General features: G+C 32.8%; 4 protein-coding genes across 9 annotated transcripts; 1 reads left to right on the top strand and 3 right to left on the bottom strand.

Moving 5' to 3' along the window:
• Positions 1-934: 934 nt before the first annotated feature.
• LOC106103614 (venom allergen 5-like) lies at positions 935-4,180 on the bottom strand. The gene is made up of 6 exons (XM_013283397.1): positions 4,033-4,180; positions 3,838-3,956; positions 2,937-3,018; positions 2,414-2,598; positions 1,786-1,883; positions 935-1,214 (listed from the first exon to the last, which is right to left on the bottom strand). Exons 1-6 carry the CDS (start codon positions 4,088-4,090, stop codon positions 1,103-1,105), a joined length of 654 nt encoding a protein of 217 aa, XP_013138851.1. The 5' UTR covers positions 4,091-4,180; the 3' UTR covers positions 935-1,102.
• Positions 4,181-6,840: 2,660 nt separating this feature from the next.
• On the bottom strand, positions 6,841-9,128 carry LOC106103591 (venom allergen 5-like). The gene is made up of 6 exons (XM_013283373.1): positions 9,041-9,128; positions 8,819-8,937; positions 8,425-8,506; positions 8,105-8,289; positions 7,697-7,794; positions 6,841-7,256 (listed from the first exon to the last, which is right to left on the bottom strand). Exons 1-6 carry the CDS (start codon positions 9,093-9,095, stop codon positions 7,151-7,153), a joined length of 645 nt encoding a protein of 214 aa, XP_013138827.1. The 5' UTR covers positions 9,096-9,128; the 3' UTR covers positions 6,841-7,150.
• Positions 9,129-12,270: 3,142 nt separating this feature from the next.
• Positions 12,271-17,646, bottom strand: LOC106103778 (protein FAM76A). 5 transcript variants are annotated; one of them, XM_013283653.1, is made up of 8 exons: positions 17,393-17,646; positions 17,189-17,253; positions 15,924-16,027; positions 15,389-15,498; positions 15,172-15,290; positions 14,895-15,010; positions 14,510-14,631; positions 12,271-14,255 (listed from the first exon to the last, which is right to left on the bottom strand). In XM_013283653.1, the coding sequence occupies exons 1-8, from the start codon at positions 17,486-17,488 to the stop codon at positions 14,019-14,021; spliced, it is 969 nt and encodes a 322-aa protein (XP_013139107.1). In that variant the 5' UTR covers positions 17,489-17,646; the 3' UTR covers positions 12,271-14,018. The 5 variants fall into 5 exon arrangements, with proteins under 5 accessions (XP_013139107.1, XP_013139108.1, XP_013139109.1 ...); XM_013283654.1 differs by having other exon boundaries at positions 14,895-15,004; positions 17,393-17,645; XM_013283655.1 differs by having other exon boundaries at positions 15,172-15,281; positions 17,393-17,645.
• Positions 17,647-18,092: 446 nt separating this feature from the next.
• On the top strand, positions 18,093-24,767 carry LOC106103723 (uncharacterized threonine-rich GPI-anchored glycoprotein PJ4664.02-like). Of its 2 annotated transcripts, none has more exons than XM_013283565.1 (9): positions 18,093-18,301; positions 18,394-18,543; positions 18,951-19,086; positions 19,222-19,349; positions 20,107-20,288; positions 20,449-20,626; positions 20,855-20,912; positions 21,067-21,500; positions 21,576-24,767. In XM_013283565.1, exons 1-9 carry the CDS (start codon positions 18,253-18,255, stop codon positions 24,524-24,526), a joined length of 4,266 nt encoding a protein of 1,421 aa, XP_013139019.1. In that variant the 5' UTR covers positions 18,093-18,252; the 3' UTR covers positions 24,527-24,767. The 2 variants fall into 2 exon arrangements, with proteins under 2 accessions (XP_013139019.1, XP_013139018.1); XM_013283564.1 differs by having other exon boundaries at positions 21,570-24,767.
• The last annotated feature ends 37,395 nt before the right edge of the window (positions 24,768-62,162 follow it).

Raw genomic sequence — 62,162 nt, 5'->3', positions numbered from 1 at the left:
AAAGTAAGTAGCCTATATGTTCTTCTAGACTTCTAGGCTATCCTCTACATGTATGCCGAATTTCATAGAGATCCGTTCATCAGTTAAGCTACAAACTCTAACAAACATACATCCGTCTAAACTTTCGCATTTATAATATTAGCAAGAAGTAAGATGTAGAGAAATGTTCATAATTTCATAGTTCAATAAACGTTGTTATATTAAAATATTAATGCAATTAAAATGACGAAACACAGTTTTATTGTTCCAAATTCATGACAAAAGATATTTTGAAGGTGGTAGCTAAATTGCTACTATATACTATACTATACTAAACGAAACATAAATTAGTAGCAAAACAAAATAAATTAAAACGCAACAAGGAAGCCTCTACTTTACAAACCCATTCAACATATTTTAGTAATGCGTATCAATTTGTTGTCATCCTGCAGTTTGATATCAAAAGCATAAGATTTATTTGGTTTTGTCTTTTTGTATGTTTGAGTCATCCTGTTTGAATTTTATTGCCATCCCTAAACAAGTATAATGTTTTATGTGCATGTTTCCACAGTGAGAACGGCTATTGGAATGTCTGTTAAAGGTCTGGGAAATATATACAATACTGTTCGTCCATTACAAGGTAAGATGACTTGTATGCAATGATATAATCTAACTTGTTTGTACATCAATGTTATTCTAAGTTAATAGTGAACTTTGTATATGTTTATGATGTTGGTATTAAGAAACTTGATTTTAACAGCGGTTTTGTTTGTATGGTCGTTATAACCAAGAATTATTAACTGGTATGTTCAGAGTAAACTTTGTTCAGAAGAGATCAGAAAAAAATAGATTTCTTTTCTAATAATTAACCTCTCAATTAGGTAGTCTTTCTAATCTCTTAAGTCATGTTTTATGAATGTATAGAGAAGGAATTACGCGTAGAAATAAACAATTGTAATTTACAATAATTTTAATTTAATAAATCCATTATTCCAATCATTAATGAGAAATATAATATTGCATTTATTAAAATTCTCATTAACAATATTTCTTACATTAAAATACACTGTTTAAAATAACTATGTACAAAAAATATGTTCGTATTATATTTTGTTTTTAATTTTCAACATCTATCGCCGTATCGTTGGTTGCAGTTTTTAGCGCCGCAAGTCAGAGCATTTGCTGCACCACGTCGCCGCCGGGATTCGTACGGCTTCTGTCCAATGTAGTTACCACTGGAAATAAATATTTAAAATAACAAACAACATATTACATGAGCTGTGGTGGCTTAGGGGTTTAAGCATTTGACTAACAAGTCATTTGACCAACAAGACAACAGTCTATAATAGGTCCTGGGTTCGAATCCTGCCATATATTAATGGGATTTTAGATTTTAGATGAACATAATTTCCCGACGTTCTTAAGGTGAAGAAAACCATCGCGATGAAACCTGCACATATCGGCAAAGAAATTCAAACATGTTAGTGAAGTCAACAAACCCGCAATAGGCCATCGTGTTTGACTAAGGCCAAGTCATTTAATTAAGGAATCAAATATCCTTTCTGGCATATTATTTTTGTTTAGACATTATTATTGTGTAATAATTTGAACTTTTATTCGCTCGATTCACCACAAGTTCTCAAAACACCAACGATAGTTTAAAAACAAGAAAATTTCCCACATCTCCGCTTACTTCCAAATTACCAACATATTACTGTCTTTGTTTTCTGAACTCGATGAAAGGAATGGTTCTTATACATGTGCTTTGCCATTGAAACCAACAGTTAGATATCAGTTTACACTTACCCTGGCCCGTAATTGCAAACAACAAGGAATTCTTTGAAGTTATTTTTCGTGTACTGGGATATCGCACATCCAACATATATCGTACTTGCCCACGCCATCTAAAAGTTACAATTAAAAAACATATTTATTTGTTCAATGCCAAACGTTATAACAAAGAATTGTCACGCCAATTAAACTTACAGAATGTGGATTCAATGATTTCTCATCAATTAGTAAAAAAACATAAACCACGGATGTTAAAAATCGACCTCCATCGCAACATTGGAATTGATAAAAAAAAACATACAGACGAATTGAGTACCTCCTTCTTTTGGGAAGTCGGTCAAAAACTTATTTAAAGGACAATTTATATTTTGTTTTCAACGTAAACACGCGAATTAAAAATTTCTTTTCGATTTGATACTTTCCCTAAAGTCGTAATTGGATACTTGCTGTTGCTCGCGTCTTTGTCCAAACGGAATTTAAAATTGTAATAAATATTGCCTATGATACTCAGTGATTACGTAGCTATTTATTGGTTTCAGTAGTTTTTGAGTTATTTCAATACGCACAAAAATACTTTCCTCTTTATTTCGATCTATTTGACTAGTTTTAATGTAACAAGGACAATAATTGAAATTGTATATACCTGTGTGTAGTGACCGATCTGTTTCTTGGTAGACTTAGTAAAGTCCCGCATAGTCAAGGGCCCGTACGAGTAGTTCCGATGTTCGTCAAACCAAGACCTTAAACTGCTTTCAACATCTAGCTTATGAGTCAGGTCTGTTGTCGCGTACCAATAAAGATTCTCCCCAGTATGGAACCTTCGGGAACCTGAGAAAGGAACCAGTAGTAATATAATTAAAATAAATCCTTCCCAAAAAACAGTAAATAATTGTACAATATCAATTGAGTATACATTTAATATGCAAATAATATAAAAAAAATTAATCAGACGCAGGAAAAAATCCTATTAATGTTTGCAATAAATCTTTTTTTGTTTAGCGTAGTGTAAGTACATGTTATAAATCGTTTTTTTAACCGATTTCCGAAAAAGGTGTTATCAATTTGTCTGTATTTTTTACAAATAGCAAGAATATGTCACACAGATTTAAAGTTGTCAATAAATTTAGATAACAAACCCTTTAGTTAGACTCTGTTAAAATATTTACCTATCGTTTTGTCCGGATTGTGTGCGAAATTATTTCTAGACGCCCATTTCGCCGCTTTTGCCTCCAATTCGTTATCCCACATCTAAAAAACAACAAACGTATGCATAAAACGATACGTAGTTAAACAATGCTTGGCAGTGAAGTAATAATCATTGATAAGAGTTTTATTTACACGAACAATTAACTGGAAATTATGTCTTTATTAAGCGATAATTAGGTATAGCCAAAGTGGCACTGTTAGAACATTAATCAAATTATAATGCTAAAACGATTATTAGCTATACTCTGGCCTTATATATGTACATAAGTGATGGGTTGTGATATTCTTGTTTAAGTTATTTATGATTTATTTATTTTATTTTGACATATTGGCTAATTATTTCTTTAAAATATTGGTTTACAGGATACAGTTTAATTACTCATTTACACTATGCATGTTCGCTCAGACCAAAACAAATTGAACTTGAATTAAAAAATAATTCGAATGAGGATAATGTGTGTAAACCGGCATATTGCAAAAACATATCTAAGCCGTCTATTTGGTACTACGTCGTAAAAAAACTTAATATTGGTTAAATCGTTACATTATTGTTGCTTATTGTATTGATTGATTTTAGTAACAAAATGCAAATAAAATTCAATAACTATCGGTACATACAGCAAAATTTTGCAAATACCTTCACATAACTATTACAATTCACATTTACGATAACAAAACTTAAGTACGCAAAGTTATTTAACTGCTTAAAAACGTTAACACGTTTTTATACGTGCAGAATTAATTACGGGTTTTCAATTCTAGGAGTGTACTTTTAATAGACCAACTTTAAAACACAGATATTACAATACTGTATTAATATTTAAACTGACAAATAAAATATCTATTAAATTATTTAAATACCATAAGCTTCATATCTGAAGCAGGAGGCTGACCAGGCACTTGACCCTTTACTAGCTGCAATCTCCGAGAATTATGACCATCCACGAACGCACGTATTTGTTTGCACGATAGATTTATCACTGAAACACACAACAATTAATAATTTAACTTCTAAACTGTACAATAATTAATCCAATTTAAAAATACAACGCGTACATTTAGCTTGAGTAAAACCGCATATTGCGAATAGAAGAATGAATTTAAAATTCAACATGACGATCTCTAATGTGCGCCGGTAAACAGTAACTGAGATTCGTACGCAGACGTCTTGCAATTATAAGTACTTATTTTATAGTAGACCGGCGTTTGGACGAAAGGTATAAAATTGACGCCGGAGAAATGACTCACGCGTGTCATCGCCTCGGGCTTAGGGTTGTCACACCGGTGAAAGCGGTACCCATTCAATTATTGAATATTCTTAATACTTTACAGGTCAACAGCGAACATATCATGTCGGGTTTTTGTCGAATTAACCACTCACCTTGTTTCCTGGTACTTGAAGATATATATGCATAGATATTGTTCGCTTTCACTTTAAATAAATACTCGGTACAATGTGACCGCTTATGTTATCTCCTATTACCTACTGCGCTACTAACAATTAAGATCAATGAATGAATAATTTATTTCCATGAAGTATTGTTACAAAACATCTATTGAGATATATCTTAATCTAAATTGATGAGTCCTGAAAATGATGATAAACTTAGGCCCTAGTATTAACATTGTCGGCTTTTACGATTATATAAATATACAAAATTTACATAAAAATATACTTATACTGCTAAAGATATAACGAGATATTTATTCGATTGATTTTAGCGAAAAATTCAAAATTTTTCCTTATAATTACGAACTAACAAAAACACGACGCCATTCATACAAGAAAACCGCAATGAATTAGGGTTGTCGGTTATACTCAATACTTGAACAACAATAAAAAAAAACAAAGCAAACAATTTTTTCGTTATTCTATATCATTATATTTGACCGAGATGGTTTAAGAATTACAAATTAAAAGGAAAAATTAAACCAACTACTTAAAATCTTGTAAGAGAAGTTCACATCTTACTAATATTATAAATGCGAAAGTTTAGATGGATGGATGGATGGATTGATGGATGTTGTAGCATAAACGGCGGAACGGATCTCGAAGAAATTTGGTACAGATGTAGAGTATGGTCTGGAACAACACCTCGGCTACTTAGTTTTTTTTTTAATTCCACGAGGACGGAGTCGCTGGCGAAAGCTAGTATAAAATAAATGTGACATAATAAGACATAATTACCACAGGTTTCCATCGCCGATACATTAGTAAAAACTTATTATGCACTAGCTGTTGCTCGCGACTTCGCCGGCGTGAAATTAAACAAAAAAATACAGCCCATGTACATAACTGACTGATTACTTAGCTTTCTAATGCTGAAAGAAATTTTAAAATCGGCTCAGTAGTTTTTGAGTTATTTCTTTTACAACAAATATTATACAACACTCTGATAGTATCTCTGATCCTATGCGATAGGGGAAGCGAATGCAACCGGTTCTGGACTCATGCTGTATGAATTCAACATACGCTCTTTGTCTAAGGGTCACCGCACCTAAACTCTTCACTGTCTTAACATACCTGATAGTCAGAGGTTGTTATTTATTTCTTATGACTAAATACTAATACCAAAACAAAGGATTTACAATAACCGTGTTACTGTAAAAGCGTTAAATAATTCAAGGAAAGGTTAGGTAGTCGATTTGACGATGTAGAAGATGACGAAAGGAGAGATATCATATCTTTGTGCGTCTTCTCCGTCGTTTAATGGTAGAAAACGCATTTAGAACTGCTGATGTCTATTGCCAGCAGTCTCTTCGCTTTTTCGGCGAATACAGATGGCCGTTCCCACATTTGCCATCTTATCATATAAAATTATGAAAAGTAAAAATGTCTGCTATGGACAGTTTATGTAACTTATCCTACTTTTTAAAGGGATTTTTCACTCTCTGCTCTCTTCAATACCTGCGCATGTTTCATTTGCATTCGTTCTACTTCACTTATTGAAAAAAATTGGAGAGGTTCCACTGCAACGTGCCAAATAACTAGTGTGGAATCTCTCTTATTGCCTCTTCCTATTGTCGTTACTTGAATCATGACATGACAGATGTCAATTTGTAAATGGTTTTGACCGTGTTCGAAATGTTATGAATCATTGAACATGTAGAACTTCCAATAGAATTACTGGAAGTGACATACGGAAATTGGACTAGGTCAACTCTTACCGCAACACAGAATGAAGAATTATTAACTTGTATTAATTACTTTGAAAAGTATGACTGGTGTTACTTATGAAAATCGTAGATTCGTAACATTAAGATTTTATTTGAATTTTTGTTAACCAAATTTGCAAATTACTGCTAGGTTAACATTTTATCTTCGTTATGAGTTAAATACTTCGTTTAGTTTTTTTCTGTCACTGTTTGCCTTGAAGGGGCATTTACAGATTCACCGGGCTTGAGGTGGCCGAGCGCAGATGGCGCTTAGCCTAAACCTCTTTTATGAGTAACTAGGCTAGAGGGCTCCCTCAGTAGCCTCAGCTCGGCCGTTACTTCGTTATTATTACCGGATTGGGAGGCCACCGAGCTTTTAGACCGCATCGGTGGACGCTCCATGGATTGCCTAGGCACAAGGGCCCCCGAGTGTGGACCTCGGCTTGGGCTGTCACTCAATACGCGTTTAGAATTCCGATTTAAGGGTATTCTATGTTCATCTATGACGAACAATGTGTACTATGTACTATTATTATTTTTAATTTCAACTCTTTACTTGAAATTCAACTACCATACAGTAATTTTACAGCGGGTATATGAAATTTACCTTACAACAACAATGTAAACTGGGAGAACTAAGACAGGTTTTCAAAAAAAAAGAAAAGTGTGAGATACAAATTGATTTATTTAAAACCATAATCTGGCATAAATACATTCACTTTACTTACAAGAATTGTACAATAAAAAAAATAAATTCACTCCCCACTTGCGATCGAATATCAAACAATCATTAGATTAATTATATGTATAATTAATATCGTCGAAATTTGTCCCAGTGAAACAGAAATGTCATCAAAAAGCTTGCCAATTAATATCAATACATTTCAATAATTAATTTTGCATTTATCTATAGTCTTAGACAAGTTTTCGATCTAATAGAAGTAAAAAATATTTTCGTCAAAAAATATTTTACTGAAATGGGAAAAAATTGTGACAGAATATTTTATAAGTTGCGATCTCAACATTTGTCCCCGTAGGGGGCACTGCAGTCACCAATGCTGCACTGAAGGCTATTCCCGCCCTCATCAGATTCTGTATACGGCGTCTGCCCTAAGATGTTACCTCTGAAAGGAAAATGTTCAAAGTTATAAATGCTTAGATTTTGCCTAATTCATATTTCCTAATTAAACGAGTTAAAATTATATTATTGGGTTATATAAATAAATCTAATAATAAATAAAATTTATTCTTAAATGACGACAGAATTCAAAATAACAGTGACTCTAGAGTACATATAAATGGCTAATGGTTTTTATAGAACAAAGTGGTAAAGACATTATTTAATAATTAATAAATTCAAAGTTGTGAATAAACATCGACATAACGTTTAAAAAGTATTTAAGACGATAATGTAAATCTAAGAAACTATTATAAAACGATTACCAAAATCTCTTTACCTAACCTTCAACTAAACAAAACGTGTTATTTGATTATATACTAAAAATTGTTATATAGAAGGAATATTTCATTTTAAATGTATGTATTTTTTATGTAAAATACTCACCCTGGTCCGTAATTGCAAACAAGGAGGAATGTTTTCATACCACGCTCCCAATATTGTGATAATCCGCATCCAACGTACGTAGTATCAGCCCACGCCATCTACAATAAGTTTTAGTAATATTTACTACATATTACATTGTAATCTCATAGCCCTTTATTAAAAGCTGAAGCTGAAATCTTTATCACATTCTTTACATAAAAATTCCATTTGAATTGAAGAATGTAGGTTTTTAATTTAGCATTAATTATAATGTTAAATAATCCTATGCTGGTTATTGTTGTGCCTGAATTATAAAAAAAAAACATTCTGAAAACAAGTATACCAGCAATTTTGTAGTCTGTGTCAGGCGAGGTATAGGTAGATTCAATTACATAGAATAGTTAATACGAGTATAGTTACAAAGTTTACCTGCGTGTAATGACCAATTTGAACATCTGATGAACCATCAAAGAGGTTTCTCGTCAACGGACCGTATGTGTAGTCTTTGTATTCATCAAACCACGCACTAAGACTTTTATCTATATTTATTTTGGCACCAGGAGAGGTACTGCCGAAGGAGTAAAGATTTTCACCTGTTTTGAATCTACCGGAACCTGAAAAGAAAATATAAATTTATAATGGATTTAATATTCAAAGGATTATAATCAACTGCTAATATATGTTTTGTAAATCAATAATTTAAAAAGTAGAATTTTTTGTTAATTATATTAAAATTTGGTCAATGTTACCGATAGTTTTGTCCGGGTTATGATTAAATTCATTCCTTGAAGCCCATTTCCTCGCTTTTGCAGCTAATTCTTCATCCCAAACCTAAAATAACCAAATACAATTTTTAAACATAACGTTACGTAAAATAGTAAAACAATGTCATTATGTAACTCTAAAACTGTAACTCTATTAGCGATTTATTTACTTCTATACTGAAAATGTAGAAAAGTGGTTATTACTGGCCATTTACGTGGGGGCATTACCTAATGGGGATAGATATGAGAAAAAAATAAAAATCAAAATCTATGTTTTGTTATTAGTTAAAGACCACAGTATAGTTATAAAATAGTTTTGTTAACTGTTTAAAACTGTCGTACAATGTATTACTTGTAGTTAGTGAAGATATTTACTAACCATATACTTCATATCCGAGGCCGCGGGATGTCCGGGCACCACTCCTTGCGCCAGCTGTTGCCTGCGAGCGTTATGACCATCGACAATATCGCGAATTTGATTGCAGGATAGATTTATCACTGAAATTATAATAAAACAAATAAAAACACACAATTCATTTAAGTCAATAAAATTATAGAAATTGTTACAAATAAAATACTTTAATTTATTTTACTATCTTACATTTTGAATGAACGAATCCACATAATGCGAAAATAAATATTATTTTCGAATGCATGTTTGAAGTGTGCAGTTCGAACGCGTACGAGTAACTAAATAGTACACCTACGGTGACCACTGTTAAGTTACGGTTTATATATAAATTGATAAGCTTTTGGAGACATTTTGTTATTACTCACGATATAATAATGACTATGTTAAGTTGAAAAACAATTTCTATTCAAATTCATTCCGTTTCATGCGGTAGCATTACAGAACAACGTAGGGTTTTTGAGACCGCAAGCTTTTGTATTACCTAAATTTCCTGTACAGAATGACTCAAATCTATAGGTATTATATTATTTGCCATTTACGTATTTTAAACATCATAGGGAAACTCAAAATATTTTGGCAATATGGTAAAACGTGATGTCTATACTATATTTTTAAATTAGTGAGGTTGAACTTGTGTGGCTATAAAGGCTTTAGCTTTAAAGACCAAAGATCGAACAATGTGGACCAAATCGTACAAAAGATGATAAGCGTTACCTAAGAAGGCAGTGAATTGATATATATGGCAAATTATAGAGATGTAGGGAACTAGAAGAGTACATACTATGCCGACTCTGCGTAGGGGAAAGGGCACGAAGATAATGATGGTTTTTAAGCTGATCATGGCAGTGAACCCTGATTATTTGTTAGCTAATGAGAGATATAGAATCTTTCATTTTACGGCGCATTAATTTGCCTTTATTTGAGTATCTGTCAGTGATTTTTATATTACGTATCTTTACAAGGTAAATAACAAAAAACGCTTCGATAATTCAGGATACTTGTTAAAATGCACAATGAATGAATACAAGTTAAAAGAAATGTTTTAAAAAATCCACATAAAAAATATTTAGCATTGCTAAAATACTATTTACCTTATCCGATAAACAGTTCGTAAATATGTAGGAGTTAATATTTTAAATTTTTTGAAGCAATAATAAACTAAACAACTAAATCGTATTTTTATAGCTGTTGGTATTGGACGTGTGTTATATTACACCTAAGCTTAGGGCGGCCAATATTAATAATTTCGCCGAACTTCCTAACAATGTTTGCTTTACAAAAATATACCGTTTCATATTTTTGTTTTAAATACGTACGAGTTATAAGAACATTTTTAATTGAATTTAAAAACATGATTTCAACAAGTTTAGTTTTACACGTTTGGTTTTTCTTTTTTTTTTCAGTTTTATCAATATTTAATGGATTATGAATAAGGCATGCGTCAGGGTATTGTGTACATTTTCCAAGTAAATGTAACACTCATGATTGATTGTAAATACCATCAGTACGAACAGACGGAAGATAGACAGCATGAAGAATCGCTTTAACGCCTCGAACGTGCTTAGAGTAAAATGCTTGTATCTTCAAAACATGTTTTTCTCGTTTTGTTTTATCAAATCAACGTCATGTATACCAACAGCGAATGTGCAGCGCGACATCGCAATTATTCAGTTCATTGAACATTGACGATAAATTATTCACTGCAAATAGGGGAGCACGATGATTTTGTCTTAAATTTTAAATGATTACAAAAGAAAAATAAAAGCACATAAATTATACTCTCTTCTACAGTATAAAACTCTCACCACACAGACTTGGTCTAGTGTGAGGGTGTTGGTACTTTCGGAAAGTGATTTGAGAAGTAAGAGATAATGTATGATAGGACAGTGTAGATTGTATTACTTTTGAAATATTTTTTTTTTCATATTTCCTATACTAATATATACATTAAGATTCTTCATAATTTAGAATAATAATTATAATATCTAGAACTAAGAGCTCTTATTTTGGCATCGTCTAACGAGTTTTTGTGAAAACGTAAAACACTAAGGTAACAGTTACTTATATGCGTTTCATGGTTTATTAAATTATCTCTAATGACAACTACCTATTTCCTAGTCTTCCCTGAAATATAATTATAGTTACATTAAAAGATAAATGAAATAACCACAGAGGTGTCTCCTGTGTTTAATTTATCTATCCTATTACCTTTTTTATATCTACATATATAACAGTCAAACTATTCACTATATTTTGGTAGGATGTATTTTTTAATACCGTGTACCTCATCATAAATAAATAAAAAAAATATTACTTTTGACTATTCGTATCCATCGGATGAATCAAACGGAATCCTGTATGAATTATATTGGGGTGATGATAAATGATTATTATTATTATTATTATTGGATACATTGGCCCTATTTACTTTTTGGAAACAACTTTATGCACACATAAACCATTCTCGAGAAAGTGTTATAGTCTTTCAATGATAAAATATTACTTTGACGGGTCTATAAACCACAACAGATGATACATTATATTCCTTTTTTAAAATTCCCACACGTGTCTAATAAAACAAAGAGAATATTGCTACCAAGTAACTTTTAACCGCAATGTATGAATCAAAATATATCCACATTACTCATAATAGGCGTTGCGAGGGGGAGAGGAACCAACTGCCTGGTCACCTATCAAGTTTTTCGTAAACATTATCGCATTTGATCAGATATGACGGAAATACAAACCATGTTTAACAAGTCGTTTTTCGTGGAAACTGCAGTCGTGTCATTCGTAACCATTGGCCTGATAAAGCGTGCTTTATACGACATTGACATACTCTGTATGATAGAATACACTCTTCATTAGCGTAACGATATCGTATGGTTAATGATGTCCGAAGTAAACTACAACTTCAATCAAATATACACTTCAGAAAACAATAGAAAATATATGCTATGTCTATAAAACTATAGACTACTAGCTGTTACCCGCGACTTCGTCCGCGTGGTATTAGAAAACATACGAACTATATAAATAACAAAAAGCTACGTATCCCTCGGTAACCGGACACCTCGGGGATGAAGCTTATCCCATGTGTACTCCACTTTGTTTTATATCAATAATATATACTATATCATAGCGCCAATAACACAATAGTTATAAAGCAGGCATCCGAATACGTGTTCGTAAGTTCGACCCCTACATTTGCTGTGAACCATATACTAAGATTTCTTAGTAAAAAAATATTTATTTTAAAATTGACTGTTGTTCAGAGTTGAACTCGAAAGTTTTATTTTTCTAAAGTATATTAACCTGACAGCTTATTAAACTGAAAAAAGACTGCAAACTCAGTCCATTATCATTAGCATTTAAAATTATCAAAGGTAATAAGTGTTTGAAAAAATAAAACCACTAAAACACATTTCTACATTTGTTCATTCATTGATTTCTTGTACATGTTGACCTGAAATATTCATTAAAACAATACATAATTTCAATAAATTTACTTATTTTGGGACACAATACTACACTAAAACGAAATCACATTGATATGCTAACAATTACCGCGTACAAGACTTCGCATTCATAACAATGCTTCATCAATATGGCTTACAGCATTTGCGTTATTACAAAATAAAAAAAAATCACAATTACTGCGACCAGATACGAGACAAAACATGTAAACAAATGTAAATTTAATTATATGGTAACATCATTTAAAAATGTAGAACAAAATTGAAAAAAATGAGATGTCGCCACCGTTGCTTCAGTGTTGCCAATAAAACAAAACTTGCAAAAAGTAAGGAAGATACAAACTACTATATTAGTAATTAAATAATTAATTTTAACAATTAATAATGTGCTGGTCGAAGGGGATAAATTCCCTATAGCCATAATTTAGGCCTTTGTTTACATTTAATTAAAAAATCTTAGAATAATCGTTTCGTTCACATTATTCTATCTCACTGGCCAAATTAAATAAAAACCATGTTATTGTTTCACTTTATGCTTAGAGCAAAAAAAAATATAATCTCAAAAATGATTATTGAATTTTTTTGATCTAATACCGTCAACCCGCATTTGTTGTCTTAAATAACTATTGCTTCATTCTAATGAATAAATTATTCATCTTAACGCTAATTACTCTTAAAAATAAACAAAAAAAAATGTCAAATTGGAACCTACTTATGATTAAGTTTATAAAAGTCTACAAATGAAACCATTTGTAGAATAAAAAAATAAGAGGAAAATTTTTCCATTGTTTGAATATAAAAGGATAGTTTCTCAAACGATTTGGCTTAGAAACTTTTTTTTTAACATAAGTACTAACCACAGATAATATAACTTATACACCGAATATTGTTAATTCAAAATTGACATAAGAATTCAGTCAAAACAATTTGTAATCTACATTTTTAGGTTGAACATAAAGTTCGATTTTTTTATATTTTATTATGTCATATATAATCTATTCTATTTTACATACATTCTGTATTACTATAAATATATATGGAATGCACGGTACTATTACACATACATATAAATATATTTAATAAAAAAAAATACAATTGTCACTTTACCCAAAACTTATTTGCTAAATCTCCGATTTGTACAATATTATTAATTAGATTTGATTTTATGAACATTATAATTAAATTACGGTTTTTAGATTTTTCTTACGATTTACCATTTGATTGTAAAACTGTACTTCCTCAACACACGAAACATTTTATTTAGAATTTTCTATATTCTCTTGCTTATATTTTGTAGATAAATTAAATTTTGCATGTTTCCTTGATTTTATTGCAGTAATGGATTTTACTGGTGCTTAAATTATTTTTTAACGTATTAAAAAAGAAGATCGCTCTCAATTAGTTCTTTTTCATTCGATATAACAAAAATTGTGGATAACATAACATACCCCAGTACTTTAATATGTTAAATCGGTGGGCTACTACATTATTTTCAAGAATTGGATTATTTTAATTCAAACATTAAAAAGAAAAACTGATTTTTCGTAGTTGTTGATTAATCTACTAGAAATTTAAAAAAAAAATCGTGCATCCCTAATACGTACAAATAAGGATAACAATTGCTTACTAATATAAATAATGTGGTAGTTTATAAACCTGTTTGAGAAACGAAAAAAAAAATCGTATTTCTTCTAATTAGTACTGGGGCTGTCAGTTCCACTGCCACTATTTTCAGTGTTGCTTAGCAATGATTTTGTATTTTTATTATTTTTCTTTGCGGATTTACTAAGTGTTGCCACCTCCTTCAGTAAGTTTTGTATCTTTGTGTTCATCAGAGTGAATTTAGTTTCATTCATTCGTTCTTTATTCTTCATTTCATTGCGGAGATCCGTTGTATTGTTGTGATGTTGAGCTTTCAACTCCGTAATCTGAAATAAAACATTAAAAAATCAATCACAAGTATATTTAATATGTTTCCATTTTTAATTCAATTTTACTTTGAAACTCACATTCAGAGTGTATATTAAATGTTTTTTTTTTTCAGAAAAATAAAGTACTATTATTGCGAAGGGTGATATAATTTTGTAAAAAATATTGTATTTGTCATGAAAACATTTGAATCAAAAGCTATTATGGCAGATTCTATTGGCTGTACAAAATCTAGCTGGTTGTTAATATTTACCAGTTTGTCTTTAGAGAGCAATTCCATCTCCTTCTGCTGCACCTTCTTCTGCAGGCTGGCGATGGTCTCCTTCAGCTGCGTCATCGCCACCACGTGGTCTGAGCTGTTCGGGTCCAGCTCACCTACAAACATTCCGTTTTAACTCATACTCACTTAAGAATAGTTATTTAAAAGCCTATAAAAAGTGATTAATAAAGAATATTTACATATTAAAAAAATGAAATAAAAGGTTATTTTTAAAATTTTTCTTATTAAATATTAAAGTGCACATCTGAAGCCAAACTATTACACAACTGTTTAATCTCGCTTTGATTTCTATAACTTACAGGCGCACAACAGTTGTGCGATATTTTAGTCAAAGGTGTGCGTCCACTCTTAGACTAACCTTGCAAGGGATTTAATTTGGACTTCTTCTCCGATGGCTGAGATTCATTCAGCGAGTCTCCGGAGTTTTTAGATTTCATCATGTCCGATTTGCGCTTATCTTTGTGACTGCTTAACCTGTTGGTTGCAAACACACTTAACCATTTTTAAAATCAACTAAAAGCACAATTTAACAAGACAATTCTTAAACATCTGGAATAGAGAGAAAAAAGTGTGTGTGTGTGTTAGAGAATGAATGAATGATACATGCATTAAGACATAATAAAATGTCAACTGACTTGTGCCCACGATGCTTGTGTTTGTCAACGGAGAGATGCTGCTTGGTCCTGGCCAAGGCCCTTTTAAGTGACTGTGTGCATAACCAGCACAGCAGCTTGCCGTCCACCTGCAACATGTTCAGTATTTTGCTGTGATAATTACTTTTGTAGAAATAAAAGACATCTACTAAATTATGACATTTCATTTTTTATTATTCAATCAAAATATTCAAAATACCTTTTTGCTATCATCGTGTCGATCAAAGGCGCACCTCTGCTTGCATTGCTCGCAAGTTACAGCCGCCCCGTACTTTCGTTCCGAATTAGCACACCGTTGGCATTTATTACCTGAAAAATATGAATACAGTAAATGTACATCAATGTTTCTTTAACATTTATATTGACTAACTTGTACAAATATTTTTTTTCCCTTTAGCAAAGCAAAGACAATCAAATGATTTTTTTACAATGTAAGGTTGCCTACAAGGTAGAGACATCTGAATTCAAGATAGAGCAATAACCTCTCCTTTAACACATTCAGACACATTGCCTAACTTTAGTCAACAAAGGATGGGACACACAAAAAAGGATGTTCCTTTCAGGCAAATTGCCTTGTAAATTGCCTGATTAATGATTAACTTACAATATTAATGCAGTAGTAACCATATTACTTGCATATTACATTGATTTGTCATACTTAGAGGCTGGATAAATTAAACTGATAACTTTACCGGAAAATAGATAAGCATTTTTTTAATTTAAAATAAACTTACCAATAAATGCAGCTATAGTATTACAATATTCACATGCTGTAGGTTTTCCGTATAATTTGACATTTGCCTCACATTTCTTACAAATAGATGATGTGTTTGATTTACTGTAATAAAAGGTTTATGATAAGTTGAATAGATAATAAGACAATAAGATTATGCCATGTTATTACAAAACTTTTGATTTGTAACATTCATAATAGATTATTATGTTTTTTGTCATTTTTGTCTGTTATCATTTTAGTTCTATAAATGTTCATTATTTAGTTATCATTATGAGTTTCAATGGTTTTTGTATAATGAATTGAATGTCTGAATGATAGAAACAACAATGATAATAAGATCCAACCAAAGATATTAACTCTATAACTGTTTACTTGTTTATCCGATGTTTTATACATTAATACTACATAAGTAGTCATGGCATTGTCTCTAAACCACTGATATCTATTAAATGGACAGGTTGTTGTTTTTGATTTATTTTGTTTTGTGCCAACTTAAATGCACCTGTTGATTTCACTGACAGTTTATCTATATTATTGATTTGAAACATATCCAACTGCCAACTGTTCCCATTATACAAAATAGTGCAAATCAAACAAGCACAAAATGTTATAGCCTGTCCATTAAAAGAGGTCAGTAATCACATTAAATAATTTGAAAGGATTATGTAAATGTAATGGAATAGTATTGAAAATCATTGAGATGTTAGTTATTGACGGAGAAAGAATATTTATACGATGTGTACAGAACATTTTAGTTAGGATAAACATTAAATTAAGTGAATAATGTAATTATGTATTAACATGCAGATAGAAATACATAAAAGACACTAATTATGGTGTTCATTGTTTTAAATGCAGCAATTTAAAACAGTACTAATTAAAATAATGTCAATCACATTTTGCAATTCACAATATGGTGTTAGTAGAAAGTTGGGTGTTACAAAACTTAACATGTTAAAGAAACAAGGGCATAAAGCCACATATGACATTATGATATACAATAATTCACAGTTAGCCTAGTTTATAAAAAACTTTGTAAAATTATCTTATTACTCATCACAAAGGAAATGTATTGTATGATGCCAATTATGTTTTAATAGTTCGTCGTGATATCGGTGCCAGAAATTAACAAAAATAGGTTATTTATAAACAAAAAGTATGTTATTGAACGTACAATACGTGGTATAAATCTATGTTTGTGCTTTAGGTAATGCCAGCAAATTGTGAATGACTTTTACTTTTCCTTAAGAAAATGGTACTGACCTTGTTTGTTGAAATTCGGAACGGCAATAGGTACATTTGACAACAGGGAATAAACCGCGACATTCCTGAAAAATCAAGATATGTCTGCGTCATATGACGTCAAATAACAGGACAATGTAAATATACAATTTACAGTAAATATGAGTCACGTAAATAAGGAAAAGTGCTAACAGAAGTTGTCATGTCATAAGTCCACTACGATACCTTACAAAGCTGCTCTCCTGGAGATAATTCTTCAAAAGGATGTCTTGAGAAACAACGAGAACAAGCAAAAAGCGGAGTTGAAGCGGCAGTACTCATTATATTAATATTTCAGATATTTCTTAAAAGTTGAGGTACAGTAAAAACAAATGTATAAAATCTTTGAACAATGTTTCTATCAGTACGACTTAATTTAAATAAAATTCAATGTAAAACACAGATTTCATCACCATAACCGCCATTAAAATAAGAAGAATAAGAGTGAACGAGATGAATGATGAATGGATTAATCAATGAGTATAAATAATTGACAAATAATATCAAATGGTAACTTTTAAAGTCAACGTACTTATTAACATTTTACAATTTTTTTAATTAATTGCTTAATTAAACCTGGTATAAATCTATAACATATTTAAATATTTATACATCTATTAACTTTTGTAAAATTATTAACAAGGCATTAGGGCATTCATTATGGAAGAAAGGCACAAGAGAAATCATTTACAAGAAAATTGCAATTATTTACTTATTATTTAAATTATTCACTGTTTATTTATGATTCATAATATAATTTTGTACGTATTCATGCTACTGTTAGAGTTGATTATTAGCCTACTTTATGAAAAAAAAACCTCGTCTGGTAGTGAATGCAGGTTCACGCGCCACCCAAATGAAGTACGGCGCGGAAGTGACATTGGCAACACTGGATTAGTTGTCAAATATAGTTCGTTGTTCTTATGTCGGGTTATAACTGTTTACTGTTTATTTAAGATTTTAAAAAGGGTATATTTTAGCTTGTTATGCATGTGAATGTTGTAGACTATTTTGATAGTTGATTTTAATTATAAGTAAGAATTACAATGGCGATTCCACCGTTCCCATCACAGGATTTAGCGAAGCTTGTTCTGGGTACGTTTTTTGTTATTTGGCGGGAGTTAGATTATACATTATATTTACTAAAATTCAAGTAATTTATCAATGATTGATTCTCATTCCTGCAGGTTATCTTGCAGAGGAACAGCTTATGACTGCTTACGATGAATTTCTCCAAGCTAGTCCCTATTTAGACGCTCTTAGAAATGAGTATGACAGGATATTAATGACATCTCTTAAACATATTCTGGCGGAGTATCGAGCTGTTAAAATTTACGGTATGTTAACCAAAATAAATGGAATAATTATGTAATTAAATTATAATCTAGTTTGACTTTTAAAGTAATGATAACAGACTGGAAATTCTTAAAATATGCCACCTGCAACGGTTCATCGTCTCATGGACGTCAATCAAATTTCAAGGCTATGGAATAAGGAATATAACAATATTATGCTGTGATATATTTCAATGAATCCATTATTGCCTTAAATTTGATCAAATCATCACTCATCACTGTAATGGAAATACATATTTATCTTACAAATCAGCTAAACCGGTTTATGTTATTACAGTGTACATTTGAGACATATCTATATCATTTTATTTTACCAAAAATACTTGAATAGAAATAGATGTAATGTAATTTATGATGAATTTCATTAACAAGCTAAATGTTGTTTACAGTGGAGACATGTAAGCCTTTTGCACTAAGAAAGAAATTGCTACAATGTTACAATTTATTGGAAATGGTGAAATTTCTCATTCAAAATGTTGATATAAACAAGTTATATGAACAGGAGCAAACTACTGAAAAATTGAGGTATATTAATATTTTATGTTATTTTTAAAAAGTAATTGTAATTTATATTAGCTTTTAATCATATCTTTATAAATGATTTTGAGTATTTAGCTGAATATTAAAAATATTTAAAAATGTTTTGGGATATTATTTCAGTTTTACAAAGAATGTAAATATAGTGCCTCCGAGTAACCCAGTGCAACCAAATCCCCAGTCAACAAGCCAAATAGAAAATTCAACATTGGATAGTTCTGTGGAGACTACTTCTTTGGAAGATCTTCCAGGTATATACATAACTCATATTACAAAGGGTTTGGCAGAGATATCTGTTCAAACATTATTGTTGCCAGTCTCTCCCAAATTATAATACAATAACCATAAACACTAACATTGGTCTAATCCGCTGAGGGAGAGCCATAAACAAGAAATAGATAGTAATTTCTTTTATATAATTATTGTGGTTCTAGTACATTTTTCTTTTGTGTTCAAAATCCATATAAGTATACTGATAATTAAGAATGACTATTATTTATGTGATTAATTTTGCTATCACATTCTTGTATGTAATTTATATAATCTGACCTTTTTATCAAAATAAAATTAGGATGTATCATGTTATACAATTTAATTTTGATATTGCATTAATGAAATAAAAGGGCATTTGTAAATATGTAATCATTATACTAGCTGTACTATGCCATATACTAACCACATATTTGATGATTTATTACACATTTCCTTTAACCAATTTGAAAATATTTTATAGTTTATAGCATGTCTGCTTGCGTAATCATCATGGCTTAGCGTTTTTGGACATTATCATTACATGGTTTTTAATTGTGAAAATGTTCTAGTTACAATATGTTTTGGTAATTCCTGATAACAGGAGAATCAATTATACTTACATTGATTTAAACAATGCGAATTATTTTTAAGATGTAAAGGAGATAATATGTACATACAGGAGATATTGGTTACTAAGCAGTAGGAATTAGCTAAATTGTCTGTGTGGCAGCCCTAAAACTGTTATTTGTTTTGCAGGAAATTCAACCATTAAGAAAAAATCGATTAAACCATTTGATACAGAAACAAAAAACTCTCATCTTAATATTGATTGTGAAAGTAAAATATGTCCAGTATCACCCGCTAATGTGAATACAACTTTATTGACCGAAGTGAAAAATGATACAAGCAATCAACAAGGATCAAATAATGTAGATTTGGCAAGTATTTTAGCTGTCTGTTATACTAAATTTTGCATTTTTCTATAAAAATGAGATATTTAAATTTCATCAATTGTACAAAATTTTTTCAGAATTTGAAGAATGAAAAGATTTTTTGCAAGAATTTTTATTTTATTTCTTTGCTTTTTCTTGATTCCAGGCGAAATGCATTAAGTCTGAATCAGTACAAAAAATAGAAGAATTCAACAATATATTGGATTATGTATGTAAAACTGGAACTGAACAAACCTCATATCCAGTTACAAACAATGTCACAAATGAAAACCAAAGATTATCAACAGCTGGGACATTCCAGGACTTTGCAACTGGTATATATAGTAAGTTATCTTTCTTTTTACTAATAGTATAAATACAAAACTTTGGATGTTTGTTAGAATTTAAAGTCTGCGGAACCGATCCTAATGAAATTTGGCATAGATGTAAAGGTTAGCCTGGTAGAACAGCTATTTACTATATTTTTTAATCACGCACGTACGGAGTCGCACGCGAAAGCTAGTATAATATAGTTATATTATGACATTTGATTGTAATTTTTTTCCTTCCAGGTAATGGCTCAGTTCAAGTATCTTATAAATCCAATATACCTAGTGATAACAACGCGCAGTAAGTATAGACAGCTATCTTTATAATGAATTTAAAATGTCCATATGTCTTAATAACAATAATAAAATTATGCCATTATTAAGTTTTTGATGTTTTCAATTTGAAAAATGGTAATAATATTGTACATTTGTCTATTATGTTATAATATTTTTAGGGCGCCTTTAATAAGAAATGCTAGTAACACATATGTAAATATTGGAAGTTTGACAAAGGAGGAGTTAATGTCCAAAGGTCATTTAGTACTGACAGTCGACAGCAGTAAAAACGCCCAAGGGTTTCCTTTGATAACTACTTGCTCTCCAAAAATAACCCAAAGTAAAAAAGTGAATGCCAGAAAACGAGAAGAAAATAAAATAAAAATCTTATCAGATGTTATAGTGGATAAATCGTATGAAAGTTTGAGTGGTAAACAGAAAATGCCACCGGTTTTAAGTAACGCAACGTCAACGCCGTTTCAAATGCCAACTATATTAATTAACGGAACGCCAGCTTACAAAAATAATGTAAAATCACAATGTTTGGCAAAACTTAAATATACATCAGATGAAATAATGGCAATGCCAACAATAATTCTTGTTCCTGCAACAGGTAGGTTACATTTTAAGCCTAGTTATGTCAAATACATAAATTTAAATTGATATGAAATTTTAATTATAGTTTCAGGGACACCACCAAGTTCAACAGATTCAGCAACACTAGCTCCAATATCTGTGGATCCTAAACCGCTAACAGTTACTTCTAGTGCTTCTCAAGATTTACTCAAACCACTTTTAATTGACGTCACATCCCCAGTTATTGAACCGCCAGTGAATTCATCAAATATACCAAGCGGTGAACAAGATATTCAAACTGAACAAAGTCTTATCAAAACAGTGGAATCTACAGAACATATCTTGAAGTCTAGGGAAAATCCAATTAGTACCACAACTACTTCAACATTACCGAAAGCAACTACACCACAAGGTGTATTTCCCCATAGAAAATCATCATCAACTCCTCGTAGAAATTCACATGTTAGAGTTTTGGATTTCACAACACCAAGAAGAATATTGACTGAAACTATTAACGAACAAAGTCCAGAAGACCCTGATCACACAGAAGATAATGAAATAGTTCAAGTACCATGTAAAGAATCCCAGGTCCAAGTTGATGTTGTCCAGGAAGATATTATAAATATAGAAAATACGGAATGTCCAAAATTAAAATCTAACGCAGCAAAAGAAAACAAAGTTATAACGAAAAAGAATTGGGATGCTGATATTCGAGCTGCTGCAGTATGTGGAATTAACACACCTGTTAAATCTACACAAAAGTCAAAATATAAAACTAAAGAAAAGGCCATTAAGAAGAAAAATTCAGATGAAAATGAAATTACGAAAAAAAGAGCAAATAAGGATACGAGTAAAGAAAAAAAGAAGAAAGACAAATCAGATTCTAACGATAATATAGATAAAGATGTTAATAAAAGTGAACAATCCCCTCTAGTTGTTAAGGCAAATGTTAATATTAGATGTGATAAAAGTATAGTAGAAGAGAAAAAGATTAAAGAGGAAAAAAATACTGTGGAAGATAAGCAAGTAGAAAGTAAGAATATGACAGAAGATAAAAAGATTGTAGAAGATATAAAGCCCGTAGAAGATAGAAACGTAAACAATTTTTATGGTAGTGTAGACCGAACGGAAACCCCCGAAAGTGAAAGAATAGCTTTGCAAAATGTGATTGGTGCCAAACTAAATATATCAGATTTATTAGAAACTCCGTATAAACAAGTTTTATATGATATCCAAATGGATACACCAAAATTTTTAGGTACAGATTTACCTGATGAACCAATGTCAGAAGTGAAAATCATGAGTATACCTACACCGAGATTTCTCCGTGATTCTAATGAAAAGAATTCTACACCATCATGTTGTTATTCTTCTAGACAGACTGATTATTCTAGTGGTGGATCATATTACAAACCCGATGATCAAGATTTTATTATTTGCACGGATGTGCCAGAAAGTCCCCTAAGACAAGAAGAAAAGATACAATCCAATACTGATATTACATCAACTAAACAACCTGAAGGAGATATTGAGAAACACAAAGAAAGTAAATCTGGGAGACCTGTGAGACAATGTAGAAAGAATGTATCTTACAAAGAGAGTGTACCTACTAAAGTTACCCCATTAGAAAGTTCTGAACAGAGTTGTGTAATCAATAGTACAGTCGAAAACACTTTAGATGATCGCACTACTACTAAAAGTTCCAAAGACGCTACAGTTAAAGATAAAAGAAAAGATACAAATAAAAGTAAGAAACCCGTAAAGAAAATTAAATCACCCATAAAAAGAGAAACTCCAAAAACATTTATGAAAATAAAACCGAGAAGAACTACACCGATCAAAGAAGTATTAGGAGGTAAAACTAGAAAAACATCAGAATCTTCAAACAAACAGAAAAAGCCCAACAGCAAGGAGAGAAATGAAAACTTAACTCCTGCATCCGCATCGATCCCTACAAAATCACGTAGAAAATCTTCAACGCCTAGAAAACTTCATTGTACAAAAATATTCAACTCTGAAAGTTCCAACCATACGTCACCTGAAACTGCTAAACCAAAGCAAAACAAGACACAACAAGTTCGTGCTCCTTCTAGAGAATCCGACATCGAACAAAAACCTTTAACATGGTCGGACGATGGATCTCAAGACGAGACATTAACACAACACAAAACTGATTCCGTATCACTTACTGATACTGATGACATATCTAAAATTAAAGAATACATCGAAACATGCACTACAGATAAATCCGAACCTAAAAGTGAAGGTAGTTTGCATTACGATTTAATCAAAAGAGGTTTCGATGTTGAAACTGCTAAAATAATAGAACGAGATCTATTAGATTCACCATGTTCTAAACGAGATACAGAAGTACCAACTGAAAGTAATGAAATTAAAATACAGGTTGCTGAAAATATTACTGGTAGCGGAGATTCTTATAGTCTAAAAGTAGATGATGATGATGATGAAGAAATAGAACTTTCTATACACGAATGTAATGAAGATACCGTCAACTATATTCATTACGAATATAACGCTAATGATAAAATATCAGGTCAAGAATCAAAATTGAAAGATAACTATTCAATGGAGATTTGTGTAGACGACGGTGTTACGATTAGATTGAGAGCGACAACTTTTAACGTGTTGTTAGACCAAGATCCCCAAGAAATGGTTAATTACAGTTACAAAGAGACTGAAATGGCTGTATCGTCGATATCGAATTTTGACAAATTATATACACCATTGAAAGATCATAAAGCGCAAATGTATGATATTTTTGATTCTACGTTGACTAGTTTGGACACGCCGTTGAAACCCGGCAGTCCTAAGTCACCTGAATGTGAACGTAACAATATTACTGAAATATCACTAGAAGTGGAAAAAGTGGAATATGTTGAGAAAACTGATTTAAAAAAGAGGAAACGATTACAAAGCGGATCGTCAGAGGAATCGATAAATTGCATAAAGAAAACAAAAAGAGATACTCAATATCTTTTAAATACAACGAATATCCAAAATATTGATATTGAGTCGGTTTTAAGTAAATTACATGGTCCTTGAGAGTTTGTTAGTATTTTAGTTGTAACTATTGGCCTTATAGAACATCATGTAAAACATATTTAAATGTATATGCGTATACTTTTTTATAATAACGTACTTATATAAGAATTATTGAGGAATCCATTTATCATATAACGTGTTTGACACATTGTAAATATTTTAAATTACATAAATGATTCCAAGTGATTACAAGCCTTACGTTAACACAACACAAATGAAAAGTAAATGATTTATTCTTTATTATGCGTTGTTTTACTATCGTCAAATTCTTATAATTTATCAAAGAAATTTTTCATCTTTAAATAAAAGTATATTGAATGTTTAGTTAGCTCATTTTCTGTACATTTACTCCTTTTTATAAAGTATTCAATTATCCCTATCAATTTTCTTTAGTGATCTTGATCTCATTATGTCATTCATTTTTTTTCGTATTTCTTATAGTAAGCCATCACATTAACCGATTACTATAATGTTGAATTACTTCATAAAAAAATACAAAGCTTACATTGTACGATCCAAGAACATTGTCTTTATTAGCGGTTTGTTCTCATTAAAGTTTATTATTGAAACGCGAGCGATGCGTCTAATTTGCCGGTCGGTTCGTCGCGCCGCGGCCGCCGTCTGCAATTATGTTGATATTCTGTTTAATTAGATATAGCAATTAGAGATGATCGTGACAGGGGCGGCGCGAACCGTTCATTATTCATGCTAATTCGTGCGCGATTGCGCGTATACGATAATCTAAGGAAAATGCGCTTTGTGATTTTTGTCCGATTTAAATGCATACTGCATTATAATTGCTTCGAAAGTTCGCTACGGATACACAAATTAGTTTAATTAGAAAACTTAAGATCAAAATCTACAGTCAATAGTAAATAGTTTTCGTTACACTAATTATCAAAGTTATTAATTTAACCTTGATGGTTTGAATAGGCAATGAATTGGTATTTACTAATGCCAGCGATATCCAAATTGAGCAATCGTGCTGAATGATACACTGGTAAAGTTTCACGCAATTCAGTCAAGATGTCGCTAACACCAATTTATAGGTTATGTTAAAATTATTGTTTTTTTAAAGCGTATTTTAAAATTGCGGGCTATGAACTGACTATGACAAGCTATTATTAAATACTAATTCCTATTTTATTATCTACCCATGCGAGTGCAATTAATTTAACTTACTCTACTGGCGACGTGACTCGAGGTATAGGCGTCTGATGTTAGAGATCTTCAATGTTTTATATTACATTTTACTAACATTAATAAAACTTGATATAAAAGAACAATAAAAGAAAAGCTAGCTTATTTTAATAGTACTTTAGTAGCCATATTTAAATCGACATAATTTTTCTTTTGAAGCAAGACTAAAACCTCACTTGAATAATTTACAACTCTCATTTAATCTAATTAACGCTTAAATGAAATTTAAATCTTCTATTTCGCTTCAATCTTTTTCAATTACAAAAATAATTTTCCAACATTTCTTATTCAATTAATCTAAAACGATAGCAATTTAGTAATGCAGAGCAACATAAATAAAGCTCTATTGGCGGTATAACAAGGCTTGACACAACCTAGACCAAAATATACGGCAGCGGGCCCCGGGAAGGGGTGTCGGGAAGTGGGTCACGGATGCAGGCTCCTGACACAAATAGCTACGCCGTAGTCTCACCACGTGACCTCGAGCGCATCTACGAGACGAGTATCTACGCCGCGCCGAATTATTTTACCAAATTATTGTTTTTATCCAATATTGAATTTAACATTTGTACGATATTGTCTTGTACTAGAGTATTTTGTAAATGTTAGTTGATGTGATTCGTTTTTGTTTCTCATAGATAAAATAGGTGTACTACAATAATTCAGAATTCTTAAAATTTTCATATAAGATACAATGGTAACTTTAAAGTAAGACTTAAGTTGTAAGCATACTGTAGCATATCAAAATAATACAATGTATTTAAAAGTATTCCTTATGTTAAAGTATTATTTTAATATTAAGATAGCGAATTTAGTGACAAGTAGTAATTCTGAAGGTGTAGTTTGGGCTATAAATGATTGCGGGTGATTTTACACCCCCCTGTGGCACCCGCTGTCCGCCCCCTGCCTTCCTCTCGCCCTACCCCGGCCCCGCTGCACTGCCGTCGCTCCGGACAATCTGCGTGCTCTGCTCATTTTCACCCATAATTTCTTTGCCGGAAATTGCCTTTATAAAGAAAGAGGAATTTTAGTTCTACAGAGAAACGTTAACGTAATCAAAATTAAATAAATTCGAGAGAGTAAGGTAAAATAATTTGAGAAAAACGATAAGAAATTGAACATGATATGACATCTATTATTAATTCGCTAGTAAGATTTTTAATTATGTTCATCTAAGAAAGGACCTGTTATATAATATCTTCTAGCGATTTCTTAATCCTAATACTCATGTTAAAATAGCATATGTTATTATTATTCATTTCTGGAACACTATTTGCTTATTTATGGCACTTTACAATGACAATAAATATTAAAGTGGAAAGCAATTCGCTAAGCTCAAGGTTAAATAATGCCGCTCACTTCTATATGTGCTGTTACGACCCACAGACGGGCTCAAAGCCAACTGGGTCGAGCTTTCTGTAACTTTCAACTATTTCTGCCAGCTTTATACCTGCCATGCAAAAGTTAGTCCATTTAAAATTAGTGATTATTTATGTAGGAAATCGAATAACAAAAGTAACAGTGGGTGAAAGTATGTTCAACATTACGATTATGTTACTGAATATGTGTTTTGTATAGTACAAAGTAGTTGCTTGTAGAGTTAAAAAGGAAAATGTTTTCTCGTTTCTCTCAACAAAAAGTGTATTGGGCAAGAGCAATGGCGACATCGTAAGTGCAAAGTATTACCTTAAGTGTGTCAATTGGTGGGTCGATGTGCGTGGCCCCCTGCAGCCACCCGGGGGGCGGGCGTGGGGCAGGTCGGTGGATCGATACCCGACGTCTGGCCCACGACCTCGCCTTTCTTACCACCTTCCTAAATACTAATTACGTGCTTTGACACAGCCTGCACGGCTCGTACCAAATGAAAAGAGCTATGGATGCCAGCGTGAGTGTTATTAACGTTCCGCGAAATGTTCTGTTTGTTTTTGGTGACGTTATTGTACCAACGAATATGCACACGAATTTTTGTCGCCTTTCAGTACTTCCTTTATACGTTTAAAAAGTTTTTGGTAATTAATGCGCTCTTGCGCATTTCAGTCACTTCATTTCTGCCTACCACTTACATGATTACAACTTTTTTACTTGGTGCAAATCGAGAGTATAAAATGTTTGCATAAGTTTGTGTAACTCCTTTGTGTGGTTTTAATATGAAGTATCATGAGACAACAATTTGCAATAATGTTAGTGATTCTTGTCTGTTTTTTGATTTCGTATGTCAGTGTGGTACGTTGCGGGAACATTGGATGGTTTTAAAGCGGATATTGTAAAGGAAACAAGATTAAAAATGTATGCTCGGCACGTGGAGCGTAATGCGATTTATCGAGGTAGGGGCATGTCGTGACTTTAACGTATGGCCAGGTGCTTACCTACGATAAATACATCTTTGGTGTTCGTCTGCTAGACCTCTTCTAATCACCTGTATCTAATTTAGCTCTATCGTCTGTAAAATCTGCGCTTACACTGAGGTAGGGATTATTGCGTCATTATCTTTGCATCGTAAATTAACACGATGACAAAATTGGCGATGTTAGAAAATAAAGAAAAAAATGAAGGTTTATCATTCGGTTAAGTACAGTCTACTAACCTACGTTGTCTTGATATTCTAAATAGTATAATCTTGAAACGTCAATCATCAATGCTAAAGAATTAACTCGATTCTGACAGATATTGATTATCTATCTATATTTACCTACATAAACTTTGTCATCACTTGAGTTACCTTAAAGATTTATTCTACTCGGAGGTTTCCCTCAGTTGTTTACATAAATACATAAATTAAACAATCCGGTTTCAAATTAAACGTTTAAAGTAATCAATAACTATCAGCTGAATAAATAAGAGTTCAAACTCATTACCATTTTGTGCAAGCGGCAGTGCGGTTTCGTCCAGAACTGGATGCATCTTCGGGTGTGAGGCGGTGGAGACCCCCTGTACTTTCGGCACCCCCCGTCGGGTGGGGGTAATGGACGCACGAGGCTCCTAAGCCGCGCACCGTCGCTCTTTATGCCGGCGAGCACGCGTGCACTTGCTAGTTTCTTTGACGTCCCTTTGTTGTGGATTCCAATTTCGGAACGATGCGCCGACGTTATTGGCTTCGGATTACTTCAGTAAATGCTTCGTTTCATTTAAATGCAAATCAAAACTTCGTTTATTTTAATTAATTCTACGATTTTAAAGATATATTTGGATACAAAATGTATTACAACACTTTGCATTCTTCAACAATTCTGTATATCATTATTTTTAATACCGTATAGTACCGTACCGATAAGTACCGTATATGCTAAGCTTTATTTCTGAATACAAGAATTAAAATATAACTTCGTATATTGTAGAATGATTTGAATTTTAGTTATTTAAAGGGTTGTAATTACTGAAGAATATAAAATAACCTATTAATCATATTACTTATAAATAACCTATTACTTTGTTAAAGGTTTATCGACTGATGTATAATATTGCGCGGATTAATTATATCTTAATACGTTTTAGAACAAAAGATACGACGTAGTTGTATTAAGTCGCATTAAATATAACTTGAGCGCAAGTCGCAGCGTAACCTTCCAAGGTCGTTGTGAAGTTTTCTCGAACAAACTTGCAGCTGTATTATGTTTATGTAAAGTAGCGCGCTGCTTCGGGTGGAAAATTAATATTTTGATTGAATTATTCTCTTATGGAGCTTTGTTTTCTTACGTAATTTAAAATAAACTAACACTTATAACGGTTTTTATTGGGATACAGTTGTAATTATAATTTCGTTAGATTAATTAAGTATTGTGGTAATAAAGGTGAAATTTTTAGTGGTGATTTAGGGTTCGACTGTGATCTTAGACTAATCATACTAATATACTAATATTATAACTGCGAAAGTTTAGATGGGTGTTTGTTAGAGTTTGTAGCTTAAACGGCAGTCTGGAAGAACACGTAGGTTCACTTTTTTTAATACCACGCGGACGGAGTCGCGGTACAAAGTTGGTAATTGATAACTATTATTAATTAAAACAGTTAATTTTTAATTCGATTTTCATTCTTTGTGAGTTTAAAATAAAAAGATGAGGCTTATTGCTTTTTTTTTTTAAATAATCGCCAGTACTTCCTTGCATTGTTGTCGTTTCAGATATTTATACAAATTATTATTCATCTGTCGACGAATTCTTACTTCAATCAAAATTACAAAACTGAAAATGTACGTGATATTATTTTGTAATGGAATATTAGAAGTTTCTGTTTTCTATTAAACAAGATATAAAGTTATCTAATTGTGCAAGGGGCAGGGGCGAGCCATCAGCTTCATGTATTCGTTCCAATCACTAATCAATACGGTGGTCGGGAGTTTCGACTGCTGTCGGAGTGGAGGCGTTCCGAACGTAGACTGGAATGTGGTTTTTATTTGTCATCCGTCGAGAGTGGATTACATGGACTTCAGCCGAGTTTTAATGAGACTCAAGTATCGTGTTTCCTAAAATATGTTGTATCCCGTAGTTATATTTGATTTTTGACTTTGGAATATGGTACTTTAATTGTATTTAAAAACACATTCGTAATAAAAAATTTGATAATAATTTTTTGTTCGAAAATCGAAATGTAAATAAATCTGTTTATCCAAGATGCTGTACATTCGTATCTTGTATGAAATAATGTATTTAGCTACTTCCAATATGCACAACAAAGGTAATTGCTACAGACAACTTTCAATCTTATAAATTTAAATAAACATTTTCTTTAAGTATTTTCTTCTACATAATTGGAACGTGCGATTTGATAAACGAAGCAATTTAATTATCGCTTCATTATAAGGTGGGCATAAAAGGGCGCTACGGCGGCGGGTGCACTATCGATCTCCGTTGAATTAGTGTGCGGATCGGCCGTCGTCTTTGTGGAGCCGCGCGAGGACCAAACAGACCAAAACAAGTGAGCCTCCCTTCCTCCTGCCCCCGCACACCCCAGTACGCCACCCCAACCCGCCACCCCGTCGTTACCTTATTCAAGCCTTCATTTTAGGGTTTCTGTTATCACAAACCTGAGACTGCGACGTTGTCTAACTACGCTTTAGAATTTAACGTCGTGCAGCATGTTGGGTTTTTGTATATAAGGGATGAATGTACTATTAATTAATTAAATTGTTACGAGAAATCATGTTGTTTAACATGTTTTAACTTAATTATTGTGGGTATATATTGTGTTTTGTTCTTAATATTTTGGTAAGTGTTTTTATTTGTTCTTTTTAGGAATAATCGCATACTTTAAAAGTGTGCACGAAATTCATGGATGTAATTTATTAAAAACTTTTAATTTTAGTTAATTAAAAAAACTGCTTTAGAAATATTTAATTAAAATTTAAGTACACAAATGAGCCTATAACAACATCGTGTAATAATGTGGCAACCTCGTCAGCTAAAATTCTTAAAGTAATCCATCACTAACAAAGAGCTCCAATATCAACATAACTCAAGTCGATATTTTAAAAATTCGCACAAAGTTACCGTGGTGAATTTCCTCGAAGAATTTCTAGGAAATTAATTTTGTCGCATATACTGTACATATATAAATTGTATGTAATTAAATATATTCTAACACAAAGGAAATACCCAAGCCGCACAGCGTCCATCTATTGAATTAGTAAAGTCTGTCAAAGTGCATCGCCGAGGCACAAAGGTCGTTGCGTGGGAACTGGTGGGCGGCCTCCCCCTCGGGCCGTCTCCCTACGCCCCCCCAGGTCTCCAGGGCTTGCACGAAGTAAGCGCAGCTCTAGAAATTTGTTATGACGCACTAGGTATTGTCTACAGTTTTGGTGGCAATAACAGATGCGAGACGTTTTTGTGAGGAGCTCTGTTTTTTACACCTTCTATAAAATGCAGTCGTTCTACGTTTCTAAATGAAAAATGCAATGATATTTAATTTCTACATTTTTATATCTTGAAAGGAAATTACTCTATTAAATTAAAATTAAATATTTAAATTAACAGCTGAACTTAATTGCTTTCTTTTCTTATTCCTCGAGATTTTTGACATGACTTTAAGTATACTCGTACCAATGTCTTTCTTTGCTCTTGCTTGCAATCAATTAATTAAACTAATTAAAAAAGAAAAAACTTGATTTTTTTTACTCTAATTAATCAATTTTAAATACATATAAGTTGCCTTTATAAAACAAAGGATCTTCTTTCTTTATAAAACAAAGCCTTCTACTAAACCTTTTTTAAATGTTCCTGCTATCCTTTTGATTTTCTTGTAGTCATTTAGTACTGCTCTTTCTATATACCACGTACCTTAATTTAACCTCACTTATGATATGATTAACTCCAAAACTGTTATTTGTTTTTAGGTTATTAATAGTGAAAGTGTCCACGTCACGGGAGTTTATCAATGTTATGTAAATAAAGTGTAGTACAAATAATTTGCGGTTGTTTTGAAAGTGAGTTGCGTGAGGGGGGTTTGCGGGGTCGGTGGCTCGGGGTGACGCATGCAGTCTAGACGTTGCGCCGGCGAGCACGGCTTACGTGCTAACCACATTAACTTACACCTTTTATTAATTGCTCATCACTAAGCGTTTTATTGTTTAATGGTTTCATATTTTACCACGAAGTTCTTATATTCGACTTAAACTTTTGGTATAAATTAATCGAAAAATAAAATATAGCCAAGGAGCCTAGGATAACCATTGAAAAAAACTAGTTTCAGTAGTGTTTTTATGAGCCAAATCATTCTATAAATTGAATAAATATAATGTAATAAATTAACTTTTCCAGAGCATCAGTATTCGAGATAGAATAATGTTTGTTACAAAGTAACTGAATATTCTAAGTTACAGTAAACTTGAACAGAACTTACATATTAAAAACAAGTTAAAGGTCACTGAATGCGATTTCTGATCCGATCAATACGACAAAACCCGTCAACGGATTATATTCAGGGACGATAAGTCTATTAGTGTAATCCTTCGAGCGCACTCTTTGCTTTTCACTTTTTTTCGTATCGTGTATCATTTTGTTTCGGTCTGACTGTTGTTTTGGAAACTGAAATAAATTGGACGCGGGAACAAAGGAATCTTCAAATTCTTTAATCGATTTTAACAAAATGCAATAGACTTATAAAGTTTCGTAACAAAGTAGAGCCATTCTTAATTTAAGATATTTAAATTATTAATAAAACTCGGGGATATTTTTAGTTAAAATGTAAATTGTGATTAAATTGGATCAGAAATCTAATCCTTTTATTTCACAAATGCAATCTCATTTGATTGCGCTATAAACAAAAGGATGACAAATTTCGGTGCGACGGGGGCGCTCCTTTATTTGGCACCTATTCCGTATCAGTGGGCAACGTAACGTCGCCTGCTTAGTATTGTTCAGTTGACAGGGCAATGACGTTGGTTCGGTGCAGTGGTTCGCGTCGCCCCCGTCGCCCGCCACACAGGCTAAGCCCCCCTGCTGCCTCGCCCCCGACGGTCGACGCTCTCTAAAACGAAAAAGGAAGCTAAAGGATAATCTATCACGCCCGAGGCCCTGCTTGATAAAAATCGACGATTAGATCGTACAATCGATGACTTTGGTGCCGTTTGAAACGATGTAACCGCTTTATGTAAGTTGATATTCAACCATGTTTATAGATTAACATTGCGTTGTAGTTTTAGATTTACAAACTCTGTTTCTTAGATCTCTATCGATGGCTAGTTCTTGCGTCTGTGGTCTTTGTGTGCTTAAATACTTTTTATAAATGAATAAGAAATTTATGTCTAAGTGTTCGAAGTGTTTCTTTGTTTAAAGTTAATAATGTCTGTTACTATAATAGTTTTTACGATAATGGAGAAAGTTTGAAGTCTTTTAGTAAGGTTACATCAATTGGGATGAAACTTCGATGTCTGTAACGCGGAGTATGCATACACATGCATGAATTTGTATGATAATTGTTTAAGTGCGGTATGAAAGGCATCGAAGGATTAGAAGATTTTATCATTCTATGTCTTTCATGATTCAAGCGCCAATAGCCTAATGGTTTGTGGTACGGACTACCGATCTTGCGGTCAAGGGTTCGAATCCCGCCTTTGGAGTATAGTCGTAAACCATATCCTAGCACAAGCTAGAGCTTAGTTGGAATGGTTAAAGAAAATGTTAGTAAATTAACAAAAATCTACCAATATTTTTCCAAAAAAAAAGGCATGAAGGTTCCGACAATTCTTATCTCAATGAGCGTACCTGTACATTTTACGAAGCTCTCAAGGTTAAAAATATCCTTTTTTAATTCATAAACAAATTAAAGAAGCGTTGCTTGATTGCTTTCGACATGGAAATTGTAATGTATTCAATGAAAGCAATTTGAAAATGTTTAAATAACGTGAAGGTTTACATTAGAGAGATCGTACGAAATACATTAAATTTAAAATCAACATTTAACTTCTCTGACATATCCCTACGGCTACAGACTTTGTTTATGTAATGGGTCAGAGGCGAGGTGCATTACTCTTTACTTTTTGGGGGTTGGGAGGGGGTGTTCTAAGTTCAGACGGGTACGTGAATTCGGCGGTGGCAACCGAAGTTCATTGGCCGGGCGTAGACCTACGCGCTACGCAGCTACGACGTAGACCATTTATTAGTACAATGAATGGCTGAGGCGAGGCCGTGAAATGAACAAAGACGAGCGAAAGTTTTCTTTTTCTAAATAGAATTTTAAAATTTTTATTAACCAACAGTATTTTTTTAGAAAGTATTTTAAGTACACTTGTAGTTATTACTTGAGTATTTTCTTTAACGTATACCTAAGTTTAAAATATTATTTTAGAGTGACATAAATTACTTGGGTCTCATGAATGAACTCAGACAAAATTCTCTGTGTTGCAACGTCAACTAATTTACTTACCAACTCATATTTATTTTATATTAACAATAGCGGTAATTACCAAGCAGTTACACGAAGCTCAGCAAAGTCGGATGTTTAATATTTACCTTACTAATTGTATGTGAACAAAGTCGTCGCGGTATATAATTCAAACGACATAAAGCTTTATATTGTATGCGTAAATTGCAGCCTACAAGTTGCGTTATTTATTTATGTTGAGTTAACGTTGCGATAAAACCACAGTTATACCGCATAAATATAATAAAGTGATGCAAACTGATCTGACCCGGATGAAGCTAAATTACAATAACTCATTAGTAAAACTATAAATGTCAATAAATCCACAAGACTTTTTCGTACTATTAGGTGTGTTGTCATGTTTTGTTCAGTGTCATTTACCATGCTAAAGTTACTTTTTTCTGACAGAATTAATTACGATCACAGTGCCTCTCACACTGGGTCAAATAATTTGGTCGGACTATGCAAGTAAGTAACGCATGTCATAAAACGACAAACTCAATGGTGCTGACAAATTTCTATTGTTTGTAAAGATCGTTGACGCAAAACGCATATCTCGCTCGTTACCGCCATTATAAATGTTCCTTTCTTACGGTAGTCGAGGAACAATAGCGCAGGTTATTCATACGACTATTTGTTTGCTCGTATACTTTATGATTATGGCCGCTGAATCGACGTGGATGCTGGAATCACGATAATTCGAGTACTTTATATGCGGACGTTTTGTTACGAAATTTCAAGAGAGCAATCGTTGCACGAATCTTTTGTTCTTAAATAGATTTTAAATACGTGATTTCATCTCTGATGTTCTGATATCTTCAGATTTTTTTTTAAATAAGTACTTTTACCCGCGAAAAGTATTTGTTTTACTTCAATAAAGTCATGTACAAATCCAAAATTTTATGCACACTCATCTTGGTTACATAACAAAGATATAAGCGAAAAAAAGCTTGGCGTGAGGGATAAAAATTGTCGGTTGAGGCAGGTCAAGCATTAACTTTCCAGTTTCGAGGTCGCCCATAAGCCACCCGCGCCTACCCCAATGTTGTGCGTGTCATTGTCATGCGGTATTGACATAGAATTGAAGTACTTATTGATATAAATGTTATAGTAAACATCTTATAATGAATTCTTAACGTAGCAGCGATTTGGAAGGAAAGCGCTGAATAAGTAGAATTTCTCGGAGACGGCGGGAGACCGACGTCAGATAAAGAGAAGTGGCGAGCGCCCTCTTGCGGCGCCAGATAAGCGCGACGCTTTTACAACGCACACGTTATTTTTCACTACAAATAACTGTACGATAAGAACGTTTTCTAAAATACTAACACGTTTACTCTTCATTTTTTACTTATATCTTCATAATAAAAGCGCAATTATTATAAAGTTTTGAAATATTACCATTAATATCTTTCAAATGAGAGTTCGCTGTTTGTTAAATATGTTGTAAGCAACCGCTTTGTGTGTGCGCTTGCCCTTACCGTTTGCTCCGACTTGCGCCCACGGTAATCTAGCGATGGCTCTATTTCACAATGAAGTACAAAAATAATTAAACGAAAAACTGCTATGAATTCAATAGGCCTTTATAAAAAATATAGAATTACGTCTATGTCTGCAATATAGTGCAAGAAATAAATGATAAATGAGGTGGGACTTTACATATTCAAAATTTCGGGATGAATAATACAAAAATCTGAAATCAAATTTTTCGTCTTTCTGTCTGAATCTTTTCGGGCTGTTTCTATATGGTTCAGATTAACTTTCGTTGTAATTTTAATGATTGCTAAATAAGTGTTTGTTTACTTGTATTCTGTGTTTTTGCATCACACTGTCGCGACATCATCTAGTGATGAGTAGCGGAATACATGTTCATGGAATATTCAAGCACTTTCTAGAATGTTCGATCGCAGCGACATCTCATGGTACAATTAGCTTGTTACAATATTTTAAAATTGCAGACACATGCAACATGAGAATAAAATGTTTATTTATAAAATGTCCAATGGTATCGTGTGCATTAGCCCTTACTCAGCTCGTCCAACGACTACACGTTCACAATGTCTAGTTATAGGATTTTGCCTTAAGCGTACTTTCTTAAAGAAAATTTTAAAATCTTATCCCATTTACCTTGTCGAACATTTTCACTAATTGAGCAGAATAGAGTATTTTGTAGTAAATCGATTCACATTAAAAACAGTCTCTGAAATTGTACAAATGACTGTATATTTAAGTCGTTATTCTTTGGTTGTTATTTTAAAATCCAATACAAGAATAACTTGACGATAACCTCTGAATTTACGTTACGAATGTTCCTTAAAAGTTTGCGTTAAAGTTATGATTTTCACATGTCTTTATGCATTATACTTTTGTACAAAAAGAAAGACGTTTAAATTGTACGCTTAACGCGTAAACTGCATTGTTAATTGCCAGTTAATTTTCTCATAACAATGCGTAGATTTCTCTCAAGATAGTAGTTATTTTTATAATCTGCTGTACGCGTTAAATGCGTGTAATGTTCCATAATGTAGATGTGGGAGATAATGTCGACAGAAGTTTATTGTATGTGATTTAAGTACCTTGATAAAACAAAGATTTTTTATTGGTAGGTAATTGAGAAGTGAAGATTTTTTATTAATAATGTTTATTAATTATTTATGTTAATTACGATTGAGAATTTACTTTCTTTGCATACATTAATAGAGTTAATTGGAAACAACTAAACTTTTGTTATTTGTCGAAATATATTCACGAAATTTCCAATATTTCTGTGCCAGAGTTTGTTAAAAAGTGTTATTTGCATGACATTTAAAAACTTTAAGAACTAATTTATAAACGGACATTAATTAATTTTAAAAATAAAAATATCGATCGTTCATTATTTTTATAGGCCATTAATTATAACGCGAAATACGAACGTGTGCTTAAATTATAAGAATGTTTTATTTATATTTTTGTAAAATAATGACGCTCGCTAAGTTCCCACAGCTGACAGGCTCGAAGTTCAAGAATGTTGGCCGTACGGGAATCCTTTTTCAAATAATTAATGCGATAAAATAGTGCGCCTGGGCAGCGCGTGACGAGCGCGCGCGCGCGGTCACGACGCATGCGGCGGGTAGAGCGCAAGCGACCCCGACCGCGCACCTCGGAATTGCTTCGTACTCATCGCTTGCCGCACATACATTGCTTCTTTACAAATACAACTTGGTGGGTGTGTTTAAACCATTAGTATATCATCGCTACTTTCATATTTAAAGTTATTAATGTGCAACAAAACTGATGTGACAAGTATTCGAGGGAATCCCTTCAAGGTTAAATTAGGAAGGATGATTTCTGAATTTTAATTTTTCTGCATATAATACCGATCAATGTTGTATACATAATTATGTTATTCAATTCCGATTATATGAACAACATTTTTAACCATACCTATTATTGCAGCAATGTAACGCAAAGTGTTGAAAAACATCATCAAAACATGAACATAGTATAACGACAGTCCCTACGTCTATGCGCTTCTATTTTATTAAATCAGGACACTGCCCCGGCTAGCTATCCCATACATGCGAAGTTATTTCGCGAATCATGCTTTTGAAAGCCTACCAATATTATAAGTAACAAAAGTCAATAAAAGCCTGTCAATTCTTAACACTTTGTTTTACGTGTACCTTCTACTATCACAAACAGAAATTGCCAACGGAATTGGAATCAATAATTTCGTATGATTTGTAAATTTAAATTTTAAATGCTTTGCTGTTAGATGTTCTCTACATATCTGATCTGCATAGGCAATCTTTCTAATCTTAGTAAATATTTGATTACATCTAAACTATGTGCAATCCTATAGTAGTTAAAATAATGGTACATCTAAACTTCAAGATTGAAATTTAAAATAGATTTTGACCTAAGATTTTGATGTAATACGTCACGACTTATCTATTCACTCGTATATGTGGCCGTTTTTTGAGCTACTTTTAACCATTCGATAGTCTTTTTGGTCGATAATTCATGAAATGCGTTTCGAAACTACGTAACTTCAGTTTTATTCAATTAAAACATAGCTTAACCTAACACTCATAAAGTACTAGGTAATGATAAAACGAACTTAAACTTCAGAAATTCAGCAGTAGATGTCATTATCAGTTGTAATCCTTGTTATAAATATGTGTAAAAATATTAATTAACGTCAAAATTCATATCCTCATATTATACACAAACTATTTGCCACAGAAAGGTACACAACAAACCATTCTATTAAAGTTCCATGACAAGAAAACAGAGCTGGCTGGAACAAATTTGAAAAATCTTTACAAATAAAATTTCGAAATGACGGATAAATCCTGTCAACTGTCAGGGCTCATATGGAGACTACTGAGGTCGGGCCGAAGAGCGTTATAACTGACAATGCAATTCAATTCACATGTCGGCTTGCGGTAGCCGACGAGATGGGCTTTGCATTCAACTCTTTCGATAACATTATTTGCTACCAAATTTTCAAAAACATTATAGTACGACAAATATATTTGGCCCGATGAGGTGCTGCTAATGCAATCTTACTTACTAATATTATAAATGCGAAAGTTTAGGTGGATGGATGGATGTTTGTTACAGTTTGTGGCCTAAACGGTTGAACTAATTTCAATGAAATTTGGTACAGATGTAGAGGTTAGTCTGGAAGAAAACATAGGTTACTCGCTTTTTTAATTCCACCCGGACGAAGTCGCAGGCGATAGCTAGTTAATTATATAGAAAATGTACAGCTTAATTAGGCTTTAAAAAGGTCAAACGAAACAAGCTATGACTAGATCAAAATTATGACAAGGATTTTTAACATTTCTTTAAAAAGTGACTTATATGGAGCTATAGAAATTTAGTTTCACTTGGTTCCACCGGGTCATATAAGTTTGTCGCACTATATCAAAGTAACTACTATATAAGTCATTTCATGTGCGTTTACAAGCTATAAAATTAGTTTCATTCAATTATATTATCATGGAGGCGATCATCTCATCGCTATCTGTACACTTCCGAGCGTAATATCTGTAAACACGGCTTTCTACATGCGAATTGAAAAGCTTTACTCACGCCCCGTCACACCGGCTCGCATTAATTACGAAACAAATTATACGTTCTTTATCACGGTTCTTTTTTTAATAACAGGCATTGTTGTCCATTCGTGCCAAGGAACGATTCTTTTCAGCCAGTGACTGATTTAATTCGATTTGCTCACGACTGACGCTAATGTTATATAGAATGTCTTCATCACTCATCTTAAAATAACATTATATGTTAATTATTAACTTTTAATAGCGCTATTTATCTATTTATCTATTGATAATAAAGTTGTTGTTTAAGTACTTAATGGCATCACATTATAAATTGTGGTATATTTCTATATATTAGAATCATTAACCGTTGATTTTTATAGTAACGTGGATCTACTTTTAATTGTATGGCTCTAAAGCATTTAAAAGCTTTCACGTCATTCTTTTAGATGTATTTTAAGATTGAATTTAATCAAATAAAGTTCAAAGTTATAAAGATTATAAAGTTTGTCTTCTGAATTATATAGACATCTTATACTAATATTATAAATGCGAAAGTTTAAATGGATGGATAGATGGACGTTTGTTAGAGTTTGTAGCCTAAACGGCTGAACGTGTTTCGATAAAATTTGTACAGATGTAGAGTATAGTCTTGAAGAACACATAGGCTACTCGCTTTTGTTTTTTTTTAACTCCACTCGGACGGCGTTACGGGGAAAAGCTATTTTTTTTAATAAAATAAACTAGCAGTAGCAAGCGGGGAGTTCATCGTCAGCCATGGATAATGGCAATACCAGAGGAAATACACATATTTCACTATTTTTATAGGGAAAGAATTTTACTTTATTATATACTCATGAGTGATAATTAAAGAGTGATTAAAGTATAATTCAATTGATATATTTAGAAGGTGTTAGATCGTATGTTTTTATATGTTATCGCTATTTCACATGAGTGCGGTATCGAGTGGCACCATTAACAGAATAGGCGAGCGTTTTAATGAGAGGGTGGCCAGGTGGTACGCACCTGCATCTTGATTACTGATTGCGTACCTGCGCCACTCCTGACGTAGGATTAATAACTGGACATAGGTAATTATGAGTTTTAATTAATTCGACTGCTCTGTGGCGCTTCGCTGCGAGTATACGCTACTACTCGTAGATTCAGATAACGTCACTGCTCTATGTTACTTCTTTATTAAGCTAACATTTGAATACATTAAATGTTAATTTTATGTTAACTTAATTGTGTTATGCTGCAATAAAATTTTAACGCATCAGAGATAATAAGAAAATAATAAACTCTTGAATTAAAAACTGAAAGTTTTATAGTTTTCTTAATGAAAATAGTTGTATCTGTAGTGAATACAAGATGTTTAAAATTAAAATGATATTACAAGCCTAATGTAATTAAAGAATTATAATGCAGACTAAAATGTTTTTTTGTTTTTTATAAGAGAAGGGGGCAAACGAGCGGCAAGAACATAGAGGTGGTCAACAACGCCCATGAACATCCGCAACACCAGAGGAACTACAGACTACAGATGTATGCAAAACATTATTTATATGACTACTTGTTGCGTTTATTAGCGTAGCAAAAGTGTGAGTTTGTTTTAAAATGAAAACCTTCAGCTTATTTGAAGTTAATTTTCACTCACTTGAAGAACGTTAAACTGGTATTTTAATCTTTTCATTCGCTATATGATCGCAAAAGTCTATATTTAAATATTTTATAGTTAATAACCTAATTACGTAATTACAGTGCGAATATAATTCAAAGTTCCTGTCAATACACGCAGTTTATAATTACTTGATATGTGTCGATTAAAATATTGTGCAATTATTCAAATTAAATGAGTCTAAATAACAACGGACTCTTCATCCGTTTGTGTAAATAATTGTGTCACATATTAGCAAAGATAGCTAATTAAATTTGCACGTTATATGCAAAAGGTTGCACTGTACACTCAAAGCCATATTTAATGAGACGGTTATATTATTTTATAAAGCATTTAAATATTTAATGATCATCCGCTACATGAAACTGAATGTAATAAAACGCTACTGTTGCGTGTAAGATAGCATCTGCATATTTTTAAGGGGACTTAGATACAAATGTTTAGATAAAGGATAATGTGGAAGTTAGTATAGCAACCTGTTCCTAAAAGCAATAGCTCTGTGCATTTATTGAAATAATTAATTACAGTACATAATTAGTTGGTTCATTCTCTCAAGATGACTTATTCTGAAAGCTTTCGAACAGACTTTTAAGAAAGTTGACAAAAACAATAGTTGTCTAAACCGTAAAATACCTCAGACTGCATTTTCGGTTTGTATAATTTGTACGTTTAAAATTAAAACAAACTGAAATGTTGCCAATTAACAATTTTAATGTTCATCAAAATTACATACCGGATATTGATAGACATTTACTTAGTTTTAAAATAAAATTATAGTTTAATAGAGCCACGCAAACTATAGACACTTAAATATAAAAGGAACGCGCCGTTATAAGGAGAAGTCGACTGTTCCGTATTTTATATTGCAGGTTGATGTAACATTGAGCGTCCGTGAAAGCTAATAATCATCGGACAGAGACGCGGCGCGTGCCTTACCATCGCGCGGGTACGCCTACCACTGCAGGCACAGTTTGTTTAGCACGACCACGGCGTACAATAACTTCTTTAGAAAATAATATGTTCAGGGATTATTTTAGTATTCGTTTTTTTGTATCTATCAATTAACTGTAGAATACGGCTTTCGTGACTTATTTATAGATTACGAGCTGTTGCCCGCGACTTTGTCCGCGTGGTATTAGAAAACATACGAACTATATAAACAACAAAAAGCTACGTATCCCTCGGGAACCGGACACCTCGGGGATTAAGCCTATCCCATGTATACTCCAGACTTTGTTTTACATCTGTGCCAAATTTCAATAAGATATGTTGAACCGTTGCAGAATGATCGAGTAAACATTAAAAAACAAAATTAATGAATCCCACGGGAACCGTAACTTATACCGGGATAAAAAGTAGCCTATGTGTTCTTCCAGACTATGCTCTAAACCTGTGTCAAATTTCATGGAGATCAGTTCAGCCGTTTAGGCTACAAACGCTAACAAACAGCCATCCATCCATCTAAACTTTCGCATTTATAATATTAGTAAGAAGTAAGATTGGAGCGGTCGTACACTTTAGACTAAAGTATCGCACAAATGTTATGCGATTGTCGATTGTTTCGCAGACAATTCAACTGTTTAGTTGCATAACTAAAAATTAAAGCGTGATTAAACAGTTATGTGATAGTTTACTTTCAGGTGTACATACGGTCTTAAAGTCGATTTTATCAAAGAGAAATCACGGTATTAATATTTTATTAAGAAAAGCGCATGTTGTTTTAGATTTCCAGTACAAATATCCTTATTTACAATAACATGGCTTAAAAGCTAATAATCCAGAGCGGCGCTGAGTGCAGCTTCCGCCTGATTATACATTAACATCTTTTATAGCCCTCTCAGTGTAACGGCTTTGTAAATTCATTGTACTGGAATTGAATTAGCCATATGTTTGCAACATTAATATTTAAAGACTACTTTAATAGCTGTTTTCATAACTTCGTGAGGTTAAAACAAAATCTTTATAAGAAAAGTAATGGTTTTTTTTTAAATCCTGGAATCAAATAATTCGTACTTTGAACGTGAAATTATAGATCTACAAGATTTTGATCCGGTGAGCATAAATGAAACTAAATAGTAAGAGCTGTTTAGTCTTGCTATGATAACTACGCACACTACTCGATTTTTAGTTTTGCAACTAAACAGTTGTATTGGCTGCGAAAAAATCGATAATCGCACAACTGTTGTGCGATAGTTTAGTCAAATGTTTGTGCCCTCTCTTATCACTATCGCCCTTTTTATGTAATTTTTATATTCATTTTGTTCATACCGTGGTCTTTTAATTAAGAATTTTTATATAGAATATTTCGTACAATCTTCCAAATACATTTTGTTAGACTACATAAGGTTCATTATTTTCTCGTTTGATGTAACGCTAGCATTAGCGCCGAATGCATATTCATGTCCTTATTTGTTCAAAATTTCGGACGCAGACGGGGTCACTGCTTGTTAACTTAACGAGTCGACGGAATGTTTATTTTGTGAGTAATGTCTGCTCGTAAGATTTCACTGTCCGAAAATGTCTAAGGACCAATTTTCTTTTCAGCTCTGTTTTGTAAAATGTACTTGTAATTATAACTTTACAGACTTCATACATATTTTAGTTTCGTACAACATCTAAGATGACTACGAATAGCTTTAAAATGTTTTATTTTTAACTCAAAAATGCATTTTAATAAAAGCAAATTATAACTTAGTTATGCTTAGGCATAACTCTAATGTATCGTCTTTTAATTAAGCTATGGATTACATTGGAATCGCATTTAATAATACCTTCAAGTTATCGTTGTGGGTAAACATAAGTAAGGTATTGCCGGAGGGCATGGAGTCGCCATAACTTAGGTGCAGGCCTGCGCGCCCAGTTAGATAGCTGATGATAACATACTAACTACCGAGTGTGGAGCTCATAATGTATCCAGTTTATAAATTGACCTCCGTATGCGATAGTTTTACTGTTAATTAACACTAGTAATCCACGATTTAACAAATAATAAGATACGGGTAAATTGTAAAGATAAATTTTATTTAAGGGCCACAATATTAGATGGTCTCTAGAGGAGTCCCTTAGTGTCAATTTAGTGTGAGAAAGAATGTTTGAGTATGACTTTGAATGGGGTTGTTAGTGATATTGTTATTTTAACGTAGTAGATTAATTTTTTTGTTCACATTTTCATCTTATTGAAATTTACAAAAACATTATTGAAGGTAACATACATTATAGTTACAGAGCAAATAGCGCACCATAAGTCGTGACAGCGTATGCGCTTGCGAGTTAGATGCGCCGGTCGTCACGGTGACCCTCAATGCGCCAAATGCTCGGAATACGTTTTGCTTATTACCTAACTAAGACAATTTGCCCACAATTTTTGGACTATGAAGAGTCACACTTGTGATTAAAAGAAGTGACAGTACAATCTAATATAGGTACTAACATGTACATGTAATTTCTTCATAATGACTTCATAAGCTTACCTACACTAATATTATAAAGAGGAAAGAGATGCATCAGCACTTTCTTCAGGTGTGATCGTGGTCAACCGCTAGCTTAACAAACATTAAAAAATCAAAAGGAAAAATTTCTATTTACATACAAACAAAATACAAAAACTACTAGACCAATTGCAAAAATTTTTAAAATGATACGTTATCAGTAACATATGCTATATTAATTGGAGTTTTTTTATATACCACGCGAACGAAGTCACGAGCAACAACTAGTATCCTTTATAGTTTTTTTTAGTAAAATCATTTTAATAAGTAATAAATAATAAAGGTTATTTGCTGTACACATGTAGTTAATCCTCTTAACTCTAGTTAAAGTGGTAAAGTACATCAAAGCTGAATAGTGTAATGCAGGGCGGCGGGCGGCGGGCGGCGGGCGGTGGGCGGCGGGCTGCGGGCGGCGAACGCTATGAGAGCCTTCCATCTAGATGCTAGATCCCCAGCGAGCTGAGTCTCACGCGCTATTACCTACTGGTCCGGGTCGTGAGTGCGCTTTGCATATTTCAAGAATACGCTCTAAATGCGTGCGCGGCTAAGTGAAATGCATCTGCGTTTACAACATTAGTAGCGGCTCTAATGTGCTCTTGTTAAAATTCCCACGTTATCTACACGTGTATCCTTTGTTTTTTGTTCGAGATTCTTTCTGCTCTTTAGATTTCATATTAACAAAGTACGATCTGCATGTTGGAAAAGGAAAATAAAAAAACTTTATTTGAATATCGATTTATAAAATAGAAAAAAAAAATATAATAAATCACAGTTGGGACGTGCAATAATCTGAAGAACCATGTTTTATCTAAGTACACAAATACACAAAAGTATTCTAGGATGCAAGCATGTTATGAAAATATGAACTCCACAATGGACTAAGTTAGAAATTCCTGGAGCATTTTTGAGTCACCATTGACTATTTGGGGAAGCTGTGCTACCTGGGGAAATACAGACATAATCCCCTCAAGCGGGAATCGCGGCTCTAATCTCAAAGTTTTGCCTACCTTAGCTCAGCCGTACACAATTTTTATTCAGAGGCTGTGGGGTACCTCGAGCTATGTACTACTACTGCAGTAGATTTAACTAGATAACGCTAGTGGTTTCAACAACATGAAGTATCACCTTAAGGTGACTTCACCCCTTAGGTTCACCTAGTGAAGTTACCGCTTTCCCTTACTCTATATTATTTAATTATTGTGGACTCTTTTTTTTTTTAAAGGGAGAGGCAAGTAATACCTGTGTTTTATTAAATAAAACAAAGTCTTGTGTCGGCATTTGCAAGAGAGCATAGAACACGCTTGCCCTGTGTAATTGCGCGGGACCCGACTGTAATGCTTGCCCGGGGAAACTCTTTACAATTTACGACGGACTTTTACAAGCAGAGAAGGTGTTCACGAACGATTTAACTCCTAATTAGTTGGTTAAATTTTAAATTTATTTTCTTAATACGCTGACATTCATTCGTATTTCTTTTAATTTGTTGTTGTTTTATTGATATTCAGCTGGTTAGTCGTATGTTTAAATGTAAAGATTGTTCTAATATATTAAATTTCGAATATGTTGTACAACATAATTAAATGTACCTATGTTTTTATTACATGTTTCATATTTATATCTTACTAATCTTTCTTGCGCAATGCGAAAGTTTAGATGGATAAATGGATGTATGTTAGAGTTTGTAGCCTAAATGGCTGAACGGATCTCGATGAAATTTGGCATAGACGTAGAGGATAGTCTGGGAGATCACATAGGCTATTCGCTGTTATTTTTTTAATGCCACGCGGGCGGAGTCGCGGGCGAAAGCTAGTGTTTAATAATTTCGATGAGCAACATTCTAATGCACAGACAAAGTAGACTAGACTTCATTTGTTTTATTTAACGTAATATTATTAGTTTATAATCTGTGAATTATAACGATATGTGAACTTTATATGTATTATAAAGATATGTGAAGTCTACAAACGTAATGTTGCATCATCTGCGACAATAAAATATGATATTTGTTTTGTGTTGTTTAAAGGGACTTTACTATTAAAAACATGGAACTTAAAAGGCATACAAATGTCAAATAAAGTATACCATAATGAAAATATTATCTATTCTTACATACAAACAATGGTGTTGGAAATAATTTCTTCACGCATCCGTTTAATCATCATTTAGACTTTAATTAGATTTTAATTGGAAAAAAAATTATCGCCCGCGACTCGTTTGGCCTATAAACTCTAACAAATGTCCATCCAAACTTTCGCGTTTCTAAAATTAGTAAAGTTAATATTAGTAAGATAACCATTTACTAAGCAACAAATATACAAAATTAAAACATTTAGGAATCTTATATTGATAGTATCATATAGTATATATACCTCATTATAGGATGCTGTAAAAAGGTCTCCTCGTTCAGACCCTGCCTATTAGCGGTCGGGTAAAAACGTGCGGAAGTCTGAGCGGACTAATTGGGAGTGTATTGAGACCACGGTGGGGATGCAGGGGAGAGTTGGGCCATCGATAATGACCTTTTTATTTACGACCTAATCATGCAAACGCTTTTGTATGTATTGTTAGATACTACATACACAGTATCTTTTCTCCTTTTATTGAAAGCAACTTAATAGAAACATACTAACTACTATAGAAGAATAATTTAGATTGTTATGTAAAAGCATAGAAATGCTTGAGACAGAATTTCAAAGCTGTGTAAGGTCATCCCAGCGAAAACTGATGACGGGCCTTCATCCGTCGCACGCAAGTTTCACGCGCGTTAATTTTTCACAGCGCTAACTCGAGCCATTGTGAGGTGTTGGCGCGGCCATTGTTTCGCTGACAATGGCCCGACAATAGTCCCGTATCTCAAAAGGCCGCGGGCTTCCGACCTCACCTCCTATGGACCCAACCAGCCAATATTAAAAGCCTGTTTATATTTGAGGCACTTATTTTTCAATACAATAATTAAGAGAGAAAAACCAAGAGACAATGAAATATATGTAAAACATCTAATTGATATATTTTGCTTTTATGAGGATTCAAATTTTGTATGCCAGCTTTTTTAAAGACATGTGGAATATCTTTGATTATCGAACGATTACTTTTAATGACATACTTAAATTTAATATGTAAATCGATTGAAATGATTATTGTATGAATATAAATTGTGAGTAATGGCGTTTGAGAACATCTGCACAATATCTACTAATTATTATATTTAATAAAATTACACGTTTGCATAATTAGATTAGATGTCTTTTAATTATTTTATTTCCTGTCTTAATTTTCGTTTCATTACAAATTAATTAATTTTATTTTTTAATACAAAACAATTGTGTATTTTATACAAAAGTCATGTCAGATAATTTAAATTAGACTACAAGTAAAAAGTCGGGGTCATATTGTTAGTGAAGTTTTATCGTAAAAAATCTAGTATTTCCACTTCAGCACACATCGTAATCTTAGATACTTTGTGCTGCAGATTGAAAAGAAACCTAGTATCCGTTTTAGAATGTAATTCGTTCGTTTCACGTTATCCCGCCATTAAGGCCCGTTGGTGGAATCGATCAATTATTTTTCGCTCGGCTTGTGGTAAAAAGACGGCAGCCGTTCGGATATTAAACGATCGTTCGACGTAGAAGGATGGAGCATTCGGATAGCGCGGCTGACGCCTTTGACGAACGCCTGCTATTCGTCCTAGTCCTTATCATGCTAGCTTCGCCACAGACTATATCAATTACTTTTTACTATCTGCAGACTGGCTGGTATTAAAGATAAACTCAATTATGACGATTAAAAATTTTAGTATCATTATGATAGTAAGTTTAATCATAAAGCCGTTAAATAAAGTGAGGAGTGAGTGATTAATCGATGTAGATATATTGACGTCTTTAAGTTAAAGTATTTTTAGTTCTTTTCTTTAGCGTAAAAATGTATTTTACAATCTCCCGTTTAGCCCGTTATTAAAAATACTGAGATAATTGCGTTTACCTTACTGTTTAATTACTTTGGAATCTTCAACTAGTTATTCGACCTCAGCACTTTCGGGTATAGTAAACAATTTTAGTAATTGTATCCGAGACAAAGAAAATCATCTTTTCCTTTAAAAAATATAGTATAAACAAAATGAATGCCCGTAGTTCTTGTTAGTATTCAACAGTACACGTAGCGATATAATTTGAACGAGTGATTTAGACTGTTAAGTTGTCGGCCGAGTGGGTAGGGGATGGATGGTATAGCTTTACAGATCGATGCCACCTTCATGCCGTTGCCTAAATTCTGAGTCTCGCTGCAACCGCAAAGCTACGCTTCAGACCATTAAGTAATGAACCTCTATTATATAGCAATCTATCTATTGAGATACGTACCGACGATCAGTTACTTTGTCTGTACTAAAGAGGAAATATTTGTATTTTTGTTGTTTGCATGTATTGTTATAACACAAAATGGAACCAAGTTAATATTTTTCTTTTACCATTAAACGGCTACGTTATTACTAAGTAACATAAGCTATATTTGTTAAAAATAAATCTGCGCAGACGAAGACGCATGAAACAGCTACTAGTATTAGTTAGTATACGAGTAGTAATGTGTGATATTGATAGGGACTTAACCAGATCACCATTTTACATCTTTACAAAATAAATAGTAAAAAACAAAATTCATTTGTTCATTACGAAATCACTCCGACTATACAAGAGCTATTGCTTATGCCAACTACTTGGGGTGTTCACGTATCGATATCATGAACATACAAATGAAAAACAAAGGAGTACTATATCAGGCAATTTCGTAAGAGCGTAACGCTAAGTCAACGGGTGTAATTTTTAGGGGACAGGGCAGGGTGCAGCGAGTGGGTGTTGGGAGCTGCATCGATCAAAGTCGCCCAGCGTAGACCGATACTAATGGCTTACGACTCGACTCCGACGAGCCACCTACATCCCTCTAACTAATATCATACACACAAAGCATTCCCATACTTCTATATTGAGACTTGTAATTGAGAATTTGACAATTCACAAATTAAACATTTTTTTTCAGAAGAGAAACGTGCGTAAGTTAACAACGTATGCAATACATCGTAATTCTCACGTAGAAATAGCGGATACACTTTTTGATCTTTTTGCACTTTTTGAGACATAAATATTTCTTTTTTTTAGATGGATTTTTCATAAACTTAAAATAAGTTTTTTTTTAAACATATGTCATTGGTTTCAATACATATAATCTTCCAGAGTATTAATTTTCCCATTTCTAAGTTTTATTAGACTGTGTATCGTATCATGTTTGTGTTACTTCGTTAAGATCATACTTGTTTTCATTTCGATATCGTATTTCGTTATCAGAGCACAAAGAAAGTTAGTGGTGTCTGAGTTAGTCTAAGTTGTTTGTAACGCAAGGCCGAGAGCGGGCGAGGGCGGGCGGGCGCTGTGGGCGGCTGGCGCCCACGCCGCTCGAACAAAGCCTTCCGTGAAAGCCTTCGGACGTTGATAGATGCGATAAGCTCGGATGCAAGTACGCTGCATACATTTCTTGCTAAAGTTTTCTCTGGTATAATTTTACAACTTATAATCAATTCTTTCTATAACATTATGGAATTTGGTGTTTTAAAGAACCATAATATTCAGATATTCTATGCTGTTTAGTTACATAGATACTCTAATAGCAAAAAGTATAATAACTTTAAACTAGAATGTAGAAACAACTTAGAGAGTTTTGAGGTTATTTAAATTATAAAGAATAAATAAATTTTCCCAGTTTGATATTAAAAGTAAACTTAATATCAAAATAAAAAGCCGTGAACAATGTCAAATAAATTTCGTTAGCGTCAAAGTATAATGTCACGTAAAAGTTTGTTGGCTGCAACCTCTCCCATCCATCTAATCCATATTGCGCAAGCCACGGAGAACTAGACACGTAAATACGGCGTTCGGTCTGCGGCGTAGCTCCCTAAATGCATTTTCTTATAATTCAGAGGCGTCACGTAGCCCGCACCAGCCCCGGGCGAAAGCGCGGCACAACGCAAGCGAATTTGCAGTTACCCCTTTTTATCTCATGTCTCAACCTATAAAATGGGATAAGAAAATTGGATTGAATAGAAATGCGATGTTTTTTGTCGAGATGCATTGAATAGGAAATAAGTTTGTGTTTAAATTTTATATGATAATTTTACAATGCATCTGAAAATTGTACGCGTGTACAAAGCAATCCTTTTAACTATTTATAACTTCAGAAAACGTTGGTATAAAGTACAAGTTTCAATACAACATTCCTGATTGTTTAGAGCATGATTATTTGGAAAAAAATTCTTCATTCCATGTAACCATGGCAACGTGTTCATCTAGTTAGAAAGGATAAGTCGTGAATAGCGATGGCGTTGAATTGTTTTGTTTTTAAGATTTAGCGGAAAATAAATCGTTTTTTGTTGTTTAAGAATAACTACTGCACGGAGAGAACATATACCTTTATGTTGGCAGCAACTGTCATATCAAGGTAAGTGAGCGCAGACACTATGCGAATATTTTATTTGGGCAGTGCGGGGATGTCGTGGCCTCCCTGTGCCTATCCACCTAAGGGGAGGGGGTGCTAAGTGAGGGAGTCGGCAGGGGGACGGGGAGCGGGCGGACGTTGATCGATGCACGTCTTGCGCCGGAGGCTGCACCCAACGTAATTCATTAAACGCTGAAACTGCAAGCGGATTTTGAGTATTAAAACGATTTCTCACGGGGTGTCCAGTTTGGCAGCGCCATTATATACAGCTATGTATACATACAGTAGACGCTTTAAAAGGATACGCTTGTGGCTCCTACGAATTTATTAATGACACTAAAGTGCATTCTAAATTACTTCCTTTGTAAATAGTTAATGCTTAAACTGATCAATTTTAGTATATACCCATATTTATATCTAATTCATTGATAAATTAAACTATTTCAATTATATTAATGGAAATTATAGCTTGAAAAAGGTTTTAACTAAAATCTTTTTAAGAAGCGACATTTTACTAAACGCAAAAAATTACCAAGGTACTGATAAATTACTTTTAGACCTTACTTCCACTTGTAAGAAAGCCGCACGTCTCTTACTGTATGGTCTATGTTTCCTCTATTGCGCGCGCGACTATACAATTTGACAGTCTGTTAGCGTCCAGCGGCTAGTCGCTTAGTGTAAATAGGCACTTAGAGCAATGGTTTTCAGCTCGAACGTTTTCTAAGAGGTATTAGTGAGGGAATGCGAAGGCAGGTTCTTGCTGCACCTGCATCAATCAACGTCAGGCTCGGCCGCGTCGAGGAGATTATAGCACAGACGAGAAGAAAATACTTCTCTACGGAGAATATTCTAGACTATACTATATCACATCTTTACTCACAAAATTCTTAATACAATGTCTTTTGACTTCAAATTTCATGACGGTTCATAATAGAATCTATCTAACATTTCCAGCTTAACATGTATTAACTAAAATACAGTCAAAAGGGTAATTGTAATTAGTGGAATATACTATTAAATCTACAAGTCCTTAAGTGACATTATTATACAATGCTAAGATGAATTGCACATAATGTGTGACATATGACGTCACTATGTGCTATTGTAATTTCCCTGATACTGAACATATTGATGTGTTTACTATTAACGGCACTATATAGCGGAATAATTGAGTTATGTTTTACGCAAGCGTTTTCCCGGTAGTCGTATATCTTAACACAATGTTTTAATCTTCAATGACACGGTGATGTCATGTCACTTACGCACGGAGCATCGCCTATACGTTTAAAGAGTTATTTTTCAATACAATAGAGGCGTGAACATAAAGTTTTATGGAGAACACGTGTAAGGCAAGTACTGCGTGACACAGCTCGGCATATAAATTATTGTCTAGACACAAAGTATGCAAACTACATTGACTCCTGAAAATTGTTTTAGAGCGCGTGTCTTGTGCAGTGCATGATATGAAATATAAATGTAAACTTTGCATGATTCTACTAGTTTGATATTAAATAATGGGACTTTGCTAGGTGTTCTGTTTCTACGCTCATTCTTTTTTCATCATTTTAATGTATACTAGCTGTTACTGCGCGGCTTCATCCGCCTGAAATTATTAAAAACTTTATTTTATTGTTTACATTTACCAAAATTCTCAATTGCAAAAGTCAAAATTACCGTTACCATAGCAACCTTGTTTCCTTAATGTTGGCACCTTGAAGTTTATGGTTCCTTTTCCACATGAAGGATTTTTGCCAATTTATTTACCCCTTAAGATTAATAGCGTGAAAATATATAGCCTAAAGCGTGTCGTAAGTTTAGGGCTTTTTATTAAAGAAAGAATTATTCAAAAATATGCTGTAATTGCTAACATCCTACGCCACAACGCAGTGTGTATTTACGCTTTATTATATTAGTATAGATGTTTGTTTTAAAAAATAATACTTAGAGTTATTTGAAGGTACAAACAATTTATCCTTGTTAGTTGCTTTAAGAGTAACAAGATATGACATGACAATGAAAATATTTCGTTTTCTGATTATCTTAATAAAATCTAAACAAATGTAATAAGGCAATTTATATTTTTAATAAAATAAGAGTGTATTTTTAAGAATTTCATTTTAGTGAATGCATTTTATTTGCATACTCGTCCGTCAAAATATTTTCTGCTTTGATGAAAATATCTTTCAACGCTTCTATTCTACTAGTAGTTTCATCGTGAGATTAATTTTAGCGGGAGGCGAGAGTATGGCGCCAATGTAGACGTCTAGATGGCGCCACTGAGCACCTCGGCACGCGGTGCGCTTTTTACACCATTGCCCAACTTCCGACGATAAACCCACCCCCAGCCTAGGATGCAGGGGGTTGAGTCAGATTAGGGTTAAGGGGGATGTTTGTAATGATTGCGATAGAAAAATAATGGGCAATGAACACCAAAGAAACAAAGTAATGAAGTGAATTAATAAATACAATTACATCGTATTGTAACCGTAACTCTTAAGTAAATAATGTAATACATAATTTACTTTGTACATTACGGAGATATTACCCACAATAGACATATGGAACTTTAATGTGACTGAAATTACAACAAAAATAACATATCAGACTTTATCTTGTTTGTTGATACAAAGATTAAAATAATTTAAGACTATATGTTAACTATAGTATATTTAGACATATCTATTGGATGCCACGTTCCCTCCCCCAATAATAACCTATTTGTAAAACACTTTTTAACAATGAGTTTGCATGGTTGAAAAACATGTACAATAATATGCTCTTATTCCACTCAATTTATTTTGATAGAGATAGCAACTTCTGTTGCGAGTTTCGAAAGTGGAGATAAAGAAATCAATATCATTATGTTGTTTGTAAGTATAACAGCACAACTGTATAGTCGTGCTTTGAATCCTGTAAGGTAATATGTAGGTGCACAAATTTCTCGATTTTTAGTTGGGTAACTAAACAGTTGAAATGGCTTCGAAACATTTGACAATCGCACAATAGTAGTGCAATAATTTGTAAATTGCAAGGAGTTTTTTCTAACGAACGAGTTGCACTCTCATCCGATTGCATTATACAATAAATAGCATCGCTAGATTCCGACTAAACGTTGCAAAATTCAATTTGTCTATTCGTACGACTTCTCAGAATGTTAAGTAGGCGATTCGATTGATTTTTATTAGATCACGTATTGACTAATATTTGTAGATTGTATAACAAAAATGTGCGTACAGTCGAAAGAGGCAAATAATAATAACCTGACGTTAATAATCTAAATTTGTTAAAATTCTGATTGGCTGTGATTTCAAAGAATTTTTGACACTCTCTTGATCATTTTAATTCGAACGCTAAATGATGAAAGTCCAAGTTCTTAATGCGACAGATTCCTATGAGATCCTATGAGAATAACGAAATGTGGCAAAATAAAAAAATATGTTCTTTAATTCTCGTGTGCCTGCAATTAGCGCCAACGGATGCAAATTCTTGGCGCGCTAATATAATTCGCACTCGACTATTACAAGGAAACTTAAGAAGTGAATGAAAGTGAGCTTGTTGAAAACATCCCGCTCGCGTTCCAGTTTCCATAGGATTTAGTGATTTTAATGTGACCTGTTGCATATTCCCTGGAATTGTTCCAGCGTGTTGTGAAACTAATAGCATTATGTATTTAACTTCTCTTAGCAAAATGTACGTTTTTAAGTCAAATGTAAGCGAAACCGGAAAAAGGAAAGTAGTTTAGGAATTTGAGGTACGCAATTTAGGGAAAAGACATTCGGGCAACACATTTCGGGAAATATGAATGTAAAACTGGTTCGAATACTGCGTAGATCTTGTATCATGTATTTTAAAGTGTTTGAATTTTAAATTAATGATTTCCATTTATTTAACATCGTAAGTTATAAGAAACTAAATTATTCTAGGTTGATGAAGTTACCATTTATTGATCATAACCAAGTGATTCATTAGTGTTTGGTTAACCTAAATTTCAAAGGAGTAAAACTCAAGTTACGTAGTTCAGAAACGTATTTCAGGAATTTATCGAACCAAAAACACTAACGAATGGTTAAACGTATCTGGGAAAGTGGACATTAGAGATATTAAAGTTTAACTAAAATGTTAGTCCAAATGCATACGACGCTGCAGTATTCGGTCTAAATAATCATCGGGCATTCGCCTAAGCCACCATTAATTATGTCCCTAATACCTAAAGTTAAATCCACAAAGTGCAGCGCATTTAGGTATTATCCATCCTATTTCCCTAGTTAATGGTAGACGAATGTCGTTAGAAGTCGCAAGTGCTCGTAAAACCGGGCTGTATTCTCTCGGCTCGCGTTGCGACATCGAAGTTTTGTTCGGGAAAGAGCTGTACAGAGGAAATTGGATCGTATGCCTGTCTTAGCTAGGTACCCAACACGTTTCCTACTATGTAATTGTTCTTTACTGGGTAGTTCTTAGAGCTGCAAACAGTGGAAAGTCCCTACTTTCGCCCCTGCGAGTGTCGCGTAAGTGGCTAATTGACCATAGACTATACGAAAATACATAAGTACCGGTTTTATATGCTTACGACTGTTTATTCACACTTCATTATACAAAGGGCGGAATTAATTTGATAATCCTTAGTGTATATTTTGATTAATCTTAAGATTGAAATTACAGTAACTTCTATCTTTCGTCCAAGACCTTGTACGCGGAAAATTATAAAAAAAGCAAGTAGCCTATGTGTCAATCCAGACTATGCTCTACATCTGTACCAAATTTCATTAATATCCGTTCAGCAGATTAAGCTACAAACTCTAACAAACGTCCATTCAACCATCTAAACTTTAGCATGTATAATATTAGATACTGACATTAAGTTACGATCATTCCTTTTGTGTGGAGTTCAGCTGTTATGCAAATCACTATTTGATTAGTGATGCTCCACACGTTCGTTGAGTTTTCAAACCCCCTAGTGAGGTGGGAAACAATTTTTTCAAACATTGTAGCAAAAAACAGTCGTTTCAATGGTTAGTCGTGAAGAAATGAATTTACTTTGTCAGATGCACGTGATAATTGTTACGTTATGCGTTTGAAATAGTGATAATAAAAAAAATTAAAACGTTGTTTATTTGCAATAAATATTAAGTAGTTATTATCTTGTTTTATCTTATTTATACAAGCAAAATATACTCAGACTAATACAAGAAACAGTATTAGTGAATAAGTAAAATTAAAGATATTACATTGGATATTGCAGTCTCTAGCAAGTATATTATTTTTATAATAATTTTTTTTTTGTGATTGTTTTCCTTGTGTACAAAGTGTAAATAAATAAATAAATAAATAAAAATAATTAATTAGTGTTTTTACTTTGTCCTAAAAAAATGTCATGTTTCATTCTCTAAATTTAGGACCTCCTTAGCACCCTCTTGGTTCTTCTAGTGTATATCGTATACGTTATTTATTACATCAGCGGTTGCGGTTGGATGAGTGAAGTTTCAGCAAAGCGCAGTGGCGCCATCTAGACGTCTACATCGAGGCTCAGCTAAATTAAATCTTTGATGAAACAGCTTAGTCGCGTGAGACTGCTCCCTTAACTGAGTACTGACATTAGCTTACAGAAGGTATCAAACGTATCTGAATTTAAGTAAGTTTACAAAATATAGCTTGCGCATATATATCCCATGTTTTCATAAATATTTTTTTAAGTTTGATTCTTTACATGTATAGAATTTATCGTTTAGTATAGACACAAACGCATTTAATATGCAGTACACATCGTCATAACTACGTGATAGGTCCCTTACAATTCTGAAATCGTATAAAAAAGAATTGTCATTTGATATACAAACATTCATAATAGAGTTTTGTTACAAACAGCAATTATTAATGAATTATAAATTCTTGACTTTTTTTCCTAGACTGTGGTATGACAGGTCTAGTTTTCTGCACCGTGACAAAGACCAGCCTGAGTTAGTGTTATTAATAGTCGTTAACTACATGACTGGAATGTTTTATACAGTGTGTTGACAATTAATTAAAACAACGCAAATAGTGACACAAAAAATGTTAAATTTTATATACACAATTATATAAAAATCTACTACCACAACTATTGTAAACGACATAATACCAAAGAATTGTTACTAAAATGGTATACCTACAGGTAGCTGAAAATTGTTAATAACAACACAAGTGAAATTTAAAAAAAAGTAACAGAACGTTGTGCATTTAAAATTATATGCAGGTAATTACGCATATAACTCACCTGTTAAAAGTCGTTAGTAATTTTAGTTGTCGCTGAAACAAACTATAAAAAACCCTGCCAGCAAATAAAAGAACCCTTTTCCAAAAACTATAAGAATGTAAAGTACTAGAACTTCGAAAAGATCAAGAAAAATGTTAATTAATGTCCACAAAGCACGAAAACTTATAAAGACATTTATGTTCGCTACACATTTCCCTAAACTACATAAATATATTCGTTTTATCGTTACAATCTTATAGAATATACAAATACATAACTGTTGACTACAATTGTTCAAGGGTTGCAAAGAGTGAATATTGTTGGCAATGATTACAGTATTGCATGATATGGTAATCCTACACTCAATTTAGTCTCACTAGCCAATATCAAAATAAACATGATATTATGTAGTATATTCCTGCAACAGATTACTTATTATTTAGTAAAATAATGAACCGTAAACACACACTTCTTTGTTGTGTAAGATATCAGCAATTACAGCATATTTTTAAATAAATCTATCTTTATTAAAAAGCCCTACACTTGCGTTACGCTTTATATTTTATCGCCATTAAACATAGGGGGAAAATAATTTGAAAAAAAAAAAAACCTTCATGTGGGCATGAGAACATAAATTACAGGATGCCAACATTAAGGAAGCAAGGTTATTATGTTAACGGTAATTTTGACATTTGCAATTGAGAATTTGGCAAATGTAAACAATAAAATAATTTTTTTTTAACTACATACGGATGAAGCCGTATGGGAACAGCTAGTCATTGTATAAAGCTTTAAAAAAACGTAATGAAATACCAAAATAGATCACGCCTGTAACAAAGTTTTTGCTCTTTGTAAATGCAAGTCCTTATCCTAGATGGGTTGAGGTAAACATCAGCAAAAGTTATATTTTATGTCATTTATCTGTTAGTATATTACATGTAAATAATTCTAGCGCATCACCCGCCCAAGCCTTTCCCAGTAGCGTGATACCTGAAATATAAAAGTCGCCGTTTTTTCAATAAAAAGTGCCGAGGCTTCGTACAGTAAATGCATTCGGTGCAGAGTCACGCAGCGTCGCAACACGCAACACCGACGCCGTTGTCTTCGCGTGCGCGACGCCATGTTTCAGGCCTCGTGAAAATGTACATACGCTTTTTATATATTAGTTTTTCTATTATTAAGAAAACTTTGATAAATTATGTGAGCGACCTTGAATTGCGTTAAAAAAGTAATTTATTTCAGGTATTTGTAGGACGAAAGTGACAATTTCTATTATTATACAGCTACGAGAAATCTTTATCATGTGTTTGAATGTGTAAAATTACATAAAATTATTCTGGAAACACTTATTCTTAAGCGGAGTAATAGGAGTACACTTATATGACTTAGCATAAGTTAGAATACTAAATATCTTGATTTTACAAACCTGAATATTCTTTATTCCAAATTAAACGTTATAAATGTTAGTTTCTGAAGTTTCCAATAGATGGCGTTGTTTGTTTATTGTCATAAATTGTTTGTGTTTTATAGTTGAGAACGACAAACAAAACAGACGGACTTTAAATTCGTGTATCTTATATCTATCTTTTCTTTTTAACATAAAACTAATTTCATAGTGAAACATGTTAAAAAATTGCCGAATCAATATAGATTATTCAATTTAGGTATATAGTACATACAGTATACGTTTTGTTTATTAAAATATTTTGGTACATTTCGTTTTATTATTTTACAACGGTTGATTGATTACATGTTACGGCGACGTTGTTTAGTCACGCAATACTGCAATTCAATAATGTCCACATTTTACATTAATTTTAAACACGCATGCATTTTAAATTTCACTATAAAGCTCTCATGTCTTTTAAACTAATTGGGACTGGACGAATACTAAATGGAATCTCCAAATAAATTATACGTTACATTAACAACAACTAATTTACTTGACACAAACAAAACAATCGAATAGACGTTCTTACGATGAAAACAATATGATGTGTGAAGTCAACCAATCCGCACTGGGCCAGCGTGTCAACGTGTCAAGGACTGATCGTTCCCTAATTTAGGGTAGTCCGAGTCATTCGGTAGGAAAGTATGAGTATGTAATCGCCCGCCAAAAGTAACATTTATATTTTTAAAATGTTATACGCGTTCAATAATAATTTTATAAATTAGTTTAGCGCCTTAATTGACATATGATAGATTTCCGTAACAATTTGCAGCAGGTGCGTTTACACTATGTGTCAGGTATGGTCATTAAGTTTACGGTTATTAAGTTGGAAGTCTAGTTTGATAGCAGCTGTAAAATACTAAACTGTGATAAAAATACCAAAAACTGTATGTTATTTGTATTATTTTGTTTCAATTATAGCACAAAAGTAAAATCTAATAACAATATTAAGTTGCTTTAAACACGTGTCGTTCTAGTGTGGTTAATAAAGAATTCATTCTTCTATACTAATATTACAAAGAGGAAAGATTTGTATTTTTGTATGTATTGAAATAACTCTAAAATAACTAGGCCGATTTAAATTCTAATTAAATTAAATATAAGGAAAATTTTATCACCATTAGAAAGCTACGTTATCAGTGGTATGGTAATGTTTTATTTATCATCATCATCCTCCTTATCCTAGTCCCGTAGGGTTGGCGTATTACCTATTTAATTATTTTTTTTAATTTCACGCGGGCGAAGTCACTAGCAACGGCTAGTCTTTATAGTTATGTACTTAATTTCAATCAACATTTTGACGTTTAAATTTTTATTATTATTATCACATATCTTTATTCTCTTATTTTTATATATAATACATTTCACATGATTTTCTTAAAAAAATAACAAAATAAAGCATATTATATAAAAAAATAGAAATCCACCGGCTGCGGAATCCGATGACTCAAGCAACCAGTGGTCAGGGCTGCAGAGACAGGAACCTCCTCACTAGTCGTGCGGTTTCTAAAATAACCGCCTTTTGAATCGGGCCCTTATTATTATTATTATTATAATGAAAGAAAATTATTATTATTATTATTATCCTTGATTATAAAAGTATAAACTTAAGTTCATATTTCACTTCTGAATATTGTAGTAATTGTTTGTTTATGACAAATTCTAGTTTCGAAGAACCATGGTAGGGGAAATTGAAATAGATTGCTCATCGAAACTAGAGACGCAATCTATCACGGTTCTGTGTAATCTGGAACCGCTTATGCTTGTAATTATTGAGATCACTCAGTCCTCAAAGGTATTAATGTCGTATGATAGACGTTTACCATTAGATATTTATACACATTAATTCATGTTGCAAATAGAAATATGGTTTATATCAATAGGAAAACGAGGAATTGTAGCTATTGATTTTTTTATAAGAGAAGGAGGCAAACGAGCGGCGGAAAAACAGAGGTGGTCTACGACTCCCATGGATATCGACACCAGAAAACTATGCGTTGCCGGCCTTTGAGGAAATTGTAGGCTCGTTTCATTTCAACATTTTTTTAAAGCGGATTTATTGAAACGTGACTTTTATAAACCTTAGGGGCAGTACTACCAAATTCTCGTAAATTGCCTGATAATAATCAAACAGATAAAATACGTGACGGAAATATAGGTTTTTTTTGTTTCACAATTCAAGATACCGATAAATAAGAACCTGGTAGTTAGTAAAAGCGGCAACGTCGCAAGGACGCTTAAAAGATCATATTCGGGCAGTTTTGCAAAAAACTTTATTTTTCATGTTAAGGTAAATCTTTCCTATTTTCTGCTAAAAAAATTCTTTAAAAAGATTGTATACAATATATGCTAAGTATTAAAAAAATCGCTTATTTATTTTAATATTTGGTTAAAAATAAAATATATAAAATGAAATAAGTGGAATGAATTGCGAATCGGAATTTCGTTTCCATGACAACGGTATATTGTTATTTATCACTAAATTTATGCGGAACAAAACAATGGATAGTATTGCAATAGTCTAATCACTTTTACGTAAATTATCTGACATCAATGAAGATGTAATATAGCAGAATGTATAAAATGATTTTTCTGTCCCACCACTGACATCTGTCATTATTAATGACACTGATAATTTACAACAGTACTATAACGGCAACGTCGCAACGAAATGCTTATAAGTTTCTATTTATGCAGGTTCGTAAAAGAGACCATGCCCTAAATTACGTGACACCTTAGTTTAGTTTTACTTAAATGTCTATTTTTACGTAATTGAATTCATAACAAGCTTTTATATTAACAAAAGATAATAACACAGCTAATAGTAAAAATTAACAAATACAATAAGAAAAAAATATTTTAACAACAAAATATTACGTTGAATGAATTGCGTAGCGTCATTTTGATAACGGATTACTGTTATAATGTAACCATACGGTTCCATGTAAGACTACTTCATAAGATGCAAACTTCACTGCCATGAGTAAACTCAAAAACACAAAAAGTACAGAGTTTGTCACTCGAAACATGACCCATTGCCGTGCTAGATTATCGTCTCAATTTCTCACTACTGAGTGATTGTGGGGACGGTATATTCATGTTATATTACAAGACAATCGTAAATTCATCTTAAAACTCAACAAGATCTATTTTCAGTCAAAACATTGGTATTAACTCAAAATAAGACCAAAGAAAGTTTTCTCATCCAGTTGATAAAAAGAT

Source organism: Papilio polytes, unplaced genomic scaffold (genome assembly GCF_000836215.1).
Source record: "Papilio polytes unplaced genomic scaffold, Ppol_1.0 DF823731.1, whole genome shotgun sequence".
Classification (NCBI taxonomy): Eukaryota; Metazoa; Arthropoda; class Insecta; order Lepidoptera; family Papilionidae; genus Papilio; species Papilio polytes.
This window is presented reverse-complemented; position numbering and strand designations above follow the sequence as displayed.

Excerpts from the sequence above, each read along its gene's own strand:
- LOC106103614 (XM_013283397.1), bottom strand. The coding sequence starts at position 4,090 with ATGTTGAATTTTAAATTCATTCTTCTATTCGCAATATGCGGTTTTACT. Across the intron at positions 3,957-4,032 it reads CGGTTTTACTCAAGCTAAAT|TGATAAATCTATCGTGCAAA; the intron begins GTACGCGTTGTA and ends TGTGTGTTTCAG. Across the intron at positions 1,884-2,413 it reads AGATCGGTCACTACACACAG|ATGGCGTGGGCAAGTACGAT; the intron begins GTATATACAATT and ends TGTAACTTTTAG.
- LOC106103591 (XM_013283373.1), bottom strand. The coding sequence starts at position 9,095 with ATGCATTCGAAAATAATATTTATTTTCGCATTATGTGGATTCGTTCAT. Across the intron at positions 8,290-8,424 it reads TAACCCGGACAAAACTATCG|GTTCCGGTAGATTCAAAACA; the intron begins GTAACATTGACC and ends TTTTCTTTTCAG. Across the intron at positions 7,257-7,696 it reads GTTTGCAATTACGGACCAGG|AGGTAACATCTTAGGGCAGA; the intron begins GTGAGTATTTTA and ends TTTTCCTTTCAG.
- LOC106103778 (XM_013283653.1), bottom strand. The coding sequence starts at position 17,488 with ATGAGTACTGCCGCTTCAACTCCGCTTTTTGCTTGTTCTCGTTGTTTC. Across the intron at positions 15,499-15,923 it reads TACTATAGCTGCATTTATTG|GTAATAAATGCCAACGGTGT; the intron begins GTAAGTTTATTT and ends CATATTTTTCAG. Across the intron at positions 14,632-14,894 it reads CAAATTAAATCCCTTGCAAG|GTGAGCTGGACCCGAACAGC; the intron begins GTTAGTCTAAGA and ends GAATGTTTGTAG.
- LOC106103723 (XM_013283564.1), top strand. The coding sequence starts at position 18,253 with ATGGCGATTCCACCGTTCCCATCACAGGATTTAGCGAAGCTTGTTCTG. Across the intron at positions 19,350-20,106 it reads TTCTTTGGAAGATCTTCCAG|GAAATTCAACCATTAAGAAA; the intron begins GTATATACATAA and ends TTTGTTTTGCAG. Across the intron at positions 20,913-21,066 it reads CCTAGTGATAACAACGCGCA|GGCGCCTTTAATAAGAAATG; the intron begins GTAAGTATAGAC and ends TAATATTTTTAG.